This window comes from Peromyscus eremicus, chromosome 3 (assembly GCF_949786415.1).
Source record: "Peromyscus eremicus chromosome 3, PerEre_H2_v1, whole genome shotgun sequence".
NCBI classification, from domain to species: domain Eukaryota; kingdom Metazoa; phylum Chordata; class Mammalia; order Rodentia; family Cricetidae; genus Peromyscus; species Peromyscus eremicus.
The window spans coordinates 9647800-9719888 of NC_081418.1; the positions used below are offsets into that span (position 1 = coordinate 9647800).

The window sequence follows — 72089 nt, forward strand, 5'->3', positions numbered from 1 at the left end:
AAGAGAGAGAGGAGAGGAGAGAGAGGGAGGAGAGTGAGTGAGGAGACAGGGAGGGGAGAGAGAGGATAGGAGAGAGAGAAAAAAGAGAGAGGAGAGAGTGGAGAGAGGAGTTAGAGAGGAGTGAGAGAGAAGAGAGAGGAGGAAGAGAGAGAAGAGGGAAAGGAGAGAGAGAGAAAGTTCTGTGGCTAGAGAGATATACTTTTTTTTTGGTCTGTTTGTCATTTTGAAATTTAAAATGCTAGATTTTCAGAAGTCCATCAAGCTTCTCAGCTAACCCTTATGCCTGAGGCCCACAGGAAGACAGCAATGGGTGGGGTGAAATATTCAGATAGAAGGCAGCTCCCTGGACAGTGCTGGACATGGCTGCTCAGAATCTCTGGAATGAGAATAAGTGAAGCTGTGTGCTTTGGCTTTGGTGTATATGGAGATATGTGAAAACATCATTCATAGTTTCTGTTTCTGTGAGACAAGTTATCCCAGAAATATTTTTTTCCTCAAAGAGACAATGCTGATGATCAATGGTCAACAAGTTTGCAAATGTGATCAATTGATCAACTGTGGTGATATTTTATTTATGCTTTAATAAATAAAACTTGACTGGAGATCAGAGGAATAGGAACAGCCATTATAAGTAAACAAAGAAGCAGGCAACGGTAACACATGCCTTACTCCTATCACTTGGCAGACAGGAATCTCTCTGGATCTCTGTGAGTTCAAGGCCACACTGGAAACAGAGCCAGGTGTGGTGGCACAGGCCTTAAATTCCAACACTAGTTAACTATGGAGATCTGGAGGTCTGTACAGACTGACAGGAAGTGACAGAGCTGGGCAGGAAGAGGAAGTGATGCAGCTGGACAGAGAGAGCAAATCAGATGGCAGAACAGCAAGGCATATAGGAGTGGGTAGACAGGAAGTCACGGCATTTGGAAGCTGCAGAGTTGGTGAGGTGAGGTTAGCTGTGGCTTTCCCTATTTCCCTGATCTCTCTCAGGCTTTCACCCTTATATCTGACTCTGTGGTTTTTTATTTAATAAGACCATTTAGAAATTCATCAACAATCAACCGTTTTGCCCTGAGCATTGGATAGTGACATGACTGGTCTAAGTTTGGCAAATTATATTGAATCATGAATGTGCTTTTAATCAAAGCAAACGAACTATGGAGGAAAAAAAGAAAGAAAACCAAAAGAACATCTGAGAACCAGGGGTTAAACGCTAAGGTGAGATGTATAATACTATGCATGTGGAAGCGATAGTTCAGCATGAAAGCTTCAGCTACTTCAGGGAAATAGTTCCTTTTCTAACATATGTGTATCTGTGTGTTGTATGTGTGCATGGAGACCAGAGATCCACATCTGGAACCATCGTCTCCTTGCTGTTCCTCCTCCATTTCCTTCTCTTCCCCCTCCTCTTCCTCCTCCTTCGCTTCCTCTCCTCCTCCTTCTCCTCCTCCTTCTTCTCCTCTTCTTCTTCTTCCTCCCCTCTTCTTCCTCCTTCTCCTCCTGCTCCTTCTCCTTTTTCTTCATATCCTCCTCTCCCTCTCCCTACTCCCAGACATGATCTCTACTGAACTTGAAGCTGTGCATTTCAGATGGAGTGACTGCCCAGCAAGTTCGTGGAATCTGTCTGTCAGTGTCACTCAGTGCTGGGGGTTCAGATATTCTAACTATGCCGTGCCTGACTTACATGAGTGGTAAGGATTTGAACTTGGTTCCTCTTGCTTTCATAGCAAGCACTTTACCCATCGGGCCATCTCCCCAGTGCCATTTTACATATATTTAAAATCAGTCTGTTCTTTGTTTTCTCATTCTGTAGCCCTGTTAAATACCAATTTTTATCTTTGGTTGTTCTGTCAATATTTTCCACAAAATTTTACATTTTTCATTAAATCGTCGTAAACAAATTTAGCTATGCAAGGATAATACATTCAGTCAGTTACATAACCCTTAGAATATTGCTTTAAATTTGCCAGTGAAAGAAATTCAGCACAAAGCAAACCCATATTTGTTTCTGCCAATAAATATTTATTGACAGTCTTTTCTAGTCCAAGACTGTGCTGAATGCAAGGAATAAAATACAAACAGTATAATTTATAAGCAAATGTACAAAAATCTACATGGAATGTGTTTAAAGAGACCTATCATGCCTTTTAGAGAATCAACTACTCCAGATAACAGGACTGGGGCAAACCCCTAACCTAAGGTGACTAATGAGTTTTTCTGTTTCCTAAAACTTGAAGGGAATGGTATAATATACAATTGAGATTGTTGAGCATCACTTTGTAGTGATCATTCAACACATTCAAAGAAGTGCGGGAAGGGACACTCTGATTTATTGTTTTCATAATTTGTTACTGTTTTCTCTGATTTATTTTTGTCTTATTTCATTTGGGCTGCTGTAGAAAATAGTGTGAATTATGTAGCTTATAAACAATAGAAATTCATTTCTCACCCTCTAGAGGTTCTAAATATTTAGTGCATCAAGGTGCTTGTGTGGTGGATCTTCTATGGGGGTCATAGTGACTTCTCATAGTATCTTTATACAGCCAATGGCCATAAAGGTTCCCTTGGACCTCTGTCCTAGCAGCACTAATTTCATCAAGTGCCTTGATCTCTTGATATAAGCATCTCCCCAAACTCCCACCTTCTAATGCCATTTTGAGGAAAGTCTTAAGATTTAATATATAAATTTGGAGGAGATATACATTAATGCTGTGGAACTCTCATAAAACTTATCTGTTACCTCAGTGATGAAGGTCTAAGAGATTATCTCCTACCTTCATTTATGAACCTACATTTCTAAAAATTAGAGTATAAACAAAGACAAAAGCAAAGCAAAACAACACAGAATGATTTATTTTAAGCCCCTACCTAATTCTGCAAGATCTCTTTAGGTGTACCATGTTATGTAATTTAAATATCAAGGAAAAATAAACATGTTAGTCAATTATTGTTATTAGTTCAGATGTTTTTTGGAGGGATGAAGAAGAAAGATACAGAGAGCTATAACTTGGTAAAGGCTATATTTTGTGGCATGGAAGAATTAGGGACTGGTATCTCCAAAAATACGTATGAGAACAATTTCTTGGCTTGCTTGTGGTGTTGAGATTAAAAGGGCAAGCAAGATTGAGATTGCTTCTTATTAATAAAAATGAAATTGGAGTTCAAGAGAAAACCCAATGCACATGAGATGGTCAGCAAAGGAGCAAGGGGGAAGAATGTGTTGAAGAGCACAGGAAAATTAAAGTCCAAGAATAATATCATGGGTGGAAGAGAAGTTTAAATGGGTTTTCAGTAATAGAATGGTCACACAGAGATGGAAGGGTCTCTGGGGCTTGCTGGATGCTAGCCTAGACAAGGCACAGGCAGCTCCAGGTTTTAGGAGAGACCCTGTTGCAAGGGAATAAGGCAGGCAGTAGTAAAGGTGAACACTTGATGTCCTCCTCTGGCTTTCAACACCAAGCAGTTACCGTGTACATACACACATACACACATACACACACACACACACACACACACACACACACACACACACAAAGACTTTTAAAATTTTTACTTTATTTTTTGTGCATGGGTGTGTTGCCTGCATGTATGTCTGTCCACTATGTGCATGCCTGGCACCCAGGGAAGTCAGAAGAGGCCATCAGATCCCTTGGAACTGGAGTTACACCTAACTGTGAACTACTGTGTGTATGCTGGGAATAAACCCAGGTCCTCTGGAATAGCAGCCAATGTTTTTAACCACTGATCTGCCTCTCCAGTCCCACAAAATACTTTTTTAAAGAAGAGATTTGATTTCAAGTTTATATCAATATGGTAACTGTCTCCAAGAAATGAGGGAATATTATCTCTTCTTTCCCTACATTTCCATTCCAAAACATCATTAAAATCCTTAGATGCAGTGTGGATCTCCACATCTCTTGGAAGTGAGGAGTTTGATGTACCTTCTCCTAGATCTGAGAAAATGTATTAATAAATTCATAACTGAATTTCAGTTATTTTTAAGACTCCTTTTTTCTTAAAGTTCTCTGAGTGTGTTTACACATTATAGCTAGGCTTTGACCATGTAGCTGAGACTGGCCTAGAAGTGCATCCTCCAGCCTTAGGTTTTCAAGTGTTGGCACTGAAGGCATGTCCATCATGCCTGATGTGAATTCCATATTTGAAATGAAAGATTCAGATTTTATTACAGAATTTGAAGGCTCGTGTAGAATTATCACAAATATTAGCCCTTAGTTTAGCCAGATGACAAGATGGGCAGAAGAGAAATGAGAAAATCAGAGTAAATACCACAGTACATGCCATACAGATGTGTGTACGCAACACTGTGAAACAGAGAGGAGGTGCAAGGTTGAAGGTGCCAGCCACCATAATCAGTTTGATACTTGGCTTTTCAGAGATGACTATGTACCTGATTTGTTAGAATGCTCTGGGGATAAGACAGTAATTCATGCATCTGATTTGTATGTTTATGGTTTTTACTACCAATAGAAAGTGAATTAACTATCACATATTTTTGTAGCTGGAGTTATCTCCAGGCCCGCCCGGGCTGGTAGCCACTCAGACTCAAATAAACATACAGTCGCTTATATTATTTAAACTGTTTGGCCTAAAGGCTCAGGCTACTTGCTAGCTAGATCTTACATCATAAATTAACCCATTTCTATAAATCTATACCTTGCCACTTGGCTCATGGCTTACCAGTATCTTAACATCTACTTCTCATGGTGGTGGCTGGCAATGTCTCCTGACTCAGCCTTCCACTTCCCAGAATTCTCCTCTCTTTGTCCCATCTATACTTACAGCCTGGCTACTGCTAAATCATCATTTTATTTATTAACCAATCAGAGCAACACATTCACAGCCATATAGAACAATATCAACATCATTTCCCCTTTTCTTTTTTTTAAATGAAGGTTTTAACTTTAACATAGTAAAATTACATACAACAAAATAATTATCAAGCAAGAATTATAGTTATAATATCTAGTCTATTTATATTTGGAAAAATTAAAGAAGATATTCTATCTATCCTATATTTGTGAGTCTAAGGTTTCATATTTAACTTGTCTTTTATCATAACTAAAGAAAATTATAACTATCTAGTCTTCAACTACATCAAAGACCTCAGAAGGATATACTATTACCTGAGAAACAGGAGAAGGATGCATGCAGCTTTTGGGAGTCTTGCAAGAGTAGACAGAGACTAATAGTATCTTGGGGTCACTTAAAGCATCTGTAATTGTACAGAGACAATGAAGTTCCATGCCTAATAATTCAAAATTATCTCAGGAACTAGGAAACCATATTCTTATGGGAAACCATATTAAGGATATAGTGTTAGAAAAAAATATATTTTCAATAAAAGAAAACAAAAGATTGTCAATAAAATCAGCAAATATTATTGGAAGTAGTCTTTGACAGTTCAACAGAAATTAAGATAACACTACTTATACTAACTGAATATGTGTCTTTTAAAACTCAAAGATTCTAGGATAAATTAAAGAAAATATTTGTTAATGATGTGCTATATCATAGTTATTTTAATTACTGGTACTTTCCACTTTAGCACCTTGCTGTTTGTGTGTGAAGTTGCTCTTCAAAGCAAGCAGTTCTCAACATTTTTGTGGGAATTGGTACCCTGGCAAAACCGCTACGCCAATGACTCCTTTCACAGTTTCCCTATGTGACCCAACAATTTCATTTCTCAGTTTTTCTTTGTTTCAACCATTTTGAATTTCAGTCTTTTCAAACCAAATTGTTCTAGTGGTCATAATTATCAAGAAGTATTTTGAAATAAAGGTGGAAAATATACTTGAGAACAATTCCCCAAAGCTTAAATCAAATATAATGGAGATGGACCACTACAGCATCATGATTTTTCCAGGAGCATGCTGTTGTTATTACAACAGGATGGAAGGGAATAACATCCTCACACAGCTTTGAGATTTGGATTAGAGTTGCAATCAAGAGATGAACAGAGAATCAGCCCACAGCCAAGCTACCTTCATGAACACTACTAATCGTCCATGTCCAGATACAAATATTGAGAAGACAGGAATATTGAGAACTCAGGTCCAGGAGTTCTACACTGCACAAAGGCTGACTGGGAATGACTATATCCGTCTAATTGGCCAGTTTACAGCTATCCAGTGACAAAAATGAGGGGAGTTTGCAGCAGAGATTAAGACAATTAAAGAAACTGAATGGAAAACTGCATCGTTTCTATGTGATCACAAGCATGTGATTTTCCCATACCAGCAATAAAAATAGAACCCAAATGGCTTTATTTGCCCATCACCAATGAGGTGCTCAAGTTAACACACATTTAATAATGTCCAGCTGTTAGCCATTGCCCCTGCAACCATTGCCCACCCCACCTGCTGGGAGAAAGATTTTATTGTTTTTAATTAACAATATTATCTTTTCATCCCCAGTCCTCAAATAAACATGCCATTGCATGACAACTCATTTTATCAAGAGTTTATAACATTCATAAATGGACATACTTTGATCTGGCAAATCCCCTACCTCTAGTAAAAGTTCACATTCATTTTTATTAAGCACCTCAGTGACATAGCTTTTTATTAGTGCTGTGAAATAAAACTCTGGGCATCATTTAGGTTCAAGGTCATTGCTATAAGTGAGGTAAAGTACAGGACTTAACAAGTGTATGAAAATTATAAGAGATTAATAGTATCTTGGTCTCACTTAAAGCATCTGTGATTGTACAGAGACCATGAAATTCCATGCCTAATAATTCAAAATTATCTCAGTTTAGTGCTTTCTATTTCTTTTCATCAATCATGTGCCAAGGAAGAGCCCATTCAGAATTCTGGTTATATAATCATACTGAAGAAGTTTGCTTTCTTCTATTTATATTGTTTATACTGAGAGAAAAGTTTAACCATTTATTATTTCTTAGGGATAAATTATACTTTTATACACTGAAAGAATTTCATGGAAGCTGGTTGAGTAAAATGCTGTACTTCAGGTAATGTCAACTTATTAATAATTGTGTTTTACCACAAAATTTGAAGTTATAGAGTATTTCTTGGTATTTCTAAAGAGTTTTCCTATTAGATGTTCAAAAGGGGAGAGGTAGAGTGAGAAGCACTAAAAGGGTCATGCTAAGGGAGGGATTTTCTCCCTTTTCTGTCTCAGCAGAATAGTATGAGAGTATGAGGGTACTAGTGAGCTGGCAAGGGGAGTTTAATTCCTCACTGGCATGTTTTTAAAGGCAGCTTCAAATTTGATATTAAAACATGAAATTGACTACAGAAGTTCATTATTGTTTTGGTCCACAGTTTCCAATGTACCTTAGGCCACTGGTGACAAGAAATTATGTAATAGTGTTTGTTGATACGTACAATCTCCTGGTTCATTTTACTATGATAATAGACTATATAACATAAACAACCAACTTGGACCTCAATTCAAAGCTCATCTCTAAGACTCACAGCTCTCATTTTAGTTTATCTTCTTTAATTTATATTGTTTATAATGAATAAACACACATGCTTATACAACACACTCAGGTATATTTCCCTAAAGAAGAAGAAACAGTTCAAATACTAAGGCATGCTGAGCATGGCAGTGGTGCCTGTTTCTTGAATCCTGCATGGCAAAGCAGAGCGATCATTGAATTTAGGCTAGCCTTGGTCAGCTACAGAGCAAACCGCAGACTAGCCTGGAGTACAGAGGGAGACTGTTTCAAAGCAAAGGGAAAGTCAGAACAAAGGAAAAACTCAAAAACTCTGCCACTCCTGAAAGGATAGACAGACAGACCAGAGTTTACTAAAGCTGAATTTGTGACTAAAATTTGTAATATTATAACCACTCACATGAAGCAATGTACTTATTTTTATTTTGTTGAAATGTAGTATGTCATTCATTTCTAAATTACATTGCATATACTTTTGTGGAATACTTAGAATGATTTTAAGGACTTAAAATTCCCTTTCAAAAATTAGCTCTTTATTAATATTTATAAAAAGAATCTCAGAAAGGAATTTCTGGAGCTCTAAATTAAGGGACTATTTTTAGTAAAATAACCTGAAATAGATCCTACATAACTCTACCATACCTTATTGTCTTTGTTGATGATGTAGACAGGAACGTCCCAATGATTAGAGACTAATGGCTAAAATTTAAGTCACAGTCGCAATGTCCTCATTTGCATAGTGTTCAATTAGTAAGTGCACATTGCTATGCGGAGCTCATTGGAAATGTGCTGTACATATGAAATACATTACAGACTGAGTCGCCCTTAGTGCTCCCTCCAGGTTGGCGGGGACATTAACGCAGTCCATCAACTTGCCAGCAGACCGTTACTTACTCAGCCGTGTTCCCTGTGGACTGGCTTTGCTCTCTTTGAGCATATTGCTTTAATAAGGAGAATTATTTCCCAAAGCCTGAGTTATCAGAGGCCTGGGAAGAAGCATTTTGGAACCTGACAAATTGCTTTCCGTAGGAAATCATTTTGGAGATCACAGTATAAAATGTTTATCTAGCTTCATTTACATAAAAACATCCAGCACAGCATTTCACAAATTAACCCAAATTTGATATAACACTGAATGATATATGTCTAAATTCTTCCATTTACAGGATTCCAGATGTGTTTTTTATGTTGCTTGATTTACTTTCTGATTAGTTGTTCGAACTTAAGACATCTGTTGCCATTGTGCAGCAGAGAATGTTTTAATGGTATTACTAAATTCCATGCATCTATCAGTGCCTAATCATGTGTCTAATGCAGAAACAACTCCCGGGCAGGCTTTTCTACACAGATGTGAAACACTAGACTGCTGATCATGAGATTCTTCTGGAAAAACAGCATTTATGGAAAGCAATTTCTTACTATCTGAATTTAGGTAGAAAAGTAAGTACTAAATGTGTTCAAAAAATAGTTCAGAACATCTCATGATTTTATTCGAGACTTTGTGGTAGCAACTGTTGTCTGTGGCTGTAGTGGATGTTTTAGAAGATTGCATTATTGATCATGCCAGATCTCACTGTTTTCTTGGAAGCTTGGGAAAATCAGTTAATGCATGTCCACTGTCTATTAACAAATTAAAGTGGAACTAACACAAATCAGACTGATTAGGAAGATAACCATCTAACTATTCCAAAGTAAATCACACAGACTCTTCATTATCCAACGTTTATGGAATGCGTGTCTGCTGAGGAATTTTCGAGAGCGTTCAGCCAACCCAGGCCAACTCTCTTTACTACTGATAAGAGAATCTATGAAAAGATGAAGTGAGGAGAGGAAGAACAACCAGCAACCTGGTACATTTCAAAAATCAATACAATATTACAGTTCAGAATAGTTTCACTAATGTGTTGCCAGGTGATTTTATTTTACATATGCGGAACTCAACTCAGATGGTTTCCATACATTCCGGAGTCCTTTAAGCCATTAATTCTGGAATGTTCTCTATCCTTGGACCCAGCAAGTTAAAAGGAAGAAGCAAAAGCATTTTCTCTGGGTTCTGATCCTCCAATAAGTGTCCAGCAGCAAGTGATTCTGTACTGGTCACAGTACTGTGGCGTGAGTCAAAGTGAGAACTCTATTGCGGAATTGTCTCGGAGGTCTATGCAGAGAAACTGAGGTTTGAAAAAAATGGAATAAGATTTCTGCTTAAAAAAGGAAACAGTGAAAGAGAAGCGTGGGTATTGATCATTATGATGAATGTTTGAAGTCAGAACAATATTCAAGCTCTGGCTCTGCGTTAACCCAGTAGTATGTGTTGAGCTAGCTTCCTGGCTTGTCTACATCTGCTTCTTCATGAAATATGGAGATGAAGACGACTATCTGGTAGAAATTAGAGTAAGAATCGAGTGATGCAGTTAATGTAGTTAAAGTTTCTGGCATGGAGTCCACACATGGGAACCCAGTAACCCTCAGTTATCATCATTGTGTTTGTTAGTATAGTATCTTTTTTGGGTGCTAGGGAAAAAAACAAAAAACAAAAAACAGAGCCTTGCACAAGGAAGGCTGGAGCTCTGCCTCCAGACATATAAGGTGAGAAATCCATAGGAATCTGCTTAAGGAGTATTAGGGAATTTATTAGGATATAAATAAATTGAGGAAATATACTCATGAATACAGAACTGAGTAGACAGCTGAAGTCTAGGTGGCTCAGTAGATAAGAGCACTGACTAATGTTCCAGAGGAAACGGGTTCAATTCCCAGGTCGTCTGGAGTCTGATGACAGCAATGGCCCAGATGATCCAACATCCAAAACAGCTTCAAAGCAACTGGCTGAGATGATCCAGCCTCACAGACTACTACAGCCAAGATTTAACTATAATTCTTAATTTCCTCAGGATCTCTATAAGATTGCCAGTGCCTCCAATCAGCAGGAAGTAGTATGGAAAGCTATACCCAAATTCCCAAATACTGTTTATGAGTTTATTTTTATTTAAAGCAGGTTGATTATAAATACAAAATCTTTCTAAGAAGAAAAGGGGATATAGATATGATAGGATGAAAGAGTAGATTATTGAATCTACTTTTAAAGAGCAACAGTTTGTTTGAAATGTTTTACATTGCTATAGATTTTGGTTTATTGATACAAATTTAAAGTTAATTTTGGTATACTGTATATATATATGTATATATATATATATTTCTACTCTTGTTCAACGTATTATGTTTATATAACTCATTTAAAATTGCAATGTATAATAAAATACAAATTAGTAATTATTCATCTATGTTAATCAAACATATGGTCATGTTAGTTAAGTTTTCTAGGTGTACACCTAGAAAAAGATATATTTCAGTTAGGTAGAATCTTCAAACACTTCAAAGACCTACAGAATATGGCATTTAAAATGTTTTAAGAACTTAGACTTTTCTGGACATTGAGAGATGTCTGCTTCTGGCAGCACCAACCTACTTCGGAGAAGATGATGGGCACTGAAGAAATTCCATATGGAGTTTGCTTTCTTTAGGACAAAAGTTAGCCACTTGGGCAAGAAACTCCTCTTTCCTGGACAGCCTGACAGTACGTTGTATAAACTGAACATGCCGGACCATAGGAAGGTGACCACTGAGCTTTGCAAGGCGAGATGGTCCTTCAGGTTCCTGCTTCATAGAAGAAACTGCCAGACATTCTACAGGACATGGGGAGAAGTGACTGACAAACTTTGCCAGAATGGGCAGAACAGTCCTTAAAATTTCCTGCTTCACTGAAAGCTATGCCAGAGACTCTAGGCCTGTAGGCTAAAAATAGATGCCCCAACGTTACAGGGGAACTTTGGATGACTGTCTAGTTAGCCAGATGTCTCTGTCATTTCTAGAATTATAGAAGTTGCTTACAATGCACTTTTTGTTTACTTAGGTAATATTATATCCTTCTGTGGTCTTTGATGGAGTTGAAGACTAGACAGTTAGAATTATAGTTTTCCTTAGTCATGATAAAAGATAAATTAGATATAAAACTTTGGACTCACAAAAAATAGAATAGGTGAAAGAATATTATTTTATTTTTGCCAAATACAAATAGCCTAGATATTGTAACTGTAATTCTTGCTTCATAACTGTTTTGTTATGTATAATTTTAGTATATTAAAGTTAAAACCATCCTTTTTTAATAAACAGAAAAGGGGAAGTACTGTGGGATGTCTTTCTGAATATGTGTTGCTCTCATTGATTGACAAATAAAGCTGTTTGGCCAATGGGGAGGCAGAATAAGGATAGACAGTACATTCAAACTGAAGAAGGTTGGAGTCAGGCAGAAGTTGTGAACCACTGCCAGGAGAAGAAAGATGTGAGAGAACAGGTAATGCCATGAAGCCACATGGCAAAACATAGATTAATAGAAATGGGTTGAATTAGTTATAAGAGCTAGTTAATAATGAGTTTGAGCCACAGTCCACACAGTTTGTAATTAATATAAGCCTATAAGTGATCATTTTATAAGTGGGTGTGAGAGCTCCCGTGGGAGAGATTCGTCTGGACTGTAGGCCTAGGCTGGACAGAGAAACTTTCGTCTACAGACCTACATCCCTAGAACTGTGCTGAGTACAATGTCTGATAAATATGTACAGTGATCATTTCAGACAAAATTATCCCTTTGAAAAAACCAAAAAAGATTTTTGTTTTTTACTCAAAGCATTACCCCAACCTCCATTATGCTCAATTGAAATAATTGGCATCACATTCTGTAAACATTTTCATGAAAATAATATATAGCACCTCACCATTCCAACTGTTTTAGTGTGTGGAGTATATTTTGTGCCTAAATTATCCAGCAAGGAAAGGATGTTCATGGCCTAATAGAAGTACAATTTATAGAAATATCATTAAATTAATCTAAAATGCACAATACAAATACCAGCACTAGTTCTCAATAGGAACTATAAATTAAACAAGATGTCTACTTCATCTCCAGTCAATAAGCCTAAGGTTTATTTAAAAAATAAAGAGGAATACAATTAGAAAAGCATATTTTAGGGTGTGTTTCTGCTTAGTTTCAAGATCCTCATGCCTAATGCATTTACCAATTGCTCCCACGCAACACAGGGGCTGGACTATGTCACAAAGGCATAGATCTTTATCAAAGGATGATGACATTCATAGATTCTTTTAAAAATGACTCTTGACGGCACTGCTTTTCGTTGTTTGTTTTTAGTGGGATGGTATGCCACTGTCAAAAACCACTGGGGTTCCGTTTTCTTGGAAAAGACAGACTAGTTAGTGAGCATATATAAGCAGTCTTCGACACAGTAGATTAAAAAGTGATGAGCACAATGTGCTGGGAGAAAGTCACCAGGTTACAGGAAGAGAAGAAAGTGCTGGAGGAGTGGAAGATAGCATGTGGCAGTTACACAAATGACCTACGGAACCAGTTTTGAGTGTCATCGAAACCTGAACAGGGTAGCAATCAGATAATTGAAGTGTGTGTTTGTGTGTGTGTGTGTGCGTGTGCGTGTGTGTGCGTGTGTGTGTGTGTGTGTGTGTGTGTGTGTACTAAGACTAGAGCCCAAGGCCTTGTGCATGGTAGGCTAGCAGTCTGTTGATATGTGTTATTCTTAGCGCTGTTTTTACTTTTTAGTTATCAGGCAAAATCTTAGTAATTTGCTCAGGCTAGCCTTGAACTTGTGTTTCTTCTACCTCAGCCTCCTGGCAGCTGGTCATCAGGCCTGCTCAGCCAAGTCTAGCAAAATTTAAGTTCTTATTTTAAAGTCCTTTGGGGGAAATACAATGGAGGGAAAACATTAATTGACTTACTGCAAAGAGGTAATTAGAGGTTTTTTTCTTCTCTTTTCCACCCTTCTGTTTAGCCTAGGCTGGTCTCCAACTCACGATGTCATTGCTTCCATCTACTGAGTACTCGTATTATGGGGTATGCATATATAACCACAGTCAGCGGAAGTTAAGGTATTTTTTTATATAGTCTTTACACAGTTTATAAGTATAATTTTCATCAATTTATTTTCCCTCAAAACTGCAAATTTTTTATTTATTATCATTTATAATAAGATTATTATTATCATTTATTTCTGAGTTGTTCGAATATTAAAGCATATATATTAGAGCATTTTAAAAGAATCAAGCATATATTGCCCCTAAAGACTGAAATCACATATAATTATGAATTCAGTAAACTGATGGGGTTATAGCACAAGATTTTCATCAGAAATTTTAATAAGAACACTTATTAAAATGTTTAGATTTTGCAATATTATATATGAACTTTGGACTTTAAAAGTACATGCAAGCAGACCCCAATCCATAGACACAATGTTCACCTGACACAGGAGGACAAAACAAAGAGTTCATACTTGTTTTCCTTGTTTCTTCTGACTTTTCTCATGCTCTGTATGTTGTTTATGTTAGTGGGACCAGGATATTTCCAGCTATGGAGGGAAAGTACAAGCTGCTGCAGCTGACTGAGGCTCACTGCTCCACCAGTACTGTTTAGAACCAGGGATTAGCTGCTGCACTAGCTTCTAATCTACAAAATGCAGATAATATTCCTTAGCTAATTGGAGGCTTCGGGGGATTGAAGGAGATAATATGTAAAGAACTTGAACATCTCATTATTAGTTATTCTCTTTTAATCATTTAGTAATAAGAAGTTATATTTTTACCTCTCGCAACTTCAATTACATCTATTTCCAAGTCTGTTCTGATTATAATTAATCATGTTCATATACTTATTATCTAGCATTCCAACCAGACTGCAATTTCCTTTATTACAGAGCAATCAGATTGAAAGTAAATCCATGATACGTTTACTTACTGCCTAACAATGGTCGAGAGGCTTCCCGACACTGGAGACCCCTTGCAGTCCCTCATACTCAGTGTCTAGCTGGGTATTTTGCTATTTTTTTTCCCTATAGTATAGCCAATTTGTCTTGTTTTCTCTTTTTATATTCACGTTACTGCTAGATGTGTATTCTTTACATTTTCACACATTTGGACCTTTTGCTTTAGTTAAATTCCACCAAAAATACATCTGCATCATGGAAATGTGCTCATCCTCCAAACATACTCTCCTGCCCTTGAAATTCTGTCCGGTTTATAGGTACATCATGTGTGAACCTTTGTTCTTTACATTTGCCTGTAAGTTACATCATCTATTTAAAAACTTCTACAATATTTTGAGATTGGAAATTTCTTTTCAAAAGGAGATTAAGCATTCTTAATTTTTCCCATTTTCATAGCACCTACAGTTTACATATAGTGAATATGCAGTAAAATCCTACTTGGTTCCGAGTAGTATGTATGTTGAAATCATGGGGCTGTTAAACGGGGAAAACTAGTGAATGTGTGCAGGTATTATCTCAGGTCCATCACTTCTTTGATTTTTATCAAGCCTCCAATCGTTATTAAGAAATGACTATTAGGCTCATGGATTCTGTAACTAATTAGAAACGTTAGTATTCCCTTACCTAATTTCCTGTTGAAGCTGACAGACTCTCTAAGGATTAGATCTCCTGACGAACTGGCCAACACAGCACCTCCTCCTTCGCCGTTGTCTGATGGACTTGCCGTGTGTGGTCAGTCCTGTGATCCAGCTCACAGCTAGGGGCAGAACACAGTGTCTTCTTTAAGTATTTTTTTATTTTAACTTTAAAGAATATTTAAATATCATAATATAAAGTTCAATGATTTCTCTTTCTTGAAACATGGTTCATTTTGTAGCTAAGGGCGGTATGTGCTGGACCTCAAATTTACAGCAATCTTCATATATCAGCCTCCCACATGCTAGGATTACAGGCATGAGCCATCATACATGGCTAATTTTTTTAAAGTAAATATATTTAATTATACAATCATCATTATAAATGAGTTTCTATATCAAATTAATGAAACCTCAGAATAGGTGTTTCTTAATTCTGACTAATCAACAATGTTTTTGAATATCAGTCACTGAATTTTTATAATTAATAATATATTTTAATGATGATGAGTATCTTATGTATATACAACACACTGCCTATCTTCCCTAGTTCATAGACACTTAGGTGGATTCCATTTTTTTTTTATTTTTATGAACATTAATCGATCAATATTTTCTGAAAGGATATCTCATTGTGACATGACTTAAGTTTTTTGATCATAAAAACCTCTTGAAGAAAATATTGCCTTTCCATCAGTCTGTTCTGACTCATTTTTAGTAATGTAAGAATCATCCAGACAAATGGCAGGCAGTGTGTGTACACTCTAGTTTTTTTTTGTTTGTTTGTTTTTTGAGACAGGGTTTCTCTGTGTAGCTTTGCGCCTCTCCTGGGACTCACTTGGTAGCCCAGGCTGGCCTTGAACTCACAGAGATCCGCCTGGCTCTGCCTCCCAAGTGCTGGGATTAAAGGCGTGTGCCACCACCGCCCGGCTAGTATTTTTTTGTATGTTATACCCAACTTAATGTCATTGTTACTGCACTGATGGAAACACAGTTGGCCGGTGTGGAATAGTATTATTTTTCTGGTTTATTGAAAGTTTTGTGGTTTGGGACAAAGATGGCCAACATCATTTTCTTTTATCTGAAAATCTTTAGAGTTTCCAAGTAGTATGTATGTTGAAATCATAGGGCCGTTAAACAGGGAAAACTAGTGAATGTGTGCAGGTATTATCTCCTTTTTGTTTGTTTTTTCTCCTTTTGATAACAAGTCAGGGTAGAGAATGATTAACGTTAGTGCATTTTTTATCTTCTTTGGGCCAAAAATTATACACCGTAGGTAGAGGATAATCCCAACTAGGAGCATATGCCAGAATGGTAGAAAAGCAAGATATATTGTTTATAAATGCTTTTGATTTGCATTTTCATAATTATTAGTGATATATATCACTTTATATGCTTACTAGCAATTAATTTATACTCTCTTATAAATTATGCTTGTATCTTATATCTTTACATAGCTATATCGTTTCAAGATTGTCTCTTACCTTTCCTTTTAATTCTTTTTTTGCCATGGCCTTACATTTACATGTAAATTTGTCACCCATTTTCGATTCATTTTCTGTTGGTAGGTTTGAAATTAATCTGTTTGCATGTGGAATTCCAGTACTTGGAAATATACTTCTGTTCTTTTTAACTGAACTGCTTTGATATCTTTGCTGAATGCAACTAGCCATAATGTTAGGGGTTGTTGCCCAAAGTTATGCTGTTTTGGTAATCTTATACATTCATCCTTATGCCGACAGCACACACAGTTAATAAAGTTAATTTTATAATAGTTTGCTCTTGTCTTTGGTTGGTTTGTCTGTTGTGACATTGTATTATTAAAAGGATATCCAAGGTGGTCTTGAAATTTCTAGGAAGCACAGACTTCCCTGTCTTCGTGCCTTAGCTTCTCAGCTCCTGTAATTACAGTCCTGTGTTCACTGTACCTGTTTTCCTAGTATGTTTTAGATTGAGAAACAAGGTTCCTCTGACTTGGTTTTACAGTTTGAAAACACTTTAATCATTTTGAGTCTTTTAGAATTCTTACATTTTAGGGTCAATTTATCAGTTTCTGTCGGTAGGTGAGTATGAGTTTACGTTTCCGTATAACAGGTGGACATTAGCCCTCCTAAATACCATTGGCTATCATCAGATTAAAAAAAAAATCTGTTCCAAGAATACTTTGCCTCTTTTGGAGTTGTTAGCCAGTGATATTCTACAGACTCCTGTGGAATGTGTGCTGTCGTATTGTCCTTGGTTATTCCAGACTTTGATGGTGACACACCATTCTTTTTTATTTTATTTTATTTAAGCTTTCTTTTTATTTATTCTTTGTGTCTTTCACATCATGCATCTTGATCCCAATAATTTCCTGTTCCTTCGTATCTGCCCTCTGCCCTAGCAACCTCCTCCCAAAAATTAAATAAAATTTAAGAAAAAAAAGAAAGGGAAAATTAAAAGAAAATCTCATCATGGAAGCTGTAGTGTGACACAGTAAGTCACTTAGTAAACCTTTTTGTCCATATATCTTCACATACAAGTGTAAGGGGGGGTCAGCTTCCTCATCCACCACAGGTGGCGGGGGCAAGGGCATCTTTCCTTCACCCTCACCACCATATGGCAGACAAAGGGAGTGTGGCCAACTATTCCACTCTCATCCCCTCAGGGACAGCTCACCCAGGCGTCTGCCAACAGGGTCAGCTCTACTGTGCTGCCCAGGTGAGCAGCAGGACCTGCTTTCCTGGGTGCTGCAGCTGGTAAGAGGGAGGATCAGTTCCATTGTATGTCTCGGACTGTAGGGTTGAGGGGTAAGGAGGAACACCCCATTCTTAAGAAGACCACATACTTGAGTCTTGGGAATATGGAGTAATTGAGCCAATACTGGCCTGAAAGCTTTGGTTATAATGGGTAACATTCATAGTGCTTAAAGTTTCTATGTTCCATACCAGTGAGAAAAGCAATCATCAGTTTTACCCAGGAGTGAACCTTTTAGGCCACAGTAATGACTAGCCTGGCATGACTGTCCACTGGTACAATTGTGGCACAATGGCATGAGTGTCGTGACAGTGACCTACCACTTTCTGATTTGGATTTAGGGCCCGTTCCACATATGAGACTCATGTCAAGCATGGTTTTCAAGGCCAGTCACCTGTTGCTAGATAGATCATGGACCCTAAAAAATAAACTACTGCTGTTACTCTGTTAAATGACATAGGATTAAACTGACACATACAAACTTATTGTTATACTCACAGACGTGTACATCGCTCAGCACTCATTAGAAGATTCTCTTTGCAGTGAATGGTGATTAACACAAAGACCCACAACTGTTCAATATTCAGAGGATGAGAAACTGTGGAGAGCTCAGATCTACATGGGGCATCTGTAACATGCCAAGGCTCAGGGATCATCATGAAGGAGGGAACAGGAGAATGTAACTTTTATTTTCTCTCAGTGATATTTTATAGTTTCAATGGACTCACCCTTTTGTTAGTTACGTTAATAACTATTTTACCCTTTTTGTTTTGTTTTAGCTGGGGATTGAACCAGACAAGCACTCTATCACTTTGTCAGTTCTTTTTTATTTTTGATTGTATTATTAATGGAGTTGTGTTCTGAGTTTCATTCACTTACTGCTTTGATTCATTAAAATTAATTACGTGAACTTTCTAAAGTCAGTTATTGGTGCTAATGGATTTTGAGGGGATGCATTAAGGACACACACACACACACACACACACACACATACATACACACACACACATGATCATATTATCATTGCTACACGGAGCATGATTCTTCTTTTCTGATTTTGTTGCCTTGTGGTTTTTAGAATCTTGTTTCTTCAGAACACATCCATAACAATATTAAAAAGAAGTAGTGAGGAGTAATCCTTGTCTTTTTACCTGTTCTTAGTGGACAGTATAATTTTATTCCTAAGAATAAGGCTAGCTGTAGGGATGCTTTTATCTAACCTATATCAGATCAAAGTTATTATGGTCTTCAATTAGAATGAATGTTTTATTTTAAGTGCTTTATCATCATTTTATTTTGGTCCATTATTAATATAATTTATTGCATTAACTAATCATATGTTAATTGAACTTAGATTCTTAGGGTCGATCTGACAAGTTTATATTGAAGATTTTATATATTAGATTTTGTTCACTGATAATTTTTATACTGAAGAGTTCTTTGAAAGATAATTCCAAGTTTGTTCTTTGAGTACCTATGTACTATTGACCTAAATTGCACACTACATTTTCTACTTAAACTGGATCACAAGGGAAGAAATCTTCTGCTTTTAATTACAACATGATTAGGATAGCTGTAAGAGGGAAAAAGCTACAGACATCAATTTATATTCTTCTGGAAAATCTCACACCACACTTCTTATTATTCTAATATCACCTCCATAAGATATCTCATAATACAAGGAATGTGAATTTTTCCTCCCACTATTTAATCTCCAACCCTAACTCTGTGCATCTGAAATACCTTCAGATCTCTCAAGTGAAACTTACCTTTGGTCAGATTTGAAAGTTCATCTCCCAATTCATATATTTGCAAACTGCCTTCAAGCTCCTTTCGTCTTCCTTGACTACTAATTAGAATAGACATTCTACACTAAGCAAAAGCTTATTCTCCCTTCTTGCTGTAATTTCTACTAGACACACTGAGTTATTGCCCTCACAAAGTCAGTACAAAATTGCAGGCTCATTTGTTCATTTTTATTCCCTCCTGAAGAAACCTCTGTTATTTATTTCGACCCTCAGATTATGGCAGGGTAAATATGGTTGGAAGCAAAGGCAGGCAGAATTCTGTGGCTTCAAGGACAGCCTGGTCTACAGAGCTAGTTCCAGGACAGCTAGGGCTACACAAAGAAATCCTGTTTTGAAAAAAAAAATCACTTCAGTTCCCAATACTTAAAATATGTCACGGAATTTTTGTCTTGCTCCACTGAAATCCAGACATTACCATTCTATGAAAATTCACCAAGAACTGAAGTATAAGTGGCTTCCTGAATAGAATCAAGGGTGACTCTGCAGATAGTCAAGGCCAGCTGCTAGCATTTGAGACTGTGACTGTCCTCCAAACTTGTCTAGCCTTCAGATAACTGCAATCTTATGAATAAGCAGTATTCTAGTACTGCTTATAATCAGTAAGGGATGAGAGAGCATGTTATTCACTTACGAATAACTGTCATCCATCTCTTGATTCAACATCATTTTTTTTTACTAACTTTATGTGTATGTTTAATTTTCAGACCACCAAATCCCTCTTTTTTGTGAAACTCTTGGGTGACTTTTGATCTATTTAATTTTAGTAATTTCTTTGATAGAAACACATTCTATTAGGTTTTCAAGGCTATAACTCATTTTTTCTACTAATATAGAACATTTCTGTAAAAATTGGCATTGTTGGAAAGTGCCCAGTATCATACAGAAAAAGGATAGATATCCAAGAATTAGGTGATTATAAATTATTATTGTCTTAGAAACACAAATTCTGATCTTTCTGAGTCACTCATCTCCATCCAACAGTATTAATACAATTTTTGTTTAAGTAAAAACACCTAATACACGCAAAGTCTTACATGCTTCCTTTCTGTTATTCAGTTAACTTGGTTGTTGAAAAAAAGGGTAGTTATTTCTGATTCAAGATTGCCTTATTTCAGCCAGGAAAATGTGTTGCTTTTACAAAGAGATCAATCACTTTTATTAGAAAAATAACTCAGAGACTATGTCCTTATAATCAAGGGTTAACAGCATCCATGTCACAGTGGGAAAAATGTTGTACTTTATTCTTATTTACAAAATTTTCGAGTTTACAGACTAAGATGTACGTATACTTTTAAAACCAAGTTTCATATATGTCTCCATTACTGGTATATTTAATAGAAGATTAACACACCACACATTTGTATGTAAATATATTATTTATATATACTTATATATTTCTCAAGAGTGAATTATCTGCAGATGTTAATGCAAACTTAATAAAATCCTTCAAAAATGTGTTCTTTAAAAAACTAATTGAACACTATATATTCTTCTGTATTATGAAAATATGCTTCTGAGATTAGTGCCATAATTACAGCCATGATTACTGTGCTTGTGATTCAGTTTTATTGCTCTGGAGGAGACAAACAGTAATCAGAACAATGACTGCATTTATCTCCAAAAGGCTAATAAAAAAGTCAAACATACTGTCTGGGACTTTTTTCTGTTAAGTAACTGATTGTTGTAGGAAATTCATCATGTATCTCTTTGAAAAAGAAATAGATCACTAAAGTTAGTATTTCACTCTAATGCAAAGGGGTTGGAATCTTAGTGTCTCAACATCTCCTAAGGGTCATAATCTACCAAATGTTTGATGTAACCACAGATACTCCATAATCATCTGAGCTCTGTGGAAAGTATGAGTCTGCATAATTTGAAGAAGTGCATTAGTTGTTTGGCAAGTGGTTGTTAATTATTTGGAGTGATAATCAAAGGGATTTTAGAAATATTGAGTAAGAAGCTATTTCAGAGTTCTTCCAAGACAATCATTTATAGATGCTGTCACTTTTCTGTAAGCACGACTGTCACTATGAATAGGAAATGTGTCATGGATTCATCAAAGCTTCAGGGAATCATGTTTGCAACTCGTAAGTCTTCTGGTTCAAAGCAATGGCATCTTTGTAGTAATCTGCAAATTCTGTTTAACATACTGCACCATTTATTTAGACAGATTTTCTGCAATAGGTTTCAGTAGTCAAGCAAAAGTGGCATAAAGACAGAAATCTGCATGAATTATGGCATCTAAATTATTAAACAAAAGCAACAGGATTAATCAAGTAAAGCTACAATTGATTAAACAAATGATATTCTTCCAGGAATCTTTTATTTCTTAAACAAAAGGAAAATATGGACTGACAAAATTAAGAAATGTCACATGAACTGAATAGTCAGAGTTTCTTAAAATTTTCCAGTGGGATGAAAATTATGAAATTATTACAGATTTCTTTCATTTAATCGAGTAGGAGCAGCTTTGTGGAGAGCTCTATATTATACTATCATGTTTTCTAACACTTAATTAGAAATTCTGGCAAACCCTCCTAAATAAAATCCACCCGGGACTGGTAGTCACTAGTTCTATGCTCCCCTTACCAAGTGAGGCTTTATTGCTCTCCCTAAGCAGATATTCAATTCCTCGAATCCTTCCCCTCTAAGTCGAAGTAACAATCCAGAAGATGACTTTTGCACATTTCAAGGAATGAGGGAATGCACTGATATCCACTGTTCAACTCACTTCACTGTCTGATTCTATGTTTAGAATTCTTGCCAGCTTGAATTCAGAAGCATCTGTTGCTTAGGATGCTTCAGAAACTATAGTAGTTATGATGTCTTAGTCGATCATTGCAATGAAAAGAGCTGGCAGATTTGCATGGATTTATAACTCTTGTTCTTGTGCACCACTCTCTCCCTAGATAGCAAATACACATTTTTCTTATTAAAGATGCTTGTGGGGAGATAGGTCATCATATCCCTGTCAAGATTAACCCTTGTCAAGAATCAGAATCATCCACCTAATCTCTAGTGATTTATTTCAGGCACACAATTTCACAACAAAAGATCTTTACATTAATCTTAACACTAATGTTCATTGTTTCACTGAAAAAGCTTTGAGGAACATGAAAAAAAATGTTGTGATATTATGGAATGAGTTAGACATGAAGGAAAGGAAGTTTCTATGATGCATGTTTTTCAATTAAAAATTAGCATTGAAAATATTCCTACTTCTTGCCAAATTTAATTTTAAATACTTAAACCATGAAAATTTTGATGAACTTTCAGTGATCCTGTGCCTGAACAGACACAAAGCAAATTAGAGAACTACTAGTCATTAACAGTTCATCATAATGTTTGGATTCCTGTCAAATAAATCTCCCCCCCCAAAATTCCTCGGCTTACTTCATACCTTGTTTCTCAGAAAAGGAAGTAAAAGTGCACATATATATGCACAAAGTAATCTAATATGTGGACCATTCGGGAGTTTTGAGAAATTCCTTTTTTCCCCATGTGAGTTCTCTTGTTTTATATGTCTGAAAGGGGCTGCAAGACCAAGAAATGTGATGAAAGCATACAAGATTTCTCAGGAAAAGAAAATCAATGTATAAGAGAAGAAACAATATAGTGTTCTATATGAGTCCCATTTTTCCCCTGAAAACAATTTAAAACCTGTTTCAAATATTTGAAATTGTAAGAATATTTCTCTTATTATTCAGAAATAGAAATTCAGCTAAAACGTAATTACTATTAAATTAAAACTGAAGCTTGTACACATTATTTATAACTACAAATATTTCCACTAATTTATTATATTAATTTATTATTTAAGTTTATAATAATTTTATGATCATAACTTTTAACATTTATACCTACTATATGACCTAATTTAAATAGAAACTTGTAAAATTAGAATTCATATATCATTATGATGTTAAAATTTTCAAAGAAAGAAACCCACATCAGTTTCCTCTAGGTAACAATTTATTTTATGAAAAATTCCAAACATCATATGTCAAAATCTGATTCTTCACCTTTTAAAAATAGCACTGTGAGTTCTGAGGACAATATCTATTGTTTGTTTGTGGCTTACTAAATATATTTTGTTAGTAAACAAATGATTACTCTCTTGAAACTTGATGACATAAAAATCTTCCATCAGCCTCTCACACTAAAGCATAGTTAAAGATTTTAAAATCATCCTTGGAGTTTTAGTGAAAATAACAGACATTCTCACACAGATGAAGAAGCACTGCGGGGTTACTTTTGGAGAGATTACACATTTCTGTATTCAACACAAGAGACAGGGTCTGTGGGAAGATCAGCAAATGAGCCTGATAATGAATTATCTATGTGATATCAGTCTCACAAGCAGAACAGGTAAACCAAATATCCTGGTGAAATCTAAAGAAATCAATGCCTAGAGTCTAACTTTTCCCAAGTATCTGATAGGTTCATTCCAGTGTGTAGTTTTCTCTCCCATCTTTTTGATCTCCAACATCTATTTTCATTACAGCGGAAGTCTTTCAATCCACAACTTTCATATTGCATCTTCAAAATGGGGTTTTAACTTTAAGGAATTTACTTTGTAATTGATAAGCAAAATAATGTTAATCAATATTGCTTTAGAATAATAAAAAATGAAAATATTCCGTTCTGAAGTTTAAGATTGTGTTATTAGTACAATAATTTTAAACAATTCTCTGTGAGGAAACAAAGAATGACTTTCAATATCTTTCTCAGGGGTCAGCACGCCATGGCCGGCTGGGTGGCTGGGTGGCTGGGTGGCTGGGTGGCTGGGTGGCTGGGTGGCTGGCACTTGATGTCCTCCCCCTTAATCCCTCTTGCTCCTCCTTCTTCTCTCTGCTTTTTTTTTCTTGCTGCTCCCAGATTTCTCCTTTGATTTTTTCTCTCTGCCTGCCTGCCCCGCCTATCCTTTCTCCTACCTTGCTATTGGCTGTTCAGCTCTTTATTAGACCATCAGGTGTTTTAGACAGGCATGGTAACAGAGTTAAACAAATGCAACATAAAAGAATGTAACACATCTTTGCATCATTAAACAAATGTTCCATAGCATAAACAAATGTAACACACCTTAAAATAATATTCCACAGCATTGCTGCCTACAGATCCAGATGTGATATTCTCAGCTGCTTCTCCAGCACCATATCTGCCTACATGCCACTATGCTTCTCACCATGACAATAATGGATTAAACCTCTGAACTGTGAGCCAGCCACAAATGAAATGCTTTCCTTTATAAGAGTTGCCTTGGCCATGGTGTCACCCCATAGCAATAAAATCCCAACTAAGACAGATGGGTAAGTGGTGGGGAGCAAGGGAGCTGAGTTTGCAAGCATGCATAACAAAGAGATAACAAACCTTTTGTTGAAAACGGGTCAACCCTCCTATGTGGCTGTATTCTGGTTATCCAATGAGATTATCCTTACATCATCAACTGTATGATCATTAGAGATTTATACTGTTTAAAACTAGTGAAAATCTGTCAACTAACTCAAAACACAACAGTGATTCCCATTCCCAGTCATTTGAATTTACACATAGGTTTTAATATCTGTTTGCCAGTGCATTTTCTTTTAAAAGGATAATAAAATTTGACTGATAATTTTATTCATTCTGTTAGGATTGTTAAATATCTCTTTTTTGATATTGTTTTCTCTGTGGCTTGATTATTGTATTTCATTTATTTCTGTTCCCACCTTTAAATAATTTCTCCTATTTATTTATGATTTAATTTTTTTTTTTTCGAGACAGGGTTTCTCTGTGTAGCTTTGCGCCTTTCCTGGAGCTCACTTGGTAGCCCAGGCTGGCCTCGAACTTACAGAGATCCGCCTGGCTCTGCCTCCTGAGTGCTGGGATTAAAGGCGTGCGCCACCACCGCCCAGCTATGATTTAATTTTATCCTTTAATTTAGGTCTATAATACAAGTTTAATATTACAAGATTCCATCTATCACAACCTTAGCTACAACCCAAACAGTTGATGTTACATGTATCAAGTAGGGCTTTCTAGAGAAAGATGATGAAGAATATGTACCAGTTGGATAAACTGTATGTTAAATTCCATCTCACCCAACCACAACAGCTCTCGTGCAGAGAACAAACTACAAGAAATTTTGGTGATGATGTTGTGAAAGAGGTATTCTTAGATACTCCTATTGGAGATGTAAAATGATATATAAATCATGGAAATCAGTATGTAGGGTCCCCCAAAAAATTGAAAATAGAATTACCATATGATTCAGCTATACCATTCCTGGTTATACACTTAAAGGAATTCAAGTCCTTTCACACAAATCTTATACTATTTACATTATCTGGGATATGGAACAGATCTAGATTCCAAATATTTATATATGTATCTAAATATATATTATGTATATATGTATAAATATATCATATATAATTCTATTTTTTACTTTAATATATTATATATAATTATATGTAATTTATACATATTTGAAAGAAAGTTAATGTATGTAACTGGAAATCATGCCATGTTTTTCCTCCTATGAACAAGCTAGTTTCAAAACCACATATGTGTATTCATGTGTTTTTTTACATAGGTGCATGTATAGATGACAAAATAGAAAATAACCATGACATGGGAGGAACACATTTTAAGGGAGGTGGTCGGTAGAGAGAGGAGTGGCATACATAGAGTAAGAAAACACAAGCTGGGATCAACTTGAGTAGGAAAGAGAACCAGCTGGACAGGGAACCAGGAGAGGAACAAAGGGTTAATGATATATACGTGTGCAGATGCCATGCTAGCCTAAATTGCTGTTAAATACAAAAAATAACACTCTTTTAATAAATTGGAATACTGTAAGAAAAAAAGGGAATCAAAGTAAGCATCTAGACAGGAAAATATGCAACAAAATCACCAAAAATACTCTATCTTTCCCACATAGTTTTTCGTAAGTGCCAAAGATCTATTTTAAAATGATGTATAGTACATTTTCTACCAATTTAACCTATTCATTTGTGTTTAAGGTTGTTAAATAAATAACAATTTATTTAACAAATAGTATTATTTATATTGATTACATTACAATAACTATTATTTAATACATAAATAAATAATAGGTTTTATGGGACAAGTTATCTCACTCAGCAACCAAGGATAGTCTTTGTAAGATGAATTGCTAAACAGTTTTGTTAATAAAAAAAAACAAACCCAGAACCAGATATTGGGGTGAAAGCTGAAAGATCAGGAAATAGGACAAGTCACAGCCAACCTCACCTCATCAACTCCTCAGCTTCCAAAAAGAGCTACTTCCTGTATACCCACTCCTATATGACTTTCTGTTCTACATCTCACTTCCTCTCTCTGCCCAGCTATATCACTTCCTCTTTCTGCTCAGCTCTGTCACTTCCTGTCTGTCTGTACAGATCTCCAGACCTCTATGGTTAACAAGTACTGGGATTAAAGATGTGTGCCACCACTCCTAGTTCTGTTACCAATGTGGCCTTGAACTCACAGAGATCCAGATGGATCTCTGCCTCCTGAATGATATGATTAAAGGTGTGTGCTACCATTGCTTGACTTCTATGTTTACTATAGTGGCTGCCTTTTTCCTCTGATCCTCAGATAAGTTTTAATGGGATGCACAGATAAAATATCACCACAAGTCTTGACCTTTTAAAAAGTTTTTTGAATCATTTTTAAGACTTTTAATAAAAATATAATTACATCACTTCCCCTATTCCTTAGCCTTTTCTTACCCTCTTCCTCTTCCCTACTCATGCAACCCTCACGTCCTCTCAAACTGACAGTCTCTTTTTATTTGCTTGTTTTTAAATGTAGATATAGACATAGACAGATATAGATATTGATATAGATATAGATACTGGCTGGTTTTGTGTGTCAACTTGACACAAACTGGAGTCATCAGAGAGGAAGGAGCCTCAGTTAAGGAAATACCTCCATGAGATCTAACTGTAAAGCATTTTCTCAATTAGTGATCAATGTGGATGGGTCCACCCCATGGTGGGTGGTGCCATCCCCAGGCTGGTGGTCCTGAGTTCTATGAAAAAGAAGGCTGAGAAAGCAATGGGATAGCAATCCAGTAAGCAGCACCTCTCCACGGTCTCTGCCTCAGCTTCTGCCTTTGGGATCCTGCTCTGTTTGAATTCCTGTCCTGACTTCCTTTAGTGATGAACAGCAGTGCTGAAGTGTAAGCCTAACAAACCCTTTCCTCCCCAACTTTCTTTGATCGTAGTGTTTTGTTGCATCAATAGAAAAGCTGAGACAAATATGTGTGGTGATATTTTATTTGTGTACCCCAATAATGCTTATCTGAGGATCAAAGGAAAAAGCCAGCCACTATAGTAAACATAAAAGCCAGGCAGTGGTAGCACATGTCTTTAATCCCTTTAATCTTAGCATTGGGGGTGGGGGGCAGAGATTCATCCAGATCTTTGTGAGTTCAAGGCCATACTGGGGAACAGAACTAGGCATGGTGACACACACTTTTAATCCAAGTGCTCTTTAACTTTAGAGGTCTGGAAGTCTGTACAGACAGACAAGAAGTCACAGAGCTGGGCAGAACAAGGAAGTGATGTGCTGGGCAGAGAGAAGAAGTGAGAGGGCAGAACACAGAAAGGTTTATAGGCGTGAATATATAGGAAATAGCTCTTTTTGGCTGAGAATTTCCTAGCAGTAAGAATGTTGCTGTATTCTTTCTGCTTCTCTGATCTCTCAGTTTTCACCATAATATCTGGCTCTGTTTTTTTATTTTTTTATTAATAAGACCGTTTAGCAATTCGTCTTAAAAATACATATATGTATATATATATATATATACATACATATATATACATATGTGCATAAATGAAAAAGCACAGCTTGTAGAGTTTGTTTAGTGAAGCTTGTGAACATGTTTTTAGGGATAACCACATGGTATTGACTAACCAATTAGAGGTCTCATCCCTGGGAAAGACTAATTCTCCCTCTCTGTCAACAGTCATTAATTGCCTGTGGTTCCCTGTCTAAGGGTGGGCCCCTTCAGAGTTCCTCTTTCTTAGCCTTTCCATCAGTAGTGTCACTGTTCGGGTCTTATTTAGACAGCCATATTGCTATAGAATTATGGGTATCTTCCCTGTTGTCTCTAGGGGACACAATCTCCAGCGGACTTCCAGATTCTCTAGCTCTTGAAATCTTTTTGTCCTTCTTCTATAATGTTCCCTGAGCCTGTGCAGGAGTTGTGTTAGACACATATCCATTGTGGCTGGATTCTCTTGATCAGTTGATAGCTGCTTTAGGACCAGTTGAGGTCTTCGGTAATGATCTCCACGTGCTGAAAAGAGAAGCTTCTTTGATACATTTATCTACATATTGAGGATAACATACACACAGCTCACTGAATAGTGAGAGTTTGAAGTGATGCAGGCTTGGAGCCTTCACCTCTATGTTCTAGTCTCTGTGGTACAAGAAGATTCTCTGCAGGCTACAGAAAGAGAAACCTGGACACAAACCCAGCCACAATCCCCCTACCCACAATCTATCCTGCCCACAAGATGTGCTGGGGCAATGGTGGTTCAGAACTTGTGAGACTGGCCAACCAATGTCTAGTTTAATTTGAGGCCCAAACCATGAGAGAGAGAGAGAGAGAGAGAGAGAGAGAGAGAGAGAGAGAGAGAGTGTGTGTGTGTGTGTGTGTGTGTGTGTGTGTGTGAGAGAGAGAGAGAGAGAGAGAGAGAGAGAGAGAGAGAGAGAGAGAGAGAGAGAGAGACTATGGCTTGCCCTACATTGCCTGGATAGTCAAGAACTGGAGATTGGATAGGCCAGAGACCTAGGGTAGAACCAAACACAACTGGAAAAAAAAAAGAATCAGTGAAATGATTATTAATGATATTCTTCTATATTCATAGATCAAAGCCTTGTCTAACAGTCATCAGAGAGGCTTCCTCCAGCAGCAGATGTAAGAACCTTCTGAGACCCTGAGACAGACATTATGCAGAGAAAGAGTCTAAATTGGAAGTCTCTATTAGGTCCCTCTGCTCTCCTCAGAGATCAGGGACCCTGCAAATGGGGGGAGGAAAGACTGTATGAGTAACAGGGGTCAACAATACCAGGAGAATATGGCCCAAACTAAGCAGGTTCACATGGGTTTACAGAGACTAAAACAGCAAGCACTGGGCCTGCATGAGTCTGTTCCAGGCCCTCTGCATATATGTTATGGCTGCTAGCTTGCTGTTTTTGTGGGATACCTAACAGTGGGAGTGGGTGTATCTCTGACTCTTGCCTGCTCTTGAGACTCTTTTCCTCCTATTGGTTTGCCATGTCCAGTCTTGGTATGTGGGCTTTTGCCTTGTCTTATTGTATATTGTTTTGCCCTGTTTGGTTGTTGTCTTTTGGAGGCCTGCTCTTTTCTGAATAGGAAATGGTGGGGTAGATATGGGATAGAAGGGAGGTAGAGAGAGTTAGGAGTAGAGAAGGGAGGTGAAGCTGGTTGGGATGTATTATATGAGAGAAGAGTCTATTTTCACAAAAAAGGAAAGAAGGAATCTGAATTTATAATGCACTCTGGCCCTACACTGGTCTAGTAAAGTGACAGTAGTAGATTTTCCTCTAAGATTCATGAACTCAATTACACTGATAATTGGCCAGGTTTCTAGAACCAGGAATTATTTACTTCCTGTTGAATGGGCTTTAAATCAATTAGACAGTTGTTTTTTATCCCCAAGATATACATGCCACTATTGGACCTTTACGGATATCTTGCCATGCGGTCATTGTTGTGGTTCATAAGCATCACAACTGGACAAAACTGATGATTGCTTCCCTCTTGTGGCAGCAAGGATAACACCTCAGGCACTATGCAAGCTAGACAGTAAGAAAGGAGCTTATATTTGATTGAACTTGAATCTTTTGAGTTCTACATATGAATTGTTTGGGTATTTTTTAGCAACCTCTAAGAGGCAACCAAGGACTACAACTACACCAACAGTCTATTTTGTTTGGAGAGTCACTTAGACTACCATGACCTCTTAGTACTGGGGGGTTATCATTCTTTGCTGTGGGATGGTCTGTATGTCAAATGTGTTGCTGATTGGTCAATAAATAAATCACTGATTGGCCATTGGCTAGGCAGGAAGTATAGGCGGGACAAGGAGAATAATTCTGGGAAGTGGAAGGCTGAGAGAGAGAGACACTGCCAGCCGCCACCATGACAAGCCGCATGTGAAGATCTCGGTAAGCCACGAGCCACGTGGCAAGGTATAGATTTATAGAAATGGATTAATTTAAGATATAAGAACAGTTAGCAAGAAGCCTGCCATGGCCATACAGTTTGTAAGCAATATAAGTCTCTGTGTTTACTTGGGTCGGGTCTGAGTGGCTGCGGGACTGGCGGGTGAGAGAGATTTGTCCTGACTGTGGGCCAGGCAGGAAAACTCAAGCTACAATTCTTGGTACTGATATACACATATACATATATATACATATATATTATATATATTATTATATATTATATATATAATTTTGGTGAGTATGAAATAACATGGTCACTTTAGGCTTTATCAAACATCTTTATTTGTTCCTCTTTCCTCTCTCCCTTCGTATTTACCTCCCTCCCCCTTTCCAATTTAATTCCCCCTCCATATTTTACTATCCCTCTGCCCCAAATTTCACATGGACTCCACTTGCCCAGAAACAAAGGCCAACAGTTGACAGAGGGAGCTTCATAATACTTAAAAGCTTCTGTGCATTTCACAATCAACCAAGTGAAGAAGGAACTAGCAGAGTGGGAGAGAATCCTAGGACAGGAGATGAGATCCAGAATATAAGAGGAATTCAAAAAGCAAAGAGAAAAGAAAACAAATGGCACAGATAAAAATGTGCTGTGGATCTGGAGTCATCAATAGAAGAAATGGAAATTGCTAAGAAATAACTCAAAATGCACTCATTACCCTGAGCAATTAGGGAAATGCAAGTTAAAACAATTTTGAGACTGTATCTTGTTCCAGTGAGATTGCTAAGATCAACTAAACACCTGACAACATCCTGGTGACACTGTACAATAAGAGAACACCCAATCACTGCTGCCAGGACAGAGCTGCCAGGACAGAACCGTGTTCCAGCCACTCAGGAATAAGTATGGAGAATCCTGTGGTCGTTCGCATAAGGATGGTACCTGTAGGCGTATATTTTTGAGCACATAGTCACCAGGGAGTGGAACTACATGGAAGGATTAAAAAGATTAAGAGGTGTTGCCATGTTGGAGTTTCTCATTGGAAGAAGTGTGTCACTGGAGGTAGGATTTGAGGCTTCAAAAGCCCACACAGACCCAGTTTCTCTCTGTCTCTGTCTCCCTGTCCCTTTCTCTCTCTCTGTCTGTCTCTGTCTCTGTCTGTCTCTCTGTCTCTGTCTCTGTCTCTGTCTGTCTCTGTCTCTCTGTCTCTCTCTGTCTCTCTCTCTGTCTCTCTCTGTCTCTCTCTCTGTCTCTCTCTCTGTCTCTCTCTCTCTCTCTCTCTCTCTCTCTCTCTCTCTCTCTCTCTCTCTCTCTCTCTCTCTCTCTCTCTCTCTCTCTCTCTCTCTGCATGCCTGCCTGCAGGTCAAGATGTAGCTCTCAGCTCCTTCTCCAGCACCATGCCTGCCATGCATGCCATCATGCTACTAGCCATGATGATAATGAGCTAACTTTGGGAAACTATAAGCAAGCCCACAATTACATACTTTATTTTATAAGAGTTGCTGTGGTCATAGTGTCTCTTAACAACAATAGAGCATTGACTAAGACTTCTGTTGTGTGGTCCAGTTCTACTACTTTTTGGCATATGACCAAAGAACTAGATAGCCTACTCCACTAATACATTTTTACTCTTTTTAATTGCTGTTGTATTCAGTGTAGACAATGGAAACAACATAGACGTCCTTCAACCTGAAAATGGGCAATGAAAATGTGATACATATCCACTGTTGAATACTATTTAATTTTGAAAAAAAATAAAATCATGAATTTTGCAGGTGAATCAGTGGAACTGGAAAGGGTTGCATTGATTGAAGTACTCCCTACCAAGAAAGACAAACACCAAATGTTCTCTCTTATCTGGAGTTCTTAGCTCCAAATCTTCAGGTGTGAATGTATAACATGGGGTAAATTAGAAACTACGAAAGTAAAAAGGGTTCATAGTGGCAGGGCTAGGAAGGAAATCTCAGGATACAGTCTGGATCTGGCTATGTAGTCCAGGCTGGTTCTGAACTCTCAGTGACCCTGCTGCCTTTACCTCTGACTATGGAAATTGCATGTATGTGCATTACACACAACCCCAAAGATAATTTCTGAGCAGTTAGCATACATACTAGGAATGTTAATGTAGTATATTAAATACGGTTTCTGTTCTGCAATTGAATTTGTTCTCTGACAATTCCCTGCATGTGTGTAATGTACTCTGGTTACTCCCATTTCCCATCTTTTCTTACCTTCCTCCCATTAGAGCTTCTCCCTTTCAAAAAAAAAGAAAAATCCCTTCCCCATCTTCATGTATTTTTGCCTATTCTGTGACCCACTGAGTGTAACTAGGGACATTTATATGACCGTAATTTTGAAATTTGGAATTTGGAACATTGGAGCATGGTGGGCTCATCAGTATTGATTTTTCATTCTTGTCTTTTGTTTTCTTTTTTGTTGTTGTTATTATTATTGTTGTTTTTTTTTCTTTTCTTCTTTTAAGATCTGTTCTTTGTTCAGGCTTTATGCACCATGACACATATTAAAACTTCTAAGATATTTACTATTTAGTAAAATATTTCGAGCCAATATTAATTTCATGTTTGTATACCAGAGAATTTCTTCAAAATTTAACTTTAACATGGACCATTCCATTTCCTCACAGTTTCCTCAGTTTTTGTCATCTGCTCTATCAACTAGAGCTATAATAGCTTTCCATTTGCAAATGTAACTAAAATGGCCTTTGTTCATTCATTCTCCTACTGATAAAATGTAGAGTTATAAAAACTGAGCACCCATTTCACGAAGGAATTTCACTTAGTTTGTGACTTGCCCATTGTATATTTCAGGTAACCTTTCTTCTTAATTCTGTCACTCAGACAAGTTTATCTTCCTGTCAACAAGTATAATGAGATATTTCTAGCAACCTCCGGGGTCTATTTCTTCAGTAATCATTTGATCTAGGAATCTAGTAATATAGTCAAAAAGGAAATGAGGCTTACTTGACATAAATGGTTCCTAGCAAATGTTTTCTGGCTGCTAACATTCTCAGCATTCCAAAAACTAAATTAATCACATGCTCAAAAACTCAATAGATAACTCTGTGACTCTATAAGAATTTTTTGAGTTTTACAAAGTTCTCTAATTTGAGTGGTATGATATTTATTTTTCTGTGGATTTTTCATTAATCATAAATTCTGAAAATTTATCAGGAGTTGATTTAGTATTATAATTTATGTTTACTAAGATAAATATCAAAATAATTCAGATAGCTCCAAATATGAGTTTTTGTTTTAAAAGACTTGAACACTTTCAATTAAATAACATATGACATTTTTATTTATCTATTAGATAAAATTCTGATCAATGGGACTTATAAAATTATTTATATAATCATATACTTCTATAGTTTATACTGAATACATAACTATGCTTCTAAAATGTCATTTAGCCCTTTAAAATGATTTTAGTATCTATCTTAGTCACTGTTCCATTGTTGTGAAAAGACACCATGATCAAGGCAACTCACATAAAAGGAAGCATTTAGTTGGGGGCTTGCTTACAGTTTCAGAGGTTTAGTTCATTATCATCCTGGTGGGGAACATGGCAGCAGGCATGGAGGACATGGTGACTGAGTAGTTGAGAGCTACATCCTGATCCATGGGCAGAAGGGAAGAGAGATTGGGCCTTGCATGGGCTTTTGAAACATCAGAGCCCACCCCAGTGACACACTTCCTTCAATAAAGCCCATACGTCCTAATCCTTCTAATATTTTCGAATAGTTCCATTCCCTGGTGACTAAGCATTCAAATATATGCACCTATGGGCCATTCTCATTCAAAGTGCCACAGTATCTTCCTGGTTTCCTTTTATAATGGCACAAAATATTTAATATATTTGTCTTTTATATTTGCAATATATGCCAACAATACACTTCTCTCAGTGAATTAAGAAGTATATAGTGGTATTCTTGGCTTCAAGGTCCTGACTTATATTATCATTAAAATTTATATTAGCTACCATAAGTTTATCTTAGCAAGCCAGATTGTATATAACACAAAAATAATTTATATTATTTTATTATTTCCAATCTAAATACATAAGATATATCACAATCCTAAGAATTAAATTCATATCTTTCTTGATCAATTTTCTTTTTAGCTACCAGAACAGTGATATTCTGATGCCCAGAATATTTAGCAAAGGGTCGTTGAAAGTAATGAAAACAAGAAAGTACATGTATTTGAGAATCGTGTCAGTGGCAGCATTATGAAAATATCTCACAACCATGGAAGCTGATGTTTCCCCCAGGAAATGTTTCTCATGAAGAAATGTGCCTTTCCACATAACAAATCAATTGAATAATATTTTGCACATATGTATCTCATTTCCCAGAGAACAAATCAATACCCATGTCTATTTCGTAGCACTAGATACTGATATACAAAAAAAGTTTTGTAAGATAACCTGACTCACACAAATACTACAAATTTGGAAGCATAAGTCATTTTGAAATTAAATCATTAAAAACTGTCTTATCTAAGCAATAACACTGGAAGCTTTTCAAGGAGCAGAATAGGCACTACCCATCCGTAGGGAATATTGAAGGAGATAACGGTGCTGACAACTGGACAACAACATGACACATGAAAGGAAATCCCTGCTATGATGGGAGAAATAAAACCCACATCTGTTATTAACATTAAACAGGAATGAGGCTACACGGTAAAAGTGGAGGAAGGAAATTCAAACTGAATGCAATGTGACTTTTTAAAATATATTAAGACTTCATATTAATAGATTAATAACTACTGAGCAATGATTGGATACGCAGGAGGCTACTAACAATTTGCATACAATTCAGAGTAAGACAGCTGGTGATAGCACACTCAGTTCTCTTATCATAAGTATATTTCATGGTACACTTCATATTAGTTCTATGATAAACAGAGATTAGATCTTTGAAAAGTGATATTTTATAGTTAGTTGTTAGGTTTACTCCCCTTTTTGAGTGCCTTATATCTTTATTCACCAGTGGTGGCAGATATCACATATGGGATCTTTCATACAGTGAAATCTGTAGTTTAGAAACTCAAAGACAGAGAACTTAATTGGGAAAGGAAATTATGTCTCATGCTAGCCATCCTTTCTTTTGAAATTTCATTGTTATATTTTCATACACATTTGCCATTTTATGATGTATAAGCTTCAGGTTCTTATGAATGAATACTACCCATATGTCAGATCTGAAAGCATACAGACAACATGGATTTGCAATTGCCCACCAAGCTGCATCTTCTCAGGAACATCACAAGGTTTACTATTTTACTACTTTCTACTCAAACTTCGATGTCTGATATTGTTTATCGTGTATGTACATTAACACAGACAGTGTAATTTCTATCACTTCTGTATATGAATACATGTATTCTTACATTAAAAATCCTTATGTTTCGAGACTAGGCAGCTGGCTCAGTGGTTAAGAGTACTTGTTACTCTTGTGAAGGACTCAAATCTGATCCCACAGTGGTTGGCTCACAAGCACCTGAATCTCCAGTTCCAATGGATTAATTATCCTCTTTTGGCCTCCATGAGCACCTGCACACATGTGCACCTACCTTTTCTGACTTCCTTCACATACACACACATAATTTAAAATAACTAATTTTTTAAGAATCACAGTTTAAGTTTCGATAAAGACTGAGTAATACAACCATTAATTTAAATGACTAATCATTTTTTCTTTTTCATTTCATTTCCTCTCACTCCCTAAATTATTAAACATGGATGAAGTTAGAGCAAATTGAAGACCACACACATTTTTAGAAGACACCACACAAAGCAATGGACTTATTTGTGGCATTGTGATGCATACTTTGCTTATATTCATTACACTTCTTCAATGCTCTTCCCACCATGCCCTCATGCTAATCTCTTTCCTTCATCTCAGTGAATTCCCTCTTGTTTTCATGACATATACATACATTATTCTCTTTTTTCTCCCTTTTCTCTCTCATACTCCCCTTTCCACTTTATGGCCTACACACACACACACACACACACACACACACACACACACACACACGTCTAAGTCCTGCACATTAGAGAATATGTGCTATTTGCATTTCTGAGTCTACCATATTTCATTTAACATATTGATTTCATTTTTCCTTATGAAATAAAATTCCGTCATAGATATGTACTATATTTTCTTTGATCACCCATTTGTTCACCTAGGAAAGTGTCCTTCCTTAACTATCGTGAGTAGTGATGAGTATACACAGGGAACTATCTCTGCGACAGAATCTAGAGTCCTTTGGGTACACTCAGAACTAGTAGTGCAGTTGCATCATACAGTAGTTCTACTTTGGTGGAAACTCCATGTTGTTTTCCATAGCCATCCTTGTTTACATTCCCACCAACACTGGAGAACAGTTCTCTTTCCAACATTGTTACCAACATTCCTGATCATTTCCTTTCTTGATGATAGCCATTCTGACTTGGGTCACATAGAATTTTAAAGAAGTCTTAATGTAGACTTTCTTGAGAGATAAACATGTTGAACAGATTTCTAAGTACTTCCTAGACAAAGAAATTTGTATTTCTTTTCTTGAGAACTGTAGGGTTAGTTCATTAACCTGTTTGCTTATTAGAAGGTGTTTTTGATTACATAATTCTTATCAACCTTGTCTGAGAGATGATTGGTAATGTTCTACCATTTTACAGGCTGTATCTTTACTGATTGTTTTCTTTGCTGTGCAGAAATATTTTAATTTCATGTGATCATATTGATCAAGTATTGGAAATATTTCCTATTGGAGTTCTTTTCAGAAAGTTCCAGTTTCAAGGTTTCAGATCATGTAATAAGTTCATGAATCCATTTTGAGTAGATTTCTTATACAGTGATATATATAATTCATTTTTCTATACATAGAAATCCGGCTTTCTGGAGTAACGGTTGTTGAAGAGACTATCTCCCATCCAATGTGTGTTTTAATGCCTTGGTCAGCAATGCCTTTTCCCTGTTTGTAGACGTGTGGCTACAGATTTGTTGCATACAGCCTTTGTTTGAGTGCCAGGTCCTGCCCAACTGACAAACAGCCTTGAATGGAGGAGTGAGGATTAATGAATAATAGACGTAGAGGTAAAAGAAAAAGACAGAGACAACAGAATAACATTGGGAGGGCTCTGGATCAATACCACAGTCGCCTCAAGTTTATTCCTCGTAGGCTTTTTATACATCAGCAAGGGGAGAGGCAAAAGACCTCCTCCTCTCAAGGACAAAGTACAGACAAGTGTAAACACTTCCTTAGTTCTTAAAACATCTACTAGCTGTGCCTTCCGGCAAAGCATCCTGTAATTAGGCCTTGAAATATAAGACACCTAGTAACCACACCTCTGGCCAAAACATCCTATTATGCAGCTTTGTAGGGGAAAGCAAGCTCGGACCCTGATCTTGAGTCAATATGAAATAAGGCCTCACTGTGGAGTCTCTGTGGGCCTCCACACTTGAGGATTTACTATTGATTGTGTGTTGGTTAACAATACAGAGATTTTCAGCAAAAAATAATTGAAAATTGATTAGAAAAGTCACTAACTGTTCTGAGAAAATAACGAGAATGTTTACATTTACATTTTGATAACATCTATGTATTCAGTATATTAATGATTTTATTGCATGGCATTTTCCTCATTCTCTGAGTGAGATATAGCCATTCTGATAAAGGATGGAAGTGATGAGTATGGAAACTTACTGATTTTTTTTAAGTTCTTTCATTTCTTTTCTTTTTTTTTTTTTTTCAAGACAGAGTTTCTCTGTGTAGCTTTGCGCCTTTCCTGGAACTCACTTGGTAGTCCAGGCTGGCCTCGAACTCACAGAGATCTGCCTGGCTCTGCCTCCCTCCCGAGTGCTGGGATTAAAGGCATGCGCCACAACCGCCCAGCAAATTCTTTCATTTCTTAGTCAATAAGATTTTTTTCAGAGTGAGTAGGTTCAGTTGAGATTAAGAGGAAGTCAGATTTCTCTTTTAAAAGAAGTGTATGCTGCTGGGCAGTGGTGGCATGAGCCTTTAATTGCAGCACTAGGGAGGCAGAGGCAGGTTGATCTCTGAGTTCAAGGCCAACCTGGTCTACAGAGTGAATTCTAAGAAGGTCAGGGCCAAAAAGAGAAACCCTGTCTTGGAAAAGAAAAGAAGAAGAAGAAAAGGAAAGAAGGAGAAGGACGAGGATTGTCCTGTAGCTAAATGACATTCCGAGAAGAAACTGTGACATGTCTACAAGAAATGTTCACTGAAGGTAAGAATCTCCATTAGACATTAGGGAATCCTTAAATGAAAGAATGCTTTTCACCAGAAGAAATAATATATAAGACTGAAGAGCAATTGAGAATTAACTGGAGAAAGCTTAGCTCACTAAACTTTAGCATTTCCTAAAGTTAGACCCACATTGTCATGGCTGCTATGGATTTTGGGAGGACATTTTGTGGAAGGAAAGAATTACATGTGAATTATGTCGATGATGTGTATATTTAAAGTACCCCTTAATGAAATTCAGAGGAAGCAAATAAAACTGATTTAGTGAGATGTATTGTAGTAAGAATGGTTGATCTCTATGTGGCTGTTATTTTAAATTCTGCCTTGGCAAGTTCTCTTTAGGAGATGAAAAAAGAAAAATAAATTAACATTTCTAATTCTTAATTCATTATTCACTAAGAGAATAGTAATAATGTTTAAACCACTGAGTGTTGGAAGATTTTGATACAAAATGTGCGAAGTTTCTAATGCACATCATGCCCCTTAGCTGTGATTACAGTGGTGTTAATAATTCCATCTCTGGGCATGAGAAATATTAGATGTATGTGATATACCCATCTATGCATGTATTAATTACTGGTGAATGAGTATATCCTCTGAAATGTATGACTTTTTGCAAGTTAAATTGTGATTAAATAAACAGTTTAACAGATAGAATTTGGCAAGTTATTTATTTTGCAGTTGTGACTATCAAACCTGTATAATGGAGTAGGTTGCTCCATGAACTTAGTTGTTTAGTCTGGATCAATCATAGAAACATCTGTAAAGAAACTGACAAGCCTATCTGGCTACTGTATCACATAGCACACACTGTATACCACATATTGCAATACCGTATAGTCTCATGTTTTGATTCTATGTTCATCAAGAAATATTTTAATTATAAATTGATATTTTATGTGTTTTGCTTAGCAAGGCAGAAAGCATTTTTTTTTTCCGAGACAGGGTTTCTCTGTGTAGCTTTGCACCTTTCCTGGATCTCGCTCTGTAGACCAGGCTGGCCTGGAACTCACAAAGATCCACCTGGCTCTGCCTCCCAAGTGCTGGGATTAAAGGCGTGCGCCACCACTGCCCGGCCTGCAGAAAGCATTTTTAAGTGACCTTCATCAAGTTGTTATTAGCTAATGAAATGCTGGATGATGCTTCCACCATCAATTTGTTTAGGATAAGCCAGTTTCTTGAGTTTAATGATTTGACTTTGTGAAATGAAATGTCGGCATATACACCATGCTTTACATCTAAGTAAGAAGTTTTAAAGTTAAGGCATGGATTTTTACATTATAACTTTTTACCTAAAAACTCTGTGTGTGTGTGTGTGTGTGTGTGTGTGTGTGTGTGTGTGTGTGTATGAATTATTTGGTGCTTTGTTTTGTCTACTTTGACATATAGGACTCTGCAGACAACAGAAAAAAGGCACTACCTTATCTCATTAGCACACTGTAGTGACCAATTTTATGTCAGTTTGACACAAGCTAGAGGCATTGGAGAAGAGGGACCTTAATTCAGAAAATGCCTCCATAAAATTGCAGGCTCTGTAACTGTATGCAAGCCTATAGGGCACTTTCTTAATTAGATGTGGGAGAGTTCAGACCAATGTGGGTGGTGCCATCCCTGGGCTGGTGGTACTGGGTCCTGTAAAAAAGCAGGCTGAGAAAGTCATGAGGAGCAAGCCAGTAAGCAGCTCCCCTCCATGGCCTCTGCATCAGCTTATGCCTCCAGGTCCCTGCCCTGTTTAAGTTCCTGTTCTGACTTACTTTGATTGTGAACTGTAATGTGGAAGTATGAGTCATAAAAACCCTTTCCTCCCCAAGTTGCTTTGGTCATGGTTTAATCACAACAATAGTAACCCTAACTAAGACACACATCAAGTCATAACTGTTAATGTTTTAGAACCTCTGTTATTAGAAACATACATCATTGCACCTAATATTCTAGCATTTTGTTGGATATACTGTCCTGTTGTGCAGGAAAATACAGTTTTATTCTTCAGAAGGCTTCTCAACAAATCAGTGACCAAGGTATTGTATATTTCAGGATAAAGCCAATTATCTAACTGAGTTAAAACAAGCTTATGTTATTTGCCTTGCAGGTAGAGCTTAGCCATTAATCCACTCAATCATATCCCCAAACCCATAATCCAGACTTTGTATAAGGAGGAAAATGATGTAAACAAAAGCTCTGAAAGTGTCGTTGGCCACAAAAAAAATGGAAGACGGGTGAGATGTTGCTTCTTAGTTCTTCAGTGTTACAAAAAAACCCTTTCACAATGTTATAGTGAAATTAATTTCACTCATTAATTTATTTCTTGTCATAATCACTAATCATTTGTGCACAGTGCAATGCTCCTTTATCTGAGATAATTGTATTATCAATTAAAAACTGTTTTCAAATATGAGTAATTGAATGAGTATTTGAATAAATGTGTTATGTTTGGACATACATGTCTGCCATGGGGATTAAACAAGTGCAGAAGAGATGGAACCCTATGCTTATTCTCTCTGTGGGTGTTAGCAGGCTGGGGACCTGAAGACGACAGCAAAAGCTACTGAGGAAACTCAGATGTCATAGGACAGAAGAATCAGCCATGGAAATGTCCCCTGCTGAGGTTCATTTCGGTGAAGCTGCTGAGAAGATGATTTATTACACAGCATGTTGCCTTTCACTAAACACAGTTCCTACAGAATCAAAGGGACATGATGAGAGCGAACCATCCTCAGTGTTGGTACTCAACACAAGGCACACTGGTCTAGCATCATACCCCTTAACGGGGAAGATAAACACATCATCCGGTGAGTGTGTAAAACAAACACGTATTGGTTGAATGTTTTCTCCCTGAATAACATAAAAATAATGCTTTCAAAATAAGTATCTAGTATTTGAAAAATATTCATTAAAGAAAATTGAGAGTTTTGACTTGGTAAAATAAAATCTTACTATCCATTTGTTCATTCTTATGTAAAGCAGACTGGCCATGAACTCATGATCTTTCTGCCTCAGGCTCCCCATATTGTGAATAAAGTCATGACCCACTACATCCAGATTAAAATTCCTTCTTTCACGTTTGTCTGATGAATAGTAATGCATGTTTTAATATGAAACTTGATTCTGTTTAGGAAAAATTAGAATGATTTCCTTTTTGCTTGAAATTACAAAACGTTTTCTCTGCTTTTGTATTTTATGCCAAATACATTAAATAAGTTATTAGTTAAATTATACAGTCTAATAGGATGTTCAACATTATATATGGTATACAGCTATATAATAAAGTACCTGTATAGTTGATTATACAAATTAAAGCAATTTTGTTTTCATTTCTTTAGAATATAAGAGTAAAAACCAAAATGAAGAAGACGACTGGTTACATTTGGCACTGGTTGAGTTTTAAAGGCTTATATATTAATGAGTGGTGTTTTTAATCACAGAAATATGGGGCTGTATTAATGCTTACCTCTTTTGGAAAGAAGTGGGGCAGTGGTGGAATATTTCTGAAATTGAAGCCATTTTCTAATCAGTAAGAATTACAGTGTGCTATTGGAGTAACTATTTAAAGCTTGTTGATTTAAATTACTCAGGATACAAGGAGTAAAAATTAGATACTCACATGAGTGAAATATAAGATCTGAACTTCCTGGATGATTCACTTCAGGCTGTAACAGGCTATCAATAAAATGTTATGAACTCTCTGGACCATATGTTAAAAAATATGTATAAGACAGAACATGTTGCACACACAGCTAAATCGCATGGTACACATTGTTTTCCTGTCCTTTTTAAATAGTTCTAAAGAGAATCCTCAAGAGAACAGTGGATGAAGCTGGTGAATTAAAGACAAAGAAATGCAAAGCATGCCTAGAGAGAGCTTATTTTATTAGGCTCTGAAGTAACTGGAAATGGCAAGAGAATCATTCAAGGACTCTCTAACTTCTGGGCCCTAAGCCTATTCTGTAGTAAAAACCCGTGTGCATTTGTTTATTCTAAAATGCTGAAATTCCCAAATCAAAGCTTGCACAATGAATCTCATCCTGAAACCATTCCAGAAACTGAGGGATTGAGTGTGCGGAAGAAAAATCTCAGAGGAATGAAAACCAGATCCACAGCATCAACTCTCAGTCTTGCTCTCCTTGGACATAGAGGCATGCAGGCCGAGTCCACTCTGCCCGAGAAAGTAATGCACTTTAAGGACAACATTACGGATGTCATGATGCAAAACCATCTGCTCATCTAGGCTTCACATCTTGTGCACATTGCACCTTATCGGGGCAACCCAGGAGATGTGTTGGTTTATTATTGCCACAGTGCTAGATATAAACCAACAGAAAGTAATCCCCATCATATCCGGCAGTAAAAGCTTATGTTGCTCACGGTCTAGGCGGGAGGAAGCTTGGGGACTTGTCTCTGCTCCTGTGTTCCTGGCATAACTTTTAGAAACAGTGGACCACCCCAGAAATGTTTTTCTGTGTAAAAGGAATAAAGAAGGAAGGTTTATTATTCAGAGAGAAGCAGTCTTTGCAATTCACATGGCAAAGTCTAAAAGGTACTGGTGTGAGAAAGCTGCCCAGGCTATGTGGTGGTAGAGCACAAGAACAAATATTTCTTTCTTCAGTGGAATTTTTTTTTTTTTTTTTGAAACAGGGTGGGACCCTAAAGTTAAGGCTAGATGCTACTTTGTAATCCAATCTGGGCCAGAACTTGTATCCATCTTCTGCCAGCCTTTTATGTACTAGAATCTTAGACATGCCACGATACTAAACTGGCCATTTTTCTAGTCAGCATCCTGTCAAAGAAAGCTTTGCTGAAAATTCATCATTTACACAGAGACTGGGTGGACCTAAAGGGCAGAAAGGGATGCTTGTGTCAGGGAGAAGCATTCCTGAGGCAAGCAAGGGAAACGGGGCCATGACGTCCGTGTAGCCCAGGGCTGGCACGACGGGGCTTTGACGCACTGTATGAGAGGTCAGACGGGCCCAGAAAGCTAGGCTGTAGGTGAAATGCTGATATTAAAGCGTCTGATGTTGGCTTCGATGGAAGCTTTTAAACAAGAATGGCGGGACCTGGCTATACTTACAAACTCTTGGGGCCATGGCTCCTGTTTAGAGGGGAATTCAGATTTATGCATCGCTGAAAGCCGGGACACAAGGCTGGAGGCAATGCAGCAGTCAGACCACGCGGGCAGTTGCAGACAAAGTGAGCAAATGGACTGTATGTACTCAGTTACTCGTTTCTCCTCTGTTTGTTGCTAGCCTTCATGTGGAAGACACTTTCTGTCACTTATGTCTGCTCTATGTGACTAGAAGAGTAAAAAATATTCGTAATGATTTTGGCCCAAACAACAAGGGTGGGGGTGTGGGAAAGGTTAACACGTTTGTAGACCAATTATGGGATTCTAGATTTTCTCATACTAAATTTGAAATGTTTCGTCATCATGTCCATTAAACTGGAAATTGTGAGTGTAAACAGCAGAGCCAAGGCTCCGCCGAGACTGTAAACTTGGGAGTCGCCAGCTTATATATGTACTTAGGGACGTGAGTATGTATGAGCTCAGTGGGGAGTGGATGAAGGCAGGAATGATGATTAATGTTAAACCTTACCACATCTACCACTGAGGTAAAAAAAAAAATAAATAAAAGTATGTAATATCTTAGAAATGACTAGTTAACGTTAAAAATTAGAAAATATATGATTCTGAAGTCCAGAGCTTTCTTCAAGGAGAAGTGGTAGGGCATTACAAACGTCCTTTTTTTTTTTCACTAAAATCTATAGACTTTTAAGGATTTAGGGAAAGGAGAGAGGTGGGAGGATTTAAGGCGACAGATCAAGCAGCTTATGTGTGCTAGGTTGTGATGAGTTGCCTCATCAATTCAGGATCTACCTGTCTCTATCCCAACTTGAGGATTCCTCGCTTTGTCTAACAAAAGAAAACAGGAATCATTCCCTTACAAAACAGGAAAAACCTAGCAAATATTAATAAGATGGAATTTCTTTAATTTATACCAAAAAAAAATGTAGGTAGCATAAGCGAACTGAAAGGCTAGGAATGTCTAAGTATATATTTAGCTCAGTTTAGAGCACTGCTTGCTTGCTTTTGCGTAAAGACGGAGAGGAGGATGGATGTGACGACAGCCATTCAACCGAATGTTCCACGGTGCAACACATCCTTCCAAACGACCCAGGAAGAGAGACAACAAGGGCAGAGAAGGTTGAAGGTAAGGCTGCAGCAGGGAAAGAGCCGAGCTGAAATTGGAGCCATCTCTTTGAGGTGGTAGTTTTTGAGTCGCTTTCGCACATTCCTCTCTTGTGTTACACGGTGCGCATGAGGGGGTCATTTCATCCGGTTGACAGGTCTAGCAATAATAAGTCAGATGAGCTGGAACTGAAATCTGTGACATGACTTCCGGCAGTGAGTGCCAGAACACACATGAGGAGTTCAACCTGAGTTGCTGAACAAGAACAGATCCCACATGGAGAATTATCCTACTCTAAGCCCTCTAATCCCAGAAAAAAAAAGTATGTCATAGAGAGCTATTCCATTTATTTTGTTGCTTTCATGTTGTAATTTCCCCAGAACATACTGAAAACACACATGTTAAACATTTTGTAACGATGATAATGATACAAGAAAGCATCTTTATTATTAACTTGGAGGAGAATTAAAGACGTCTTTGAATGCAGTTAATACTAAATATACTATATTTATATACTGGTGGCATTGGAGAGAAAAGGTCTTGAAATTTTCAAGCCACTTTATCTTCTCAAGTGACTGATGAGAATACCTAAGGTCTGTGACAGGTGCACATCTTAAAGGACATTGCAGTAACTCTTGGAGAAATCTTGTTCGCTGTTGGTGACAGTGAGAGGATGCTACCACATTGCCTTTGCCTGTTGTGTGCAGTGTTTGTGTGTTTATGTCAGCGATTTCACAAGTGTATCACTTTAGGGTGATAGCAAGAACATCTTGTTGCTAAACTGTAATGTTGGGAGTGACAATAGATCCAAGATTTAGTTTTACTTGATACAGCTGCAAATAAGGCTAAGTATTTCTTTAGATATGTTATGATACTGAAATGTCAATTCCTTTTGTTTACTTGTTTGGGTTTTGTCAAGACAATGTCTCTCTATATAGCCCTGGCTGTCCTGGAACTCCCTCTGTAGACCAGGCTGGCCTGAAACTCACAGATCCTCCTGCCTCTGTCTCCAGAGTGCTGGGATTAAAGCTGTATGCCACTACTCCCAATTTGAAACTTCTATTCTTTAAATCTTGCTTCATCTTCAGAGCTTTCTGATACCAAGGTAAGTGAAACTGTGTGGAATCTGTTCAGCGTAAGGCACTTAAAAAAGAACACTTTGTGCTTCCTGTAGTATAAAGTATCACATGTTAAGTAAAACCATCTACACACAGCATCCTTAACACACCAGATTGTTGTTCAGTTTCTAAAAGAAAAGTTGTCACCCATAAACAAAAGCATGTGACATTTCCTCCAAACAGTTCATTCAGAATCCTAATTACAATTCTACTCACTTAGCTTATATTCAGTTCGATAGACATTTGAGTGACTATTTTACTCTAAGCATCAGAAATTCCATTAACAAATTCAGAGTTGAGGAGGGAAACTAACAATAAAATAAACATTTCAGCAATGAAAAGTATTGTTAGCGATTTGCATGAATGGCTATCCTTGGGTTAGCTCTGAGTACACTGGCATTCACAGTCCAGTTTATGCAGAAAAGGATCTCTAGAAGGAAGTGGTATTGGAAATGAAGGGAAAATAACATTTACGGCTGATTATCTACTTCAGAAATTTTTTTTTATTCACTTTACAGCTGACCTTTTTAACACATAAGCTGTAGTAGTCAATTTTATGTTTGTTCATATTTTTTTAATAAATACAGTAAAACTGAATAAATTATGCAAGTGCTCACAAAGAGGGTGCTTGGAAAACAATGAAGATTAGAAGTGTCTGTGTGGAACTGAGACAGAGACAACTCAGAAATAAGAACATTTCCCCTTGAAATTCTTATCAGTCATATTATTTCAACTTAAACAAGTCTGGCAGTGCTTTTCAGGTGGAAAGAGAAGGCAGAAAGTAAATACTTTATATCGTGAACATTCCCCAGACTCAGCACCTTCTATTTTAACATACAAAGCTGTCAGGGAAATAATACTGTGTGTATCCTTTTAAATATTTAAACATAACACAGAAGAGATTACATGAAATGTCATGATTTAAGCAGAAGAATGTATTATGAATAACCCTGGAGCAAAAGAAAAAGTCCTAAACATTAATAAAGAAGGGAATGTTTTTCCTTCTTCATGACTTAAAGAATGAAAACTTTGGTGGATTCACTGAGTAAATATAGTCATGATGTTACAAATTAGAGGAAATGAATTTTCCACCTCAGTAAACGTATCCCTTCATTTACAGTACTAAATGGGAACACTTGATGTCAATGAACATTCCTACACTCGTGTAGATTTTTAGCACTTATTTTTCAAAAAAGGTTGTGATGGTATAAACACAAGTCATAAGCTGTAAAATTGTCTTGAACAAGTTGCATTTTGGATGTGCCATAACATAGACTCCATATTTGGGGTCTTCCAAACGATTTAGATAAAAGCACTGGGCTGTCAGGTTTTCAGTATAACTCTATTTTATAAGGAGACACCATTGCTAATAATATTAGTTATTATTAGTTAATATTATCACATTTCCAGTCATGCCATTTGTTACACATGTTAAACATTTCAGAAGTATTTTCCATAATGTCAACCAAATGTGCGTTTTAAAGTACAATCATCTTATGGATTTCTATGACAATCAAATTTCTTAGAATTTCTCAACTTTTTTTTATTCTATCAGTCTTTTTAGTGAATTTGCTTACTACTTTTAAGTGAAGTGCTAATTGTTGTGTTCTCTGAGAAACATGGAAAAATTAAGTAATTCATTAGTATCAGTTAGCTTGGTTAATATTTTTAAATTATCAATTTATTAGCATACTCATTTTTGTTGCTATTAAAATATTTTTATTGAAAGGTTATTAAGAAGTGTCCATGTATTATTGAATCCATGATATTAAATTCCTAAAGTCAGATGTACTATTAAGAACAGAAAAGAGCCAGGCGGCGCTGGCACACGCCTTTAATCCCAGCACTCGGGAGGCAGAGCCAGGCGGATCTCTGTGAGTTCGAGGCCAGCCTGGGCTACCAAGTGAGTTCCAGGAGAGGCGCAAAGCTACACAGAGAAACGCTGTCTCGAAAAACCAAAAAAAAAAAAAGAAAGAAAGAAAGAAAGAATAGAAAAGAAAAGCTGGGCATAATGGTACATGGCTTTAATCGCAGCACTTGGAAGGCAGAGACAGGCAGATCTATGAGTTTGAGGCCAGCCTGGTCTACAGAGCAAGTTTCAGAATGGCCAGGACTGTTATACAGAGAAATTTTATCTCAAAAAACGAGCAAATAGCAAAGATGGTTGTAATTAAACCATAATAAAAGCAGACAATGTCATCAAAACTATAATGAATCTTCATCCCAAATAGTTAAAGTGCATTTTACATGTGATGAAACTTAGAAATAATCAAAGTAATTACAACTACTAAAGTATAGAGCACAGACTGGCTACCTTCCTCTTCTCACTATATTACTTGACCTGATTGTCACTGCAAGTAGTTACAGTCATGTGACTGAGTTTCTGACTGTGGTTCATGGTGATTTATTACATTTGAGGGTATATTTCTAAAGACCACCCCTGCAATCCCACCGCCACCCACAAAATAATCACTCAGAGGCCTAACACCATTCACAATCTGCAAGGTCTATGGCAGGCACCTCGTTAGCCAGCTCCTACATCCTAAATCAACCCATCTCTACCAATCCATGTCTCTCTCACTGGTGTGCTGGCATCTTGTTCCTTTGGCCTCATCTCCCCCTACTTCTTCCTGTCTCTCTGCTTGGATTTCCCATCTGCCTCTAAGCTGCCTTGCCATAGGCCAAAGCAGCTTATCTATTAACCAGTGGGAACAACATTCACAGCATGCAGAAAGACATTCCCCAGCAGCTCTTCTTCCTTTTTACCTCTCCTCTTCCTCTTTCTGTCTTCTCATGAAGCTTTTATGTTGGAAATATAAATGTGATAGAACAATGTGTTGATGACATAGGGTGACACTTTTAGTTAACACATGTAAGGGCTTGCTTGCTGCTACCAATCCACCTGTCCCTATCGTGCCTGTATGTAAGCTGACTCCCTTGGGACTGCCACTGGGCTTTGCCTCTCCAGAGAGTTTATGTTCTTGGCGTGCAACTGGTTGCATTTTATTTTGTGTGCAATATTAGCTGTGAGTACATTTTGCCATTTCCCCAGCTTGATTTTGCTTATTATCAGTTTGAGGAGGAATTGGACAGCTTCCAAATTTCAAACTCTTAATATTGAATTTTGAGTTTCTCAGTTTTTCACTAATAAGTTGATTTAAGAACACAACTTGTCTGGGCTGTTATATTTTAACAATATTTACATTTCAAATACTCACAACAATAAAAGTTTATTTCTGGTTCACCTCCTTTTTAGTTCCTCCTGAACCTGTTGGTTTGTTACATTTTTTAATTGAAAATAGTTTTTTATAAACTATATCCTGATCATGGATTTTCCTCCCTCATCTGTAACCAGAGACAGAGCTTTCTTTCCTGTACACCCAATTATACTGGGCAGTTGCTTCCCAAATTACCACTCAGAGGCTTATATTAATTATAAATACTTGGTCAATGACTCAGGTTTATTACTAGCTAGCTCTTACGTTTAAATTAATCCATATTTCTTATCTATGTTTTGCCACATGGTTCATGGCTCGTTACCTCATTTTCTCCATTTTCTCTTGCTTCCTTGGTGGCTGGCTGGCCTCTGTCCCAACTCTGCCCTTCTTCATTTCTGTCCTTAGTTTGATTGTACAGCCTAACCTTATCTTACTTTGTCGTCGGCCAAAACTGACTGCTTTATTATCAACCAATGAGAGCAACACACATTCACAGAGTACAGAAGGGCATCCCATAGCACTTATCTGCTCCCAGATCCTCCCTAACTTCCCACTCATCAACTTATGTTTTCTTTCTCTTGCTCTTTAGAAATCAAAAAGGCAAATAAAAGGGAAAATATATAAAGAGAAAGCACAAGAAACACATACACACACAACTCATAAAAACACAAAATTGGTACATTTTAATTTTCCATTGTCCTTTTTATGTTTCAAGCCACTCTAGAACAATAACAGAGGGAAAAGGTGGAAAATGAGAAGATGATTGTTTAATCTTCACTTGGAAATTAGAAAATTTTGTACCATTATTTTTCTTGTATTCTATCAACCTAAACTAATTCCCTGCCTCCATCTAATCAAGGGGCCCCAAGAAATGTACCTCTACTTGCTACATGCCTAGAAGGTGGACCTGGAAATATTTGTTTTACAGACTTATGAGCTACCACATACCTGGGTGAATGTAAGTCAAAGAATGAGATGAATGGATAATAGTACAGTGGACTATGAACAAAGAAAATCAGGACAAGAATGTGACCAGAGATAACCCCTTTATGATATATTCTATGATTTCTACCAATTTCTTTCTGGTGAATATAAAAGGATTGCTGTTGGGAAAATATCTTAGTTAGGGTTACTATTGCTGTAATGAAAAACCATAACCAAAGAAACTTGGGGAGGAAAGGGTTTATTTCACTCAGAGTCCATATGAAAGTTCCTATCAAAAGCAGTGAGGGCAGGAACTCAAACAGGGCAAGAACCTGAAGGCAGGAGTGAATGCAGAGGCCACACAGTGATGAAGCTTACTGGCTTGTTCCACATGCCTTGCTCAGCCTTCTTTCTTATAGAACCCAGTACCACCAGCCCAAGGATGACATCAACCATAATGGGCTGGCCACTCCCTCATCAATCACTCATTAAGAAAACTCCCTACAGACTTTTTTACAGACCAGTTTTATGGAGGCATTTTCTTTATTGAGGTTCCCTCCTCTTAGATGACTTTGGCTTGAATCAAGTTGACATAAATCTAGCACAGGGAAAAGAAAAAAAAAACAGCATTTAGCAAAATTTGTGTATTAATGGTTGATGATACAACCAGGCAGATATAAAAATGCAAATATAATATGTTTTGAAAGTCACCTATAGCTTATTAAAGGGTATGAATTTGGTCACTTTCATGTAACCTTTTTTTTTTTTAAGGCACTTAGAAAAAAATGTGACTCCAGTTTTGTATGGCTATTATGCACCCCTGGACATTTGCAACTAAATTTCTGAATTTTAAATTGACTAAGTTAGAATAGTTGAATAATGAATGAATAAATGAAATTCGCAAAGTACCTGTAAAGACACTTTGTGAATTCTACTTAAAAGTACAAATATGCAAACATAAAATGTATTGTAAATTATATTCAACTATCAAGTTTATTGTAGAAAGAATATTAATTCTAGAGTAATTTTAGTAGGGTCATAGGTAACTGTAATTATTTATTTCCTACATGTACTTTGAAAAACACGGATGAAAAATTGCAGTAATGCCTACCACATAGCACGATTTGAATGGCTCATATTTTATTAACTAAATTAAATCACATGAGGAAAATAGGGCACTTCTCAGCCTTTAGTAGTTACTCATACCACATGCTATATGTGCCTGGGCTTCCTGGAGAAGAATCAAACATATACTGTAAGGACTTGGCACTCCTGACATCTTTTCATGCCTCCTTCGTCTTCAACAGGTCTTGGTTCCTACGGGCATGAACTTGATTTTAAACTATTGCAGCCCCTCTGCTATACAGTGTTTGCTGAGTCACTACCCCTCCTCCTTCTCAGCTGCTTCTGACTTCCTTCTTAGCCCTCAATCTCTGCCTTTCCTTTTCTTGCTTCCTCTTGACAGCTCATGGCGTCTCTTACCCCTTCCAGGAGTGTTTCAACTTCCCTGTTTCGTGCTTCTCTGCCTGAGAAGCATGTCTTGCAAAGCCTGATCATGTATAGATACTTGTTTTTATTTATTACTGGCATTTGTTGTAGTTTACAGCCCTTTCGTGTATCTCATTTTCATACCATGACTGAAATGAGAAACTCAAGTGTGTTTATGCAAAACACAAAGGCAACCAATGATCTCACGTTCTATCAAAGACAAGATAATTAGAGGGGAGTGTGGAAAGGATAGAAGGAGTCTGTCCATGAAAACCATGCCTAAAAGAAAAAAGAAATGCACATTAAAGCACCGTCTTTCAACAGGATTTAGGAGGAAAGAGAACATATTAAAAAATCATAAGTCTTTTCGTGTCATTATCTATACCTTTAGGTTTTTATTAGTGATTTGAAAAAATAATTGAATCACTAATTTACATAAGAATCATGTCAATTTAATATTCTATGCTTCCTAGAATTTCCCACATTTTCTGAATTTGACTTGTTATACTTAAACAAAGAGGAATAAAATTATGAGTGGGCTGATAGTGGTGATAAGGGAATACACAAATAAGATTTACTTCCTGTCATTGCTTATGATCATCAAAATTTTGTTTCAAAGATATCTTTGATCTTTTGTTTCAGGTTTAAATTAAACTCATTAGCAGCTGTCAACCCCAAGGAAAAATGTCAACACTAATCAAGACAGCATCTAAAGGTGTTGCATCTCCTTCATTTATCTCCTGTTCCCAGAAGGTGCCGTCAGATGAAAACCTCCAGCTCTGACGGCTCTGTCATTTGCTAACTATGATTAGAATGCAATTGCACAGGCATGGATTAATGTTGTCTTACTCTGGCAAAACACCTGTCTTCACTTTTTTAGGGAAGGAATGAATAAGTATTACAAGCCATGCATGACTGTAGGCCTGTATTGCCGGTTCTTCTCGGCTGCTCTCCACACAGTGATGCTGTGGTGATTTAGTTCATTGCACTTCTCATAGTAGTTACAACCTACTGTTATCAGGTAGTAACTTCAGCCTTTCTGACTCACAGATGATGTGCTGTAAGGAAGAGTAATTTTCTCTTAGCTTTATGCAGTCAATAAAACACTGATACATTTAGTAAAGATGTTCAGTGGCCTTTTCATATGCATATACATTATCCATGTCTATGAGTATAAGGATATTATTCAACTTTGAAGGTTTATTAGAAAACTGTGTGTGTATGAGTGTGTGTGTAGGGGGGGTATGTACACTCCATAGCACACGTGTGGACTTCAGAGAACAATCTCAGGTGTCACTTCTTGCTTCCCATTTTGTTTATTATTTTTCTGCTCTGTTTGGTATGCGGCTGACCAGCCGGCCAGGGCTTCAGGAATTCCCCTATTTCCCTGAAGGAACAATATGGTTATAGACACTTGCTCTATGTTTCTGGGCTTTAATGTGGGTTCTGGATATTTGAATTAAGATTTGCACCCTTGTGCAATAAAAATTTTTACCCCCTGGACTCTCTCCCAGCCTTGGAAATCTTCTCAATGTCTTTAATGGACTGCATACTTACAGACATTTCCTGACTTTTCAAATTAAACTAGAGGTGTTATTAGAACACCAGTATGGTATATCATTGTAAGAAGGAAGCATATTTCTATTTCTTAGATAAATTCAGTGAATAAGCAAATAAACAAAGAAGCTAAAACATGATTTGGGAATAATCATGGGTCAATTCTATTTTCCTTTCCTAAAGCAGACAAGTACTGTGTCTGTGTAAATTATTAAGTGATCATGATGAAAAAGCTGGAAGGGTAGGATAATTAAATTAAACAAAAGCTGTGTCCATTTTATATAGCCCGATCACAAGTTCATTGAATTTCAGAAAAGACAACAGAAACAAAACAGTTTTGTTCATTATTCTCGGTCCACAAGGTCATATTTAGGTACAGAAAGTCTGAAGCATTTGCTTAAACCTAGCAGTTAGTTTCAGTGGCATCTGAAACAAAGCACAGATATTCCCCAGTATAGTTTGTCTTCAGCTATTTTGTTACACTTACGGTTCTGCTGTTACTCTTCATTGAAACATCTAGTGTCCATTGAGTGTTAGCAACATGTTATGCCTTTTGCTAAGAACTTTACATGGATCATACTCTGAAGGAATTTTATTAAAACTATTGTTTTCATATTAGGAAACTGAGGCACAATGTAACTCAAATGCTTGCCCAAAGTAATTCAGACAAGAAATTGTTCTACCTACGTCTTTAGAAATTGTTTTCCAATAGCATCTAATGTTCATTTATAGCAACCTCATTGTATGGGGATTATTGGATAGCCACATTAAACTCCACAAATAAAAGGTCTGATTCCCAAGAAGTGAACTAACTTAACCAATATGGTCACTGTGCTGGTCAGTTTCAGGTCAACTTAACAAAAGCTAGAGTCACTGGGGAAGAGGTGGCCTCAACTGAGAAAATACCTCCATCAGACGGGAAAATAGGCAAGTCTGTAAAGTAAATACCTTAAATAGTGATTGATGTAAGGTTGCCCAGGCCATTGTGTGCAGGGCCACCCCTCGGCAGGTAGTCCTGGGTTCTATAAGAAAGCAGGCTGAGCAAGCCTCAGGGAACAGGCCAGTAAGCAACTCCCCTCCATGGCCTCCATGTCAGCTCCTGACTTCTTTCCATGATCACCAGTAAAGCGGAAGTGTAAGCCAAATAAACCCTTTCTTCCCCAGGTTGCTTTGGTCATGGTGTTTCATCACAGCAACAGAAACCCTAACTAAGATAGTCACTAATACTTGAGTTTCACTAAGGTTTTCAGCACTGGGCTTCTTGCTCGTTGTAGAATATCATATTATGTTATAATATGAGAATAAATTATCATGGTCTTATCAGTAGCTAATTTTGTATAGCTGAGTTAAAATATGTTTTAATAACTTAAAGTCAGCCAATTATGTAGTAGAGTGTTTTGAAAATTAGTATAAGAAGTTATTAAAAGTAAATATTAAAAACAAAGTATAACTGAAACATTTAAACTATGCTTAAAATGAAAATATAAGTTTTATTTTAATGAAGCAAAAATCAAAGCTATTTTTTTCATTTCTACATCTCTAGAAGTATATTGCCTTTAATGCTGTTGATAAAGCAGTTAATTCCTATCATAAAAACAGGAGCTAAGCTCATGATAAAATGTTAATGGTTTCTTTAATTAAATAAAAGATGAAGTGATATGATTTAGCTCAATATGCTTCGTTATGGTCTTAAATTAAGAACAAAAGAATCTATAGAACAACTCTGAATAAAAGTTAAGAGAACTTCTACTTATAAAATATAAAAGTAAATATTTTTAGACAGGAAAAGTTAGGTTCAGAAAAGTTAATTGTCTCATTCCACAATGCATGAGAACATTTCTAGAATTTGGACTATAATTGAATTCAAATCTTCAGGTTAGTAGTCTTTGAATATGATTGTGTTATATTTTTAATATAAAGGTAGATATATGAGTAAATATTAAAAATGTAACATTTCAGAGTATATGACAGAATAGTTATACATTTTTTCATTAATTTTTCTTTAAGTCGATAAGGTCTTTTGCTTTTCAATATCAAATGTTTTGAATAAATCATAAAATGTAAAATTTCCCCACAAACTAATTACTTTTTTCAGAAGATCAATACTTAATAAAGCCTATGCAAACCCAGGAGATATTTTAAAGTCACAGAAATGGAACAAATACTAAAATTTATGTAGAATGCAGGAGACATAAATTAACAAAAACAATTTGAAACAAAGCATGGAAGACTGTCTTGATTAGGGTTTCTATTGCTGTGAAGAGACATCCCAAATATTGCAAAGTTTATAAAGTAAAGCATTTAATTGGAGCGGGCTTACAGTTCAAAGGTTTAGTCCATTACTAACACAGTGGGAAGCACAGAGGCAGAAAAGGTGCAGGAGAGAAAGCTGAGAGTTCTGCATCTGTATCCTCGGGCAGCATGAAGAGAGAATAACACTGGGCAGGGCTTGAGCGTGAAACCTCAAAGCCCACTTGCAGTGACATACTTCCTCCAATAAGGCCAAACCTCCTAATAGTGCCACTCCCATGGGTCAGTAAGGGTCATTTTCATTTAAACCACCACAAAGGCTCAATCTACTTTCAAGACATACTATAAAACTACACAGTTCTTGGCAAAGAAGTATTAGCTGAAGAATGCATCTGTAGAACAATGAAACAGAATTTAGTGTTGAGAAATAAATTCCTATGTGTGTGGTCGGTCTACTGACTTTCAGGAGAACAATTGGTTCTTATAGAACCTGGTATAGCGAAAATATCCTGAATAATAAAAGCATTGCTGGAGATATCACCATCCCTATTTCAAGTTGTACTACAGAGCTATAGTAATAAATACAGATTGCTATTGATATAAAAACATAGACATTTGAACAATGGACTTGAAGATTCAGACATAAATCATGCACCTATGGACATCTGATTTTTGACACAGAATCCAAAAATAAACACCAGAAAAAAAGACAGCATCTTCAACACATGGTCCTGGTCAAGCTGGATGGCTGTATGTAAAACAATGTAAAGACATATACTTATTACCCTGTACAATACTCAATTTCAAATGGGTCAAAGACTTCAAAGTAAGGCCAGATACACTGAGCCTGACAGAAGAGAATGTGTAAAATGCCCCACAGGCTTACTACCTTTTTCAGAAGATCAATATTTAATAAAGCCTATGCAAACCCAGGAGATATTTTTAAGTCACAGAAATGGAACAAATACTAAAATTTATGTAGAATACAGAAGATATACATTAACAAAAATGGTTTGAAAAAAAGGTGAAAGATTGTCTTGATTAGGGTTTCTATTGCTGTAAAGAGACACCACAACTATCACAAATTTTATAAAGTAAAGCATTTAATTGGAGCTGGCTTACAGTTCAGAGGTTTAGTCCATTACTAACACAATGGGAAATCACTGACACAGGAAAAGACTTTCTGAACAGAACACTGATAGCCCAGGCACTACGATCAACAATTAATTTAAGTGGGACCTCATGAAAGTGAAAAGCTTCATTACAACAAAGGACAATTGTTCAGACAAAGCAGCAGGCTGCAGATTAGGATAAGATCTTTACCAATTATACATCAGATAGAGGGTTAATATGTAAAAATAAACAAACAAAAACCCTAAACATCAGGGAAACAAATGACTCAATTAAAAATGGGGTACAGAAATAAACAGGATTCTCAAAGGATGAAACATGAGTTGCTGAAAAACACTTAAAGAAATGTTCAATATCCTGAGTAATAAGGAATATGCAAATCAAAACTACTTTGAGATCTCTGCTTACACCAGTCACAATAGCCAAGGTCAATAAAATGAAATTGCAGCTCATTTTGGTGAGGCTGTGGGGAAAGGGAAACACTTATCCATCTAGTTGCGGGGGGGTGGGGTGGGGGGTGGTGTGAGGGGCGGTGGGGGGTTGCAAACTTGTAGAGACACTGTGAAGATAAGTATGGCAGTTACTCAGGAAGCTGGGAACAGATCCACATCAAATTCCAGCATTATCATTCTCAGACATCTTATTACAGAGACACTTGTTCATCATGTCCATTGCTGCTCTATTCATAGCCGGAAATGAGGAGAAGCCTAGATGTCCATCAACAGATGAATGGATAATGAAAGTCCCATACAATTACCGAATGGACTATTCTTCAGTTGTTAAAAGGAATATGAAATCCATAGGTAAATGGATGGAATTAGAAAAAAAAATCATTCCAAGTAAGGTAACCCAGACCCCAAAAGACCAATATAGTGTGTATTCTCTTATATAACCACAGATATAAGATAGAGTAAGGGACTGAGCGGGAGGAGGAGATCGCCCAAGGAAGGAGAAATAGAATATATAGTCATGTAGAGACAGTGGGGGAGGCTGGAACAAGAGGATGAAATGGAGGAGGTGGAGGGAATAGAGGGATAAGAGGGAATATTGGGAGAGACAGCTAATACTAATGGCTATCTGAGTACTGTATGGAGCCCTAATGCAGTAGATGCTTCATTTTATGTATAAATATTTCGTGTGTGTGTGTGTGTGTGTGTGTGTGTGTGTGTATGAAAGAAATCTAAATGAAGTCACCAAATATTGGGGGAGAGACAATGGCCAAACTAGATCTCTCTTGCCACCAAGTGAAACCTTCAATGGCAGGAAGGGGTTAATATAATTGAATTGTTGGCCAAAGGGTCTCCATGGAAACCTCCAAATAACTCAGGCTATTTGCAAGGCTGTTGGTTGCTCTATCCAAACTAATAGTAAGGTCCTTTTGTTGAAGATAACACTCATATGTCTCATTAAACATAAAAAACTCGATCTGGTGCCTAACTAGAGCCTTCACCATTACTGATTATGTTCATTGTACCGGAAGGTTCCCTGCATGCTGTTAGAGGAGAAAGGTAAACAGAAACCCAACTATAAACCTTTCAATCTACAATGGTGACCTGCTAGCATGATATAGTGATGTAATAGTGGCATAAAAAGTTGTGAGAGTAGACAACCACTATCTGACTGTATTCAATGCCCACTCCACAAAACTGCACCAATGCCCGACGTTGTTTGGGTGGCCAAGAACCTGAGACGAGAGAGACCATGGACCCAGCGAAAAATCTAATACTGTTGTTCCGCTAAAGAAACATAGCAAAAAAAAAAAAAAAAAAAAAGGCTTCTAACAGCATTCGGTTATACCTGTAGATCAGTGTCTTGTTCAGCCACCAAAAGAGAAGTTGCCTTTTGAAGTAGATGGAAACTAATGTAGAGACCCACAAAAGGATAAGGTTTCCAGAGTGGGAGACTTTGGAAAAATCAGTTCTGAATGGGATGTCTTCATTAAACCCCTCCACCCGGGGGTTGGGGGGCGATGCAGAATAGGACGCAGAAAGATTCTGAGAGCCAGAAAGGATGGCACCAAAGAACAATGACTTCCAGATACTGGCTCATATATAAAGTCAAAGAGATTGTGAGGGCAGGCACAGAGCCTGCGCAGGTTCAAGTCCCAGCTCTGCAGGGCAAGGGGACATGGACTCTCATGACTAATAAGGAAGCTCTTTCCAGTTGACATCTGCTTGCATGGAAAACCGTTTTCTACAGGGGACTCTCACTGGGCAGCAGGGCAGGAAAAGGGCAAAACAAAAGGAACTCAACACTGGTTTTGTAGATATTTTTATCACATATTGCTGTGTTTGGGCATTTGATCTTATTGGTCTCTTGCTTGTACATTATGCCTTCTGATTTTTTGTGTTTTTATGGATTTTGTTTGTGTGTGTTTCTTGTACTTTTAAAATTTCTTTTATTTATTTTTGTATTTTCCTGTTTATTTGTGAGACAAAAATAAGTGATGGAGTTGGATGAGTGTGGAGGTGAGGAGGATCTGAAAGGAGATGGGAGAGGGGAACCATCATTAGGAATTTTCAATAAAAAATAAAAATTACATAGATGATAGGTAGTAGATTATACCTAGATGATATACAGACAGAAAGACATATATACATATGTGACTCCAGTACTATTATACTGTGAAAAAAAATCTGCCTGCTTCAGTGACACACACTTTTAACGCCAGCACTTGGGAGTCAGAGGCAGGTATATATCTGAGAGTTTGAGGCCAGCCTGGTGTACATAGTGAATTCCAGGACAGCCAGAGCTATATAATGAGACCCTGCCTCAAAATGAACAAATAAACAAAATAAGAAAGAAAGAAAGAAAGAAAGAAAGAAAGAAAGAAAGAAAGAAGAAAGAAAGAAAGAGGAAGAAAGAAGGAAAAGAAAAAATTATTCTTAATCTAAATGGACATAATATAAATATATATTAGCAGGAGAATGGATAAAAATAATGCATGATGCATCCATATAATGCTGTATTATGCAACAATAAAATAACAAAACATTGAAAATGCTAGAATATTGATAAACCTCACAGTTATGCTGAAGAATTATGGCACATACTAATAACTCCAGCCCATGGGAGGCAATGACAGAGTCCCGAGAGCAAGAAGGAGTCAGTGTGCTCTAACTACAAGTGAGAGACCTTGCTTCAATACACAGTGTGGAAAGTGACCCAGAAAGACACCTGCCATCAACCATGAGATTCCACACTCATGCACACACACATTCATCCACATGTATACATGAACACACCTATGTGAGCATGCATGGAGTCATACATACTGCACATACATACACACATGATAAACAAAACTCTATATGCAGGAGGCTGATTGTCTTAGGTTAAATAAATACAATTCCAATTTATAATTATGTCCTAGATTTCTCTGAAACTGGGAATATGTGAAAAGGTTGACAAAAAAGTATGATTGAATTTGTTAAAGTAAGGAAAATATTTCAAAATTGGAGTTGGATGATTTGAGTACAGTTACAGACATTTATTTATAATCAATTTAATTGCGTGACTGAAGTAGTGGATTTTATATGTCAATTACACTTCAGTGAAATTGCAAAAATCAGAAAACCTACACAAACCAGGATTCCGTGCATTCTGACCCAGGCAGCTGATGTGGGCATTTTGGAGACAGTGGTAGTGTGAAGGTGTTTGGTGGCAACCCTGGGAGCAGTGAGATGCTGTCCTCCTTGCCCTCACCGTCACCCTTTCTCCTGCACACAGCCATGCTTTTGAGAAGTGAACATCAAAAGATGTCTCATAGCATTGACCCCCAGGTAATGTCAGCATTTGACAGTGAATTGGTCTGAGGAAAGTAAGTCAATCAGTATGAGGACACTATCCAGGAAATATTTATCAGTATATAAGAAAAGATGTTAATGATTAATATCTGTTTAAAGTTACTGTAATATTAGAGGCATAAGCTTATTTAATATTTTTGTTATGGCATAATTATGTACAGAATGCTTAGTATACACATTATTAACTATAAATTTTCTAGAAGATAATGGAAATATTTCAACATTTAAAATTATATTTTGTGGAAATAAAAAAAATAATACTTCAATTTTACTGAAAATTTCTCAAACATGATTGAGCTATGAAAAGCTCATTTTATTTTATAACATAGATAGGGTTGTTTTTAATAACAAAAAATGATGTGCTATATCCAGCAATTGATTATAAATCAAACTCCCTAATGACTATGTATGTACATAAAATTCTGAAGCTTTCATTAGCTAAGTTTACAACTCTGAACTATCAGGGATCTTTGCACATCAAAGCAATATGAATTAAGAACAAAAATAGCATTAACTAATCTGCTCTGAGACAAGACAATGGGTGTCTAGCACTTATACTTAGGAGTTTACACTTAAAGAAATATTTTATAGTGGCAGGAGAACAGAAAATTTTAGATGAAAAGTAATGAGGCCCTACTGATGTCCATCTTAAGCCTCATTTCCCTGGCCTTCAGAAACTGAGGTCTTGAAAACTACTGAACAATAAAAAATATCACTGAGAACAGTTTGTTTGCCCTGCCTCAACTGCAATTGGACACAATTATACATGTGTGTAGTAACAATTTTAAATTATTATATGTACAATAGTTTCCTATTTTAAACACCGATATCTACATCTCCTCTATCAAACCCAGTGCTTCTGTATAGTCAGGCCTATGTATGCCTTGACATCTCTGGATTAAACCAAACACAGATTTAAAGTCTTAGAAAGTTTTCATTTGTACTGGATATGTACAGAGCTTCTCCTTGTCATTATTTCTTAAACAATTTGGTATGATATCTGATTATACAGCATTTCCAGTATATGAATTAAAACAATGCAAAGATGATTTAAGGTATATGCAGATAGATGTACTTGTTGTGAACATAAAGCCATTTTAAAAGAGAGGCTTGAGTATGTGTAGTTTTGGATTATTGTGAGGGTCCTGGCACCACCCCTGCTGATGGAAATAGGTGAGGAAGGCACTGTCAGTCAATCACACATAGACCGGAAGCACAGTAACCAGTACCTGATTTGTAATTTGAGGCAATTTACGTTTTAAGACTTTACAATTTGAACATCTCTGTTATAGTACAGAATAAATAAATGTATCTATTGCTACAAGAATGAACTAAAATACCAGGAAGCTGGTAGTCAGAGAATTGTTTAAGGTAAGCGTTGCATTTTTTCTAAAAAAAAAAAAAAAAAAAAAACCTACAAATTACACTTCCCAATTAAGATCAAACTTGTGTTTACAACTTCTTTATTCTTTCATGTGGTTGAATGTTTAGGGTTTAACAGAGGAGGAGGGACCACAATAAAAACAAGGACTGATTTTACTTCTCCTCTGCTCTGGGAAGTGCAATGGCCAGGCTCATTTTAGAACATAAAGGCTTTTGCCAATAAAAATGAAGCAAAGAAACAAGGTCTTGAGTTTGTCTGATCTTCAGTATAATCATCATCAGTGTGATGGGCACTGGCAATGCAAACAGGAATTTGCATGGAATTTAAATGAGAAATCTGCATCCCTGTAACTTACAGTCTGTCTCTGCATAAGCTTACACAGAAGTGGAATTTCCTTTGCGGCAAAATGCTGGGGAAAGAGGAGTGCAGGGCTTTGTGCCCCCTGGAGAGGTGCAGAGAGGAAGACTTCTTCAAGGAGAATGTCAGTGAACTGACCCTGGAACAAAGATGTCCCAGACAGGTGTTCTGGGCTCATATAAACGAGGAGAAAGGCAGAGGCCCAAAGAGCATGGCAAAGAGCACTGTGGAAGGTTAGGGCTTCCCTTTCACTGCCTTGTGATACCCGTTAAATACAGAGATTCTTCCCCTTAAAAGAATGTGGGTCTGCACAGTGTGGCTTTAGTTCATTCATATAAAATTCCAGCCAGTGTGGTGGCAGCATGTGTGGGGGGTTGTCCACATAAAGATGCCTTCTGCTTTCCAAAGTATATGCTTTTAAAAGGAGCTGGAAGCAGTTCAATGTTCTTTTGCTGACTCTGTTGTCTGCATAGTGAATTAGGAAAGACAGTGTTGGTCTTGCTAGATTTTATCTTAATCTTCAGATGGATTCTTTTATTACTTAATGTTCTTGAAGAATGGACCAACACAGGATGCCAGAGTGTCTGTTTTTTTCTGTTCCTTCCCCAGCAACCTCCCCACCACGCCGCCTTTTTTCTCCTTTGACTGTGCACACAGAGAGCACAGCCAACATCAGGTTCTAATTTTTTTTTGAAGAAGTGACCTTAAGCATAAACTTGACTTTTAAGTTAGATATATATTACCCAGAAGAAGGGTCTGCTATTTATGGTTGTGTGTATTTCACAAACCTCTGCAGGTGGGACCTGAAAAGTCTCTTTTTATTTCTCAGCTTTGATAGAAAATTGCTGGTATTATAAAAGTGATTACCCCAAGAGGGCCACGTAAGGTGGGTTTACCAGACGCATATATGTAAAACGTGAACCTGACTCACAAATGGACGGCTGCATGAGGTTTCTATACAGTAAATTGCTTGTTAAACATATACTTCTATTCCAACCTTTTTAAAGAATTCAATGCAGTCCAAAATATCTCTCACAAAATCTCATTGTGATGACACAACATGGCACACATCAGTAATCCCAGCACCTACGTGCCCGGAGTCAGGGTTACAACCTGGAGGGTGAGCCCATCAGCTCTAGAATGAGACTCTTTCAAAGTCCCCTCCCCCTCCAGGAAAGAGAGAAAAGGGAAGGAAGGAGGAAGAGGGGAGACAGGGAGGGAGGAAGGGAGGGAGGGGAGGAAGAGAACAAATGAATTGTACTTACAAGAAAACTGAATCACCAAATTTAATTTCTCTTCAACTTCAGTACTTTTCACTGTGTCTTCGTGTAGAACACACTAAAATTTTCCCGTGACAGGTGACTGCTTTACCTGTTTTTCCTTCCCCCACTCAAATAGCTTCTATATTCTTTTACATATTTTCCTGATTTTAAAGTGTCAGTATGTATCTAAAGGGTAAATTGGGGTATTTAGTAACATAAGGAGTTCTTTAGGATTTCCTGCCATAATCTTTTCTGCCTTTTGTTCTCTGCGTACTTAACACTCACATGCTAATATTAGCACTAATGCCTCAGGCCTAAATAGCAATAATTACTGGATGACATACTGGTTTCTATTTAAGTTGACAACTCAATAACTTGACATATGCATTACATCTCTATTACACTGGATAAATGGCACTTTGTGAAGCATTCCTTTTATATTTAGTTCACCGTCTGATCACACTGGAACTTGTGCTCCTCCTGTGTCTGTTACAGGGTGCTAGAGGTGTCATTATCTCTATGGCCCCATCAGTGGTAGATAATGGATAGCTGGGTTTACAGAGAAATGGGTCTTGATAATGTGTGTTGCTTGGAAAGTAAGAGATGAAAATAGTTCTATATGATGATATAAAGTTTTCTAACTTTGCAACACATTTTAAAAAGTCATTCCGACATATGAGGTATGCCTTTTTAATGAATGAGTCTGCCTCTCTGTGAATTAAAGGTGGAAAGACCCTCAATAAGTAAATTAATTTTAGAAAATGCTTTTTATGATTTAGGTCATTTTTATTATGGCAGTATTTCAATTACAAAAATATACAGAAAAATAATTATAAAATACCTCCATTCATGTAACCTAAGTTTCAAAAAGTCTATCCGGACAGGTAGTAGAACTTAAAATCTGATCGTTATTTCTGTCCTCATCCAAATCTAAATCCTCTGTCCCACACTTCTAATATCAAATCTCCTGGCTTCCCGCCTCGTCTTCTTGTCTTCTCGTGTCTTCTCTGAAAGACATTAGGCAGGGTTTGCGCTGATGATGGGCATACGGAGAATGGAAGCCATGAAAGGTTTGTGTGGCAGTAAAAAGTGGAGAGCAGTCCTGAGGGATTAGCCGCACATAAAGGCTTTAGCAAATATGTAAATACACTAAAGCTAACACAAGCCAGATTTCTCACAGACAAGGTACAAATGTGGAGACTCTGGCGTTGCTGCACTCCATTAATAAGGATTACATCTAGTGTGCATTTGACTTCTCAACTTTCCAATGCTAAAGAGAACCAAGGACCGTCGCTGCACTAACTGATGCACCAGGATGGAGTACACAGGGAAGGACTTGCTGTGCTAAGTCACTCAAAGAGAAGTAGGAATGAAATAAAGGGGCCCGGACACGATGGAAATAAGTTACAGAGCAACAAGGAGCAGCATATTTACACAGTGCCACAGTACCACCATGCAAAATTCTCACGAGTTAGACAGGAAAAGCAGAGACCAAATCTGGCTCATAACATCTTCATTCCACCAACAAAGGCATCAAAACACAAGTGCTGGGCCAGGATGTGTGCTACCTGATAGGATAAACTACACACACACACACACACACACACACACACACACACACACATACACACACACACACACACACACACACACACACACAGAGTTGCACTTCCTTGATATTCCTGACCAAAATATAAAGCATGAGTATACTTATGAGGAATAATCTGACAAACCCAATCAGAAAAATAGTCTAAAAAAATGTGTCTTTAATATTGAAAACCATGAGTGTCATAAAACTGAAGAAAAGTGGAGGATGGTTCCCAAATAAAGAAGACAGGAAAATGCTGAGTGCATGCATCTATGTTCCTGGTCTGAGTGTTGTGATCTATAGGACACAAATTGAGATAAATGTTCAGAAGGGCTGTGAGTGACTCCTACATAACATCACTTTGTAGTGGTCTCACTACTTTTTAGCAGGTTTGGAATTATATCAAAGTAAACACATTTTAAAAAAGCAGTATATTTATTTATATTACTAAATGCTTTTAAAATGCTTCATTAAGACATAACTCACAGGCTAAATTAAATATATCTGATAAGCTTAGACACATCCATACATCCTTAAAACTGTCACCCGCAAGAAAGAGAATGAACAAGCCCATCATCCTTTAAAGCCTCATGCTGAGAAAATTTAAGACAAATTTGTTGACATCTACCCTCTTGAAAACTTCTAAGCACAGCACACAGAATTGTGAAGGAGAAACGCTTTTCCTTTTTCTTCATTTTTTAAAGCTTCTTTCCCTTGCCTGGTAGGCAGTTTCAGTTTTACCTCATTTCCAGCACGTACTCATGTCTGTGCTTCCCATGACATAGCAATTGAGATACAAGATCAGCAGCCATGGGAGGAGTGCTTTTGAACTTCCTTTTAGTTCCTTTGACCTGGACACCTGCATCCGGGATGGTATCACCCTAAGTTCGTCATGACACATCAATAGGAAATGGCAATCTTATCAAGCTTCCTGGAAAAAGTCCTCCACTAAGATTCCCTTTCATTTCCTCCCTTGGTATCCTCTCACAGTGAATTTCACAGATACCCCGGAGCAATCAGTTAATTTAGTGCAGAAGGCAACATTATATCCATATTTATTAACTGCCCTTCCAGGAGAGTGGCAATTTCCCTTGAGATTTGCCCCCCCAAACAGCAGAAAATAACATCTAACTCTTCATATAAGACATGTCATTAACTGCACAACTATCTATCATGTGGTCAGCCTCATTGCGTTTATTATTTTGCTGATGCCAAATGAACACAGAATTTCCCAGAAGGCAGTAAGTGGAACACCGCAAGCATGGAGTGCAGAAGGCAGTTCATAGGCCTCAGAAAGTGAGAGGGAAGGTGACAAGGCCATGGAGATAAACAAGGCTGAAGGGCACACGGAAGCTGAGGTTTGAGAAAGACTGACGGACTTTGGGAAGTGTGAATGCCTGAATCACCACAGCTGATGAGACATAATATCTGTCTGTCTGGCAATCTGAAATTGGCCAGCAAACAGCTAAGGAGCGGTTTGAAAATTATCAAAATGCTTCTGAATGCCAGTTGCTGGAAGGCATCTTAAAGATATAATGAGAAGTGGTATGTCAGTTCATTATTGAAAAGTCATATGATTCCCACACATATCCACTCTTGTGAGGAGTCCATTGTGGTATAGTTTCTGAGATCAGAAAGCTTTCAGTTTTTGAGATGAGATTACCACACTTCAGTGCCAAAAAATGATATCTGTGTAAGGCTGTGAACCTTCAGTGTCAAATATTCCCAAACAACTAACTCAGAAAGCTGGTATAAAATTTGAACAAACCTGTACATGCTTGTAGAAAAAAAGACGAACTTTATAAAGAACCACTAGGAAAGATGTAATTTACAGTAAATACTATAGAGACCGTCGATGTAGGTGTAAAACATCGTTTTTTTCCTGCCTTCATCAGTCAACGGAGCATTATCAAGCTTATCCAAATACGCAAGTCAAAGGTGAGGGGTGTTCACCAAAAACAACCAAACAACAAAATAGAACATGGGAGTGAGTCGCAGCCTGTGAGAGGGAGGCTGAGGAAACTAAAACTGGCCAGCTCCTGATACTGCACACGTAAGATTTGTGCGATACATGTCCTAGTCAAAAGTGGATTTCTATCAGAAGACCCTCTTCACATCTCACCTCCCTCCCAGGTTAAGTTCCTCCACAGGGTTCTGCTGTTCAAGCCACCAATAATAAAAGTTTTGGTTGAGTTTCTGTTAAAATTGTGTCCTTTTATTATTTAATATGAGTCAGTCAGTTAAAGTTTTTTGGGTTAGTTTTTGTTTTGATGTGTATCTCAAGCTGACCTAGACTTTGGGATGGTCAATCAGCCTCTTGAGTTCTGGGATTATAGGTGTGCGTCATTACGTCTTGCTTCTGTTATGTTTAGATTAGAAAGTTTCTAATTTTTTCTTTTGAGCCATAAACTATAATTTTCATTGCAATGTTGGTCTGCATAAAGACCAGTAGGTAAACCTGGATTCTTCCTCTTGGAGCATTTTCTGATCCTCCCATTTTTCTTTTGCATGTATGTTTATATATTTTATTTATATTTAATATATATTTATATATTAAATATTAACTGTATAAATAAATAAGTGAAGTTCAAGAGCTTGATCAGTGCAAAGCACAAGAAGAAAGCTTTTCATAATTATCTGTGAATAACCATCAGCATTTTCTGAAAGTTGAGATACTGAAAGGAAAATGGTTATAGAAAGTATGGAATTTCAGCCGGGCGGTGGTGGCGCACGCCTTTAATCCCAGCACTCGGGAGGCAGAGCCAGGCGGATCTCTGTGAGTTCGAGGCCAGCCTGGGCTACCAAGTGAGTCCCAGGAAAGGCGCAAAACTACACAGAGAAACCCTGTCTCGAAAAAAAAAAAAAAAAAAAAAAAAAAAAAAAAAAGAAAGTATGGAATTTCTAAGATTACACTTCACATCGTGTGTGTTTGAAAAGAAGAATAATAGCCTACAGCAGGAAGAATACTTATACATTTATTTTCAGTAATGTTTGTTTGTACAGCTGGCTGTTTGCTTTATTAACTGTGGCTCTTTACAAAATCAAAGTAATTTTTGGGAAAAGTGAGCAAAAATGCAGTGTACCTAAAGTGCCCAAAGAACTGCAGTCCCAATGAGACAACAGAAGTTAGAGAAACTCCCAGGTAGGAACACAAGTAGGGAGAGGAGCCATAGCTAGGCAATAAAGTTGGCAAATCTCCAAGATGGCCAACTTCTTCCGGAAACTCCTGACTTGAGTCAAAACCTTGCAGCTTTTGTCTCCCATCAACAGGCAGCCTGCTGGTGGACTTGCTCATCAAGTCCAAGACTGGATCAGGACTCTTCTTCACATCACAGTTCTAGGCCAGCCAACCATGCTACCTTCAAACTGACCAAGCCTAAATTACGGGAGGGGAACTCTTCAGTGGCTTAAAAACCCCGAGAAGTTAGTCCCCCTTCTACTTTGCAGAGGGCATTTTTCTCTGTGTGGATGCTGCATGTGTGTTTCCTAAACACCACCCCCCCCCAAAAAAAAAACCAAAACTCTTTTCAATTGCAGAGTCTGTCTGCTATTTCTCTGCTACTACTGGGTGAGCTTCAGGTTTTTTCCTGCCTTTCAATTCTTTAACTGGCAGAGCAAATGAACCCGATCAAGAGCCCTATGCTGTATAGCCAAAAAGTTGTTTTTGAAAACACAATTGTAATATTCAGAATGCATTCATAACTCTGAGGGTACACAATGCTTGTTCAAAGCAAGTCAAGAAAAAAGACCACTTGAGGAAATCTCTGGGAAAACTGAAGTAGTGCTCCGCTTAATGTTCATCCTCCACCCTGTCTTTTCCATAATGCTACAGGTTTTGTTAGAGATTTCAAGTTATTCTTAGTGATAACTACCATTGTCAAATGGTCACAACTCTGCTTAGATGTGGAAGAAGTGTAAGCACACAAGTTACTGTCTTAAATCTTCAAGTAAGCTCAAATACATGTTAATTGTTTTCCACAGTATGTACAGTATGTATATATATATATATGCATAAATTTTCATAGGAGAACAGTTCTGCAATACTCCAGAAAAAAAAGTTTCCACCATATTTTCTGTATTCTACTCCTGTCTCCTACACTGACATCATATTTAAGAATAACATTAATGGGAAATTAATAGCATGGGGCTGGCTTATATAGCAATATTATTTGATAATTATTTGGCTTCGTTAAATTTGTCTTTTGATACAGGGCTCCACTATGCAGTCAGGGCTAGGATAGATTGTAATGTGCACCCATGCTGACCTCGAACTACTGTCTTCCTGCCTCAACCTCCAGAGTTCTGGGAGTTACAGGTCAGGGTTACAGGAGTCACCGTGCCTGACTGAGGTACTTCTCCTACTCTGCTTTGGATGCTTCATTCGGTATACATTTATGTTATTTATGCAATATGTGTTCAGTTAATAAGCTCATGCATTATGTATATGTTTATATAAATATAATTTCCAGGCCTGGCAACATAGCTTAGTGGGTGAAAGCTCCTGAACCCCTAGCCTGACAACCTGAGTTTTGTTCCCTCAGACTCACACATGGTAGAAGGACAGAACTGAATCCTACAAGTTGTGTTTTGAACTCTGTACATGCGCTGTCACATTCACATGCACATCCACTTCATACACACACACACACACATACACACACACACACACACACACACATATATATGGATACAAATAATATAAACTTTGATCCAGAGCAGTGGTTCTCAAACTTCCTAATGCTGTGACCCTTTAATATAGTTCCTCATGTTGTAATGACCCCCAACCATAAGATTATTTTCTTTGCTACTTCATAACTGTAATTTTGTCACTATTATGAATCGTAATGTAAATATCTGCGTTTCCCAACGGTCTTAGATGACCCCTGTGAAAGTGTCATTTGACTCCCAAAGGGGTCGTGACCCACAGGCTGAGAACAGCTGCCTTAGAGTATTTGGTCTATTAGCTTCTGGAGTTGTTGCAGATCAGTCAGAAGCTATGATCCTGACTCTTTGCCTATATGCTATTTTTAATCTCAATGGAGGACTGCAGAATTATCTTTATTCTTGGCTGCCTCAGAAATTTACAGTTGTATACATTTTTAGAACGGCATTTTGAATGAGAATGTTGAAAATTAGCATTTGACAGGGCCTTTTATTTGGGAAAATAAGTTTTAGTAACTGGGAATTAATTAAAAATTTCTTTGCAACTATTTTTATGTATTATTTCAATGATGAATTTTTAAGAATGCTCCTCTTATCCCCCTCCTCTTCCTCCTTGTTGTCTATCTTCTTCTTCCTCTCCTCCTCCCTCCAACCATCCTCCCTCCTCACCCCCCTTCTTTTTCAAAGTACCTCAGGTTCTTTTTAACCCACAGCTTTTCATTTCTGTTGAGAAAAATAGGCTAATTCATGTAATTTTTAATGTCCACTTAGTAAGTTAAAAACGGACCTAGAGATTTACCAAGAGATGAAGAGGACTCACAGCCTTGCTGCACTTATCAACTTGTGTGGGAATTTTCCTCTTTCTTTGACTCAGCATGCACTTCTTTGCTCTGCTTAAGCTCATGTGAAAATGGAACACCCCAGCCTCCTCCAAGTGTGACCTCCCTGCTAAGGGTTCAGTCTTTCTACTAGAGTATGAAGTGTGTTGTGTTTGGCTCCATCTCTCACGTCAGCGGCGGTTGGGTTCTAGCGGCTTGCACGCCCACAAGCTGCACCAAGGTGGGGCTCATGCCTTCTATTTCTGTCTCCTGAGTAAATACTGTGCCACTTGAGCTAGTGAACATGTCTTCTGTTCACAGAGAGGGTCTGTTCCTGTGACAGCGCCATCTGCCTGAACACCCACAGAATGGGGAGAGAATGCCTCTCTAAACTTCAGAGTCTACAGATTTTCTCTATTAAAATTTATGTTCTCCCCAATACTTTATCTTTTTTTGAGCCAGTTTTTTTTTTTCATCATTTCACTCTCTCAATCTCATCTTGGAAAATCATCATCTCTATCTTTTCATTAGTGGTGTTCTGTTTATACATGAGACTAGAAAGTGAAGGTGCTTTTGAAACTACTTCCTTGGATGTGATTGAACCCAACTGTTTTATTGTTTTCAGGGAATGGGTACCCACTCTTTGGCAGGGATGAAGTTATTACCTGAATATATATATATATATATATATATATATATATATATATATATATATATATATAATTTATTTTTAAAACAAACATTTACACAATTCTTCCCCTGCTGACACAGTCTTCTCATTTATTCAAATTCCAAGCATACCTGCGGACACTCAATTAGTCAGCTCTGGGTATTTATAATGGAAAAAATTAGATTTCTCTGTGCCCTTTGTTGCTATTATTTATTTGAAGACTTAAATTATGAGCGGTTTTTGTTGTTGTTGTTGTTGTTTGGTAGGATTCAAAATGTGACCCAGACAAAGCTAAGACTCATTATTTATCTTAGACAGGGCCTGAAGTCACTGTAATCCTCCTGCCTCAGTCTTCATAGCAGTAGGTAAGAAGCATAAGCCACCATACTTGACCAATCGCTTTCAGATTCCACTTTCTTGAATCTATTTTATCATTTTCTTAAGGCTGCTGTTTTCTGTTTGTACTGCTTCATGGGTGTAAACACTTTCTCTCACGTTAGTGGGATATCTGGGTAGTCAAGTAAATAGGTATGCTCAACCCAACAGTAGCTGAGATTCCTTCCTATTGATTTCACATATGAACCTTTCAGAGCCAAATTTTTGGTTGTGAGCCTAGCCTGTAATGGCTGAGCCATCTCTCCAGCCATTCATAGCCAAATTTTATGATTTAGCATGCTTTTGGTTTTAAGGGTCATCAGGTAGAATTTTGGTT

At 37.3% G+C, this 72089-nt stretch overlaps 1 long non-coding RNA gene across 3 annotated transcripts; it reads left to right on the top strand.

Moving 5' to 3' along the window:
- Positions 1-9571: 9571 nt before the first annotated feature.
- LOC131906611 (uncharacterized) lies at positions 9572-53015 on the top strand. Of its 3 annotated transcripts, none has more exons than XR_009378154.1 (5): positions 9572-10027; positions 13297-13393; positions 41052-41178; positions 41477-41751; positions 52535-53015. It is a non-coding gene; the product is annotated as an uncharacterized LOC131906611 (long non-coding RNA). The 3 variants fall into 3 exon arrangements; XR_009378156.1 differs by lacking the exon at positions 9572-10027 and adding an exon at positions 11617-11792; XR_009378155.1 differs by lacking the exon at positions 9572-10027 and adding an exon at positions 12564-12651.
- The last annotated feature ends 19074 nt before the right edge of the window (positions 53016-72089 follow it).